The sequence below is a fragment of the Accipiter gentilis genome, chromosome 1 (genome assembly GCF_929443795.1).
Source record: "Accipiter gentilis chromosome 1, bAccGen1.1, whole genome shotgun sequence".
In the NCBI taxonomy this organism is placed as follows: Eukaryota; Metazoa; Chordata; class Aves; order Accipitriformes; family Accipitridae; genus Astur; species Astur gentilis.
In genome coordinates, this window is record NC_064880.1 from 42,170,432 (window position 1) to 42,224,686 (window position 54,255).

The 54,255-nt window shown below is 44.7% G+C and overlaps 1 protein-coding gene across 4 annotated transcripts; it reads left to right on the forward strand.

Moving 5' to 3' along the window:
- The first annotated feature begins 207 nt into the window (after positions 1-207).
- Positions 208-39,387, forward strand: SLC15A2 (solute carrier family 15 member 2). Of its 4 annotated transcripts, none has more exons than XM_049810250.1 (22): positions 208-339; positions 3,676-3,763; positions 4,388-4,529; positions 6,393-6,485; positions 7,588-7,687; positions 12,858-12,948; positions 15,092-15,169; positions 17,784-17,866; positions 19,108-19,194; positions 19,527-19,616; positions 19,969-20,013; positions 22,199-22,231; positions 23,307-23,395; positions 25,407-25,488; positions 27,484-27,609; positions 28,407-28,571; positions 31,243-31,289; positions 32,943-33,053; positions 34,450-34,546; positions 37,017-37,163; positions 38,205-38,309; positions 39,187-39,387. In XM_049810250.1, exons 1-22 carry the CDS (start codon positions 208-210, stop codon positions 39,361-39,363), a joined length of 2,208 nt encoding a protein of 735 aa, XP_049666207.1. In that variant the 3' UTR covers positions 39,364-39,387. The 4 variants fall into 4 exon arrangements, with proteins under 4 accessions (XP_049666207.1, XP_049666216.1, XP_049666226.1 ...); XM_049810269.1 differs by lacking the exon at positions 208-339 and adding an exon at positions 1,379-1,463; XM_049810259.1 differs by lacking the exon at positions 22,199-22,231 and having other exon boundaries at positions 212-339.
- Positions 39,388-54,255: the final 14,868 nt, after the last annotated feature.

Sequence of the window (54,255 nt, forward strand, 5' to 3'; positions counted from 1 at the left end):
TGAAGTGCTGACAGCCCCAACCTGTGAATGATTTAGGCTGCGTTCCCTGACTCTTCTTGAACTCTGGAGTTGTCTTTCCTGGTAGCATCTCCCTCCCCTTTCTGCCCTGGCTGCACAAATGTGCTCAATTAGGGTTAACTCAAACTGAATCAAACTTCATGCCCGAGGTTGGAAATCTTCCCAGTCAACTCACCACAGCCACATAGCATGGTGGGAGACAAAGCAAGAGGGGAGATGAACGCTTTTCAGAGAAACGAATCCAAGGAAACTTTGTTCACTTTTATTTCTGCAGGAGATGATCCCCCCAAAGGAGATTTCGCTGTTCAGAAAAAATCCCCGGTGAGTGTTACAGCTGGTTTCCTTTGCTTTGCTTTCTGCTCAGCTTGCTCTAAACATTGCAAGATCTCTCTGTTCTTTCCTCTGTTGTGCTCTGGCTAGAGACAAACACCCTTTCTTGCAGAGGGTTGAAATAAGCATTAACAACTCAAGGCAAAAATCCCTCCACTAACCAGATTAAGTTAAGACAGTGCCTCTTAAAGGGAAAAAATGAACTGTCTGAATGTTTGGGAAAAAGGGTAAGGGTTTTGATTGCTGCCTTTTTCCTGAACACTACTTTCCTTGTGGGAAAGGACTTCTCAGAAGTGGAGGAGGATGTTATGTGTGGGAGGGAGGGAGGGGCCTGACCTGTGCATTTGCTTAGTTTGGTGAAACCCACCAGGGAAAGGTCCCCAGATGCTGCAAAAGCAGAAGGAAGTACAGGGATTGAGGACAGGCCGCTGATGTGTGTTACACAGCCCAGCTGTAGTGCCAAAGTCTCAGGTTTACATCTCTGGCTCTGATTTAAAACCAGATTCAGGTGAATATTTTGTTGCCTTGCAGCTTTGATGTTTGTGCAGGTTTTCAGGCTAATTCTGGTTAAGTACTTGACCCCTAAAAACTGTACACTGTATTGACTTCAGGGAGAACAGGACTTGCGTTGCACCTGCTTGGACTTGCAGGAAAACATGGTAATACTTGCTCTTAAAGCTCACAGTCATGTCATTAGCAAGCCAACTATTTAATTCCCAATTTTAAGTACTGTGCAGATATTAACTATTGTATATCCAGAGCTCCTGGGAAATACTAATCTTTGTCCCATTTTGCAGCTAGTCAGCAAGGAGAGGTGAAAACAAATGTGTCCTGTAGCTGGCACTTTAAATGACCTTTCTTTTTTTCCAAAGTCACAGACTACCAACTTCCCCAATATCTTTAAGAGCTGCATAATCCCGCAGATCCCAGGTTTACAGTGGTAGTTAAGCACAGCAGACTATCTGTGTGCTCATGAATCCAGGCTTAGCCTCTTTGCTTTTGCTGGGGCTCTTTGCTGAGCAAGGTCCTCCTCCACAAAAGCAAGCAAACTGCATCTGGCTCTCCACATGGATGAAAGCTGCCCGCTTTTGGAAGTCCAGGCAGGCCACAGGCAGGTCAGTGATACGGTGGAGAGAATACATGAGGATTTCTGTGTGTGCTGATGCCATCTTATGATGTACAAGGCAGATGGAAGTACCCCTGCTTGTAAGTTGTTGCTCTGTGTTTGTAAGCACTTACTCAGGGTCCTGGCTCTGGCGCTTGGGGAGGTTTAGCTGGGAAGTCACCGCTTCATGCTCTCCTTTCCCTGCTTGCCCCTGCTTATCTGTAGGTGCCCATCTCAGAGCAAGAGTGGCTGAAATTGGTCACTGCCAGGTTTTCTGTCACTGCAGGTCACAGCGTGGCATGTGATACCTTAAACCACTGCAGCTAAATCCAGCAGGGCTTGCGCATCTGGTGCTGGTTCAGGCAGCAGGGTTCCTGACACCTGGCCATCTGGGTTTGAACAGTCACGCTCTGCATCTCCATCATATGTTATTAAATCTCATGAGTACTGATAGCAAGGTCTATGGAAGAGACGAAGAAAAATATCTGTTATACGATTTTACTTCCAAATTCAGAAAATGTCTCCAAGTACCCACAGGAAACATAATTTGCCTCTTGTAGCTTTTCTTCTTTGTTATGAAAAACTTGCTGGAGAAAGGTATTCTGTGTGTGCATATGTTTGTGTGTTTGTGCCTTTACAGCTTATATATGCCACCGTTTTTAGGCTAGTCTGAAAGCAGGAGGCCCCAGTGTGGTTTCCAAGGGAGCCCACTCTGTCTTACAAGCCATATGCTAAGCTTGATGGTTTCAGAGTAAATAATAAATGAAATGGATAATTACATATTTACTTTAGTAAAGCAAAGAGGCCAAGGGTTTCTTAATAAAAAGGCAGCCCATAAATAGCACGAGAAAAATATATATGAAAAAAAGGACAAAAATATTTGTCTTTAGAGATGCTGGGTTAAGTAATGGAAAGTGTTTTTTGGTTTTGGGGGTTTGGTTTGTGGGTATTTTTTGGACAGCCAGGCCCTTCTCTCTTGTTGCTTTTGTATATTGTTGAGCATGACAGCATCATTAAGCTAGACTCTTCTAAACTTGATGCCATTACTTTGGGAATCCAGATAAGCTCAGGTCTCTTGGTGGTGAAATAAACCTGAATAAACACATCTGTTTTGGTATCTGTATTTGCATTTGGGACTCAGGGAAGAAATACAGGAATTCATTATTTCTGACACGAGGCACAGAAGTGAATGTGAAGAGTTCATCTCACTTCGCTGGCCCATGCCATAGCTGCAGCTGTTAATATCACACTCCTGCCCATCCCTCACGAAGTGCATGGCCAGCCCCTCTTTCCTACTAATTGGCAGAGGCTGGGCAGTGCTGTGAAAACCTGCTTTCCCTGTTGCGAGGCAGTGGAGCTAAGCAGCTGGAAGCTGCTTAACTCGGACTGCAGTGAGGTAGCAAGAGGGACGGAGGCCCACGCAAGGTTGTGCCAAGACTCATCTGTTTAAATGCTTTGTATTTCACTTGGAAACTGCTGATTTTAGCTGGAGTAAAGTCAGATTCAGTGAAAGAGTGGCCATGCTCGGACAGGTTTGACAGTCCCACTGCTGTTTTGTTTAGTTTTGATTAATAAATTGAATTATCCATAGCTATGCCAGCATTCTTGGAATACAAAAGGGATGCCATGCCTGAGGGAGTGCAGGACACAGGGCTGACACTCTGCTTCAGTGAATGTGGTGGCACAGTTCAATGCAAGTGGGGTGCAGAGACTGGGGGCAGTTGTCACACAGGAGGGAGCAGCTTCACACAGAAGCAGACAGTAGCTCCCTGGGGTCTACCAGCTGCGGAGACAAGGTCTGGTACTAGGACAGGGAGCAGTTTTGGGGCAAGGTAGTAGCTTTATGTGAAGTATAGGAGAAAAGGCATCTGAAGGTGGTTTTGCATCTAAGTGGGTTTTTGCATTGCATTGGAGAGGTGGTAGGACCCTTCCACTAGAGTTCCTGGAGCTACGAGCATGGTGGGCTGCTGACAGTCCACGAATTCCCATGGTAGTCCTTACTGGGCCCATGTTAGTCAAGCTGATTCATTGGGGATCCTTAACCAAAGCAAGATAGGTGTGGGGTCCCCCCCCTCCTTTGAGTCCAACCCACAGGCCAGTCAAGCAGCAGTGGGCACCTGGTTTTTGCACTGGACTCCTCTCCACCACCCAGGCATTGTGGGGATATGCTGCTGCAGTGAAGGCTTTCACAGAGTTGATATGTTCTCATTTGTCTCCCGCAGAAACTCTGTGGCTCCAACTACCCCCTAAGCATTGCCTTCATCGTGGTGAACGAGTTCTGCGAGCGTTTCTCCTACTATGGCATGAGAGGTATGTGGCCTGTGTCTGGGAAGTGACTTTCCTGTCCTTGGGTTTCTATGCACACTAGCCTGGTGTTCCAGGGCTGTGCTGTATGTGGTCTCAGCTGTTTTTCAAAGTAAATTGGCATTTTGGGATGCAGGTATGAACAGTGTGCCCTAACATTGATGCTACACCTGCTCTGAGCAGAAGTTGGGACTAGAGAGCTCCAAATGTACCTTCCAGTCTAAATTTTTACGTGATTCCCTATATCAAACCTGGTTTTCCAATGTGTGACATCTTTCATAGTTGTGTGCAATCAGCGTGTTTGGGAATTGAATCATACAGGCACCTAATTTGCAAATAGAAAATGTGCATAAACAGAACTACAGGTTACAGGAAGATAAGCTAGAAAATATATTTTCTAGCTAAACATAAATGTTTATGAGCAAGGAATGCCTGATAGTCATATATCTCATTTTAGCTTTTCTTGTGTTGGGGATTATGAGGAACAGGTCTGAAAGCACAGATCTTTCCACAACAGTGCTCATAGTTGCTAGACAAATCAGTGGTTTCCTTGCCACCATGATGTAGTTTCCTGCTTACCTGCAGAGATACACATTAATTATCTGATGTGACTTGCTTGTTTCCTTTTAGCTGTCCTGACACTGTATTTCTTAAGCTTCTTCCACTGGGATGAGAATCTCTCCACTGCTGTGTACCATGCCTTTTCCGCGCTATGCTATTTCACACCTGTCATCGGAGCCATCATGGCAGACTCATGGCTGGGGAAATACAAGTAAGTGAAGACATCTCTCTAATTCACACAACATACATCTACACCATGCAGCCTGTGCAAGGGCAGTGCCATGTGTGCTCCCGGTTTTGAGCTAGCTCAGAGTGCAGCAAAGACACACTTGCAAAGGTCTGCTCCTCTCTGTTAACAGATGAACAGCTGATCTGCTTGCTCATGCTGTTCTGTGCTCCTCTTTCACCCCAGGGCCAATAGGCAACAAAGTTGGAACAAATTAAATGTCACAAGCACACTTTTCCTCCACTGTCCTTCCCTATCCACCTTGAAGAAGCTGAGGTGTAGGGTGATTAACCCTCAGCTTGCCAAGATCTGCTTCTGAAAAGGATTCAAAGATGGTGAGAAGTGGTGTCATCCTCTAGATCTCACAGTTTCAGACGAAACATCACTAACTATACTATACTTACTTATGCTTTGACAGCATAGGGAATGTTTGAGCACACCCATTTTTATACCAGAGAAACCTAGGTTCACTCAAATTATCTCCCTCAGCACATAACTAGGTAAGCTCTCCCTGAGTAAGTTAGGCAGTCTTCCCTTCCACTGTTAAGTTGTGGGGCTATCATCTGCCCCAGAGTGGTGGTGAGCAGCTGGATATAGGACCTTCTTTGCTTGGCACTGTTTGTTCAATGTCTGAGGAGTCTTGACTGTCAGAGTGATGAAGTGCAGCTGAACCCTTCTCTCTAGGACTAAGCACATATAGCAGAAGAGTCTTAACAGGAAAAAACCAGCTGCCATATGCCTTTCCAGCAAAAAGTTCTTAAGGAGATATCGATGTTCTTTTTTCTGTGTGCTCAATTTTAGTCATTCTCTTGTCCCTTTGAATGAAGAAGATAACAGTGGGGGTTTATTAAGTTCATTATTTAAGGTCACCTAGCAATGTTCATTGGGATTTGAGGGTATCTGTCTTGCAGCATGTTGTTGTGAGAAGGTGAAGCCTTATGCAGACTTTTGTGCACTAGGCGGGAGACTTTCCCTGGACTAATCCCTATGACTTAATGGGAGGTGGCTTTTGCTGTAGTAGCTGGACCGTGGCCAATACCAAGGACAGGATAACAGATTAGAGGGGCTTTTAGGAATGATCTGATGTGGATCTAAATTAGCTCTTGCAACCAGGGTTTGGATGTGTCAAGTACTGCTTCCATACTCAAAGCTCATAGGGTCGTTCTACTGCCTCTGTCCTAACAAGTCCTTTCGTTCCCTCTGTCTGTGTCTAGTCTGCACATAAATACATAGACATCTCTTAATCCTGAAGGTGATGAAGGAATAGAATACACTCATGATCCTCCTAGTCAGGTTTCTTCTTCTCCCTCACCAAGACATGGGAGGCAGATAGATAAGCTCAGTCCTTCAGAGGTACTTGGGATCTAAACCAGACTTGTAATGGGGAAACCACACTCCTAATTCAGATGTGTTAGTCAGGTGGGTTGAATGTAGGCAACAGTCCCTATAGATGCCTTCCAGTCAAGGGATTCGCTTAGGCAAATGCTACAAAATGTCAGTTATTAGTAATCTGGAAACTGAGTTGGACCTAAACAGTACTCTTCTATTTGCAGCCTTCCATGCATCACAAGACAGGAACATTTTTAGTTTATTCTGCTCAGCAACCTCTGCAAAGAAAGCAGGGGCTATCCCTCCTTAACCTGAACCCATTTGCCTATCTCTTTCTTCCAGTGCACTCAGTGTTGACACAAAAGAGTTATAGCTGCCTGCTATACCAATGGTATGAACAAACCAGTTCCTTGTGTGTCTGCCAAGTAAACCTGCCGTATCAGGAAGCACAGGCACACTCTGTTTTTGGATCGTACATCGCCCAGCACCTTCAGTCACTGCTGTTTGCTTTCCTCACAGGACGATCATCTACCTGTCCATTGTGTATGTGGTTGGCCATCTGATAAAGTCAGTCGGTGCAATTCCATCCCTAGGCAACCAGGTGGTTCACGTGTAAGTAGCTGTTGAAGCCGCAGCGCTGTAGTAAGTTGTGATGGTAATTGGTTTACCCAGGATTGTCATTTGTTTCACCTCCATCGGGCCAGCAGTTTGGGGGCTGTGCATGGGTTGCTTTTATCAGGGAAGGGTTTGGGATATCTGGGTAAGAACAGAAGGGTGGATCTAGAGTGAATGCATCAGAAGGAGTTGGAAACCATCACAGAGACTCTAAACCCTTTGAGATAGGGACCTCTGATCACCCCTCTATGTACCATGCTACTAGAATTTGGTCTCTTCCATCCAACTGCCTGCATCAGGCTCATTCCTCCCTTATTTTCTCATCAGTATAGCTGCCCGGCTCAGCAAGGTTCCCCTGTGTGTGTGTGGGAACACAAAACCAAAGATGCATTTTCTGATGTGACAGAGGAAGGGTCTGTCTCCTCCATAGGGTGCAACCCTTCTTGCCCTCTAGATTCTGAACTGATAGGCTTGTCAGAGTAGCTCCCCAGCTGGCATCTCTGAAACCACCAAGCTGTTTTTGCCTAGGTGGTCATAGCTCTAAAAATATACACATGCAGGCAGGAGCACATCTCAGTTACAGAACAGTTTCCTTTTGTCCAAGACCTGGCCAGTCCTGACACTCCTGTTCCCTACAGACGTAATCTGTTGGGCCAACAGTGTTATTTTGAGGAACACTGGGAGGTAGACAGCACCCAAGAATGAGCCTAATTCAAACAGGTTGTCTGTGCTAACGCAGGCTGGAAGGCTGCAGGAAGAGGCTTTTTTTTTTTCCTTTTTTTTCTCCTCTTTTTCTCAATTGATCTCTGCAATCTTTTGTTCTCACATGAGTGAAAAATAATCCCACGGATCTTTGATGTCTAGTATGTCCATTGGGCCTCAGAACAGCAAGAAACTGACAAAAGCAGTTTGGTTAATTGACTGGTATGGAATGCAGAAATGAGGATAGTTAATTTGTTTTTACACTTACCTGGCTCATGAGCACTACCCATGTGCAAAAGACAATGATACCAGAGGAATCATGGTTGGGTGACGCTAAAATGCTCTCATAAGCACTGGAAAGGTTCTGCAATGGTGATATTTTTGTTCTTGCATGAAGGATCCTGTCTATGGTTGGTCTGTTTTTGATCGCCCTTGGAACGGGAGGTATCAAGCCCTGTGTCTCTGCATTTGGTGGGGACCAGTTTGAAGAGGAACATGTAAGATTTCTTTTCTTTCCTAAAATCTGCAGTGTCTGCTTACTTTATGAGGATGTTTATGTGATCAAATCCTGTTGTACTAGAATAAGGGCCAGTTTGCTAGGAAAAGATGTAGTAAGATGTGACGTAGGATGATTTGCATAAAACTTGAGAGAATCTAGATGCTTCAGGAAAGGAAGATGACAGCAGAACAGGACTGATATTGGAAAGGATAGGTCATAACTGCATCAAATCATCTAAATGTTAATTGGACGTCAGAGTAGTTGGAAAATCCCGTATCATGTATCATGGAACTGTAGCTGTTTCTGAACCATCTTAACAGGAGTGATTATAATGCACTGCAATGGAGTACAGCAAATGAAAGAGAAAATTGCATCACCAGCCTATGCTTCCTTGAGAATTTTCCCTCGATTCAGTCATAGTCTGTGTCTTAGGTTTGTTCAGAAAGAACTGTAGGAAATTCCAGTCTTTTGAAAGTAGCGCTGGTACCAAATCTACCCAGACTGTTTTCTAGATATTCCAGAATGGAGAGTTTTGATGAGTTGAGAAAATGTTTCTTTTTAGCTCTGTTTGTGCTCTGCATCCTGTGAATTGTAGTCCAGTTGCTTCGTGTCCTCATTCTCCATCATGAGTGCTTAGCTCCTCACCTGTGCTAATCTCAAACTCCCATCATGCAGCACAGTGGCTCAAACAGGGATAAGGTAGTGCTTAAAGAAGTGAAGCAGGTTAAGGAAGTACTAATCCTCAGGTAAAATGCACAATTTTCAAATTGACCTGAAATTAAACACTTAGAGTTATGTTGACCTAACATACAAATAAAAATTTCAGTTTTCTCAATGGCAGTATTCAGATCAGCAACTTCTGTGCATGGCGTAAGTCCTCAAATATGTAGAAGGCCACTGCTACAAGAAAGTAAGTAAGTATTGGGGTCTGTGATGAGTAGGCTTAAATTCAAGGAGGATTATTTAGGACTGACCATAGGAAAAATATTCCAGAAACAGATCTAGAGAAGTACTGTAAAATATTAGGACCTTTGGGAGATGGAAATTCCCATCAATGGAGGCATTGAAGAGGGACAATAGACTAATGGTCTGTCAGGAAAGGCAGTGGTAGGGTTGGACAAAGGATGACATCTTGGCCTTGGACAGTAGGGCAGTTTGCTGTTTGTCTTTTGCAATGCTCCAGCACGTAGTCAGCATTTAATGAATGAATAAAATAGACTAGAATGTTTATTAAAATTTTGGGAAGACTTGTGCTTTCTGCACATGAACTGTGTGATGCTGAAGTGATGAAACTTATGGTTACTAAGGAGTAACAAAACACAGGATTTTTCATGGTCACTTGTTCAAAGCAAATCCTTCTGCAGGCATGTCCATCCTGTGCTGTTAGTTGTTCCCAGTGCTTTAGAGGATGCTGCAGAAGAGGGAGCAGCAATCATCTGGTGGTGACCAGCCTCCCCAGTTGGCACAACTCTGACCAAAATCAGGCTGGCAGTACAGCGCTCACGCTCTGGGAATACACTCTGCAATACTGCATACTGGCATGTGGGCATCCCAGCTTGCAGTGCCAATAGTTGTCCCAAAAGGATTCTAACAGGTGTTACAGCAGCATTTTCAGAAGTGCTACTTCTATGAATATTAATGATTAATAATGTTTATCCAGTATCTTTCAATTACCACCTAATTACAGTATGATAATATGTACCACTTATCTTCAGAGTGTTTCACAGACTTCAGCTAATGAATCTCAGCACCCCAGTCAGGCACATACACACTATTATTTGAAACTTACAACCACAACTGAGTTACAGAGAAAAACCTGAATTGCCTGTGGTTGTGTGGGCCTGTGCCCATTCTTCAGCATGCAGACTACACCTCTGCAACAAATTTATCAAATACTAAGGCTCAAACATTCACCTGTGTGTTGCCTTCAAGAAAAACTAATTTAGAGAAAGAAAACTGTAAAAAGCCTTCTGATAAGGACAATGTGTTCTGCTCTATTCATTCTTTTCAGAGTAGAAAGTTTTGTATTTTACCATTTTGAAATTACTTGGCCTTTCAGAAGAAAAAAGGTTTGATGTGATGTGATAGGAAATTTAAGTCTTCAAAACTGGAATGAGAATTTTTGATTTTGTAAGGAATGAAAGGTTTGTGGCCAACCAGAATATTTCTCCCCTCTGGAATGGTGTTTGAGAGGACTTACCATGTTTTTCATCTTCCACTCCAGGTAGGATGAAATAAGTTTTGAAAATTCCCAATGAAATGAAGCATTTGTTTCCCTCTCAGTTTTCAGGACACCAATAAACTTCAGCTGAGCCCTTCAGTGCACAAGCTTAGTTGTTCCATCTGGAAACTAGGGATGCCATAGTTCTGTATATAAAATGAATAAATAAGTTGCCCCTGCTATTCCCACATAGAGACAAGTTTATGTTTTGAGGTAAATCCACACCATTGTTCTGGTTTTCTTTTAAGTACTTTATGAGTGTAATCGTCTTGAATCTGCCCCTCTGAGAACAGTACTACTACAAACAGTGATGGAGACTGATTCAGCAGGAGGTCAGATAGGGAAAGTAGATTTATCTGCAGGAGATTTCCAAGCATCTATGTCTATGGGATTAGGAGTCCAAGCTAAAAACATTGAACAAAATTATATTTATGATATGTTATATGAAAGCGAAGGCTGCTGTGCATATTAATTAAGGACCAAAGCTGCTTTCAAACAGTGTGATATGGTGTTAAAGGTACTAAAGAGCTTTCTCTTTGTTTCTTTACTTTCTGGTTGCCAAGGAGATCAGGATTATCGTGTACGGTAGTTTTTCTCAAATTAGCTAATCCAAATCATGTTGCTAATGTATGTCTGATCCGAAGATTAAGAAAATAGGGAGGGAATTCTTTTTTCCAATCAGTGTAATTTGTGAGATGCTAGGTCATTATTTTTGTACTCACTTCTGCTTTTCTCTGACCATTTTTTTTCCATCACTAAAATCTGAAAATGTGTGAAATAAGATGCTCCAAATTCTTTATGCATCACTACTCTCTTCTCTTACCAGCCCATTCCTTTTGGTAATTTTTGCTCTACACTTTATCATGTTGAGAGCTGCATGCTTGAATTTTTCTCAACTCTCAGAAATTCTGGGTTGCTCGGATACAAAGGGTTAGATATATGGCGTGAGAATTTGACTAGAAGAGGGCAGGACTGCGAGGACTCTACTGCACCACCGATGTCAAGCCATGGCAGGGCTACTCTGGGAGTGGGAGAGACTGCTGAGGCTGTTCATTTCTCTAGATTTCCTTATGATGACAAATAACTAGTCGCAAAGGTAGAATGAAGAAGAAAATATACTTTTACTAGCCTAGCAGCAGAAAGTTCCAGGTAATCAAAAACACTGGTAAGGACAGAAATGGAGTATAAGAGATAGTAAGACACAGTGCTGTTTGCTATTAACCATGGGAACATGCTATAGAGATATTATTATAAGGCTATGAACCCTTTCATCCAGGATAAATGATTTACGTGTAATGTATGGATTAGATTGCCTGGGACATGCTAGGAAATAAAATTGTGGAAGAGCCAAAAGCTCAAGTTGATGGGGTCTTCATAACTGTGCTGGAGCAAGGCAAAAAGCCCTTAATCCAGGTGAGGGGACCCCCAGACCTCTTAGTAGGATGCAATGGGGCTCTCACCCTCACCTTACCAGCACCTGCTTCACAAGGGGGCATAAAGAAAATCCCTCCCACCTGCCCACCTTCCCTGCAGTAATCCCCTGTGATAAGAGGCTTCTTGCCATATGAAATAGCAGTATTTCCTGTTGGCTGCACCATCAGTCACGGGAAGTTCTGTTACATTTTTGGATCCCAGGCTTCATTCCTTACGAGCCGTCCTCTTTTAGCTGCCTGCAATTCTTCACATTTTCTCCTGTTTTCTAGCCTTGTGAATATTGTTGTCTCAGGGAGCAGAAGGAAGCAGGACATATTAGAAGGAGAGGGGTAGAACCAAGCCCCTGAGGAGATTCCTCACACTCAGCTAAGTTAAAGCTTCTCATTCAAATGATGCTCAAGTCATAGAGGTGTAGCTCAAGGTGCCCTAAGGAGTAATCTGCCAGGCACTAAGCCATGTCCCAAGCAATTTGCCCACTACCTTTACAGGTTCTGGTGACAGCTGGGAGTAAAGCCTGGATACATATGGAGTAAATTGGCTGCCTGGGCTTGGGCTGTCCTTAAATGCTGGTTTCACTGAATCAGGTGTCCCATAGCTGATGATACAGATGAGTGTGGGCTAGGTCAGGTAGCCTGCTCTTCTTTCTCCACTCTGCTGGCCCACCCAGGCAGAGGGAGGAGGTTTAGCACTGTCTATGTGCATGCGCCTGTGCATGTATGTCTCCCCCACAAGCAAGGAGAGACTGCTCTCAGTTGAATGCTCTCACACATTGCTCCTGCAAAAAGGACCAAACTCTGCATCGAGTTGTTGATGCCTTCCAAATTATGAATTATGCAGGAAGAAAAAAGATCAACAGGAATCCTTTGACTATGTGAACTATGTTACAACATCAGTTAAATTCTGAACTCTTAGAGTTCATCTCTCCATCAGGCTCTTGAATTTGCTCCTTTAGATTTAATTTACCCTATTAGTTTGAGATTGACTGGCCTCAGCTTGGTAATCTCCTGTCTGCTGCATACCTCTCATTTGCTGGCATTTTCTCATCCATGCTGTCATTACCAGCTCCTCAAAATACACAGGTTTCTTTTTCTATTTCTACACAGGAGAGAAGGGGCGGGGGGGGAGGGGAGGGGGGGAAGAGCTCAGACATGGGAAGAAATGATGAGCTTGTCAAACCATGCCAAATTGGATTGAATTAGGTGACAGAGGATCTGAATTATGCTACCTGTTCTGAATAAGTAAATCCTCTCCCCTCCTTCCAATCTCACAACACTCTCAAAGCAGTGGCTTTTCCTCTGAAATGCCGAAAAGCCCCCAAGCACTTCTCAAGTAATGTGAGCTGATTTGTGTGAGCATTTACCATCACCTGAACGCAAGCTTGTTTGCTTAACATTTTATGCACTGTGTGTCAATATTTACCCAGCCTTCCTAACAAGAGAATTGATAGTGTTCAATTTGCAAGCCCAATGCTGTGCATTAGCCGTGACATTGATAATGTCTTCTCTTGTTTTAGACCTCGGAGAGAAGCAAGTTTTTTTCCATCTTCTATTTATCCATTAATGCTGGAAGTTTGATCTCCACGTTTGTAACTCCTGTATTAAGAGGTCAGTGTTGATTTAGAATAAGACAATAAATTAGGTGCCCTCTGACTACTCTGCTGTGCGTAGTTGGGCTCTTACGACAACTGAATGGCAGAAATTACATTTTCTGTGGAGTGGCCAGTGTATTGCATTTACGCCTTGTTAATCCTGCCGTAACAGTGTAATAGATTTATAGTACTAGCAGACAAGTCACAAAAACTATATTCCTGGTTGTATTTCAAAGCCAGCCTGAACTGTAGAATTAAAATATGAAAGGTGGAAGGACCTACATGGTCATCTGATCCTCCCCATTGCCAGTGAAGGATTATTCCCCAGTCTTGCCTGCAGGTAGCCTGTGGATGGGAACTGATCTCTGCTGACCCATGCAGGTGTCAGGGCTGAAAAACTTAGCAGGGCTGGTTTTGAAGTCCTACCTTCTCCCTCCCACAGGGTGCTGCTGACTTCTGGAGGGCTCTGTCCTGGCACCCAGGGGTGTCTGCGTGGGTCTGCTTGCAAGATTGCAGCCCTGAGCTGCTAGCCTTGAAGACAAAGCACAGGCCTGTGCCCCACTTAAGACCTACTTTACATTCTAGGCAGCTTGCACAACCCCTCTTAGTCCCTCAGTCTTGCTGCACTTACTTCATTGTATCACAGTGCCTAGAAGCCAAGGGGATTGGCATGCTCTAAATACAGACACAGAGGCAGAGCGGCAGGCCACAGGAGGTAGGGATGGGGAGAGGGATAAGGTAGCCTTCACACTTAGTAGCAATTCTTTTCATTCCGTCCCGTGGCCTCCAGGAAGTTTTCTTTGTTCAGAGTGGTTATTTTAACAGGCCGTTCATTTCATGTCATATTTACACCATGCGTATGGCCAAAGACAAATGCTGCATCTCTTGTTCTTTCTCTCATTGGTGTCCCCAGGTCAGCATTCTGTTGGGAAGGGGCTTTTGCTCAATGTAGTCAGTGGGCAGATGAAAATCCAGTCCCCTTTGAACACCAAAACTGTGCCAATATAGCCTAGCAATAAACTAGTTGCAACATGGAGATGAGGTGGAGAGGATGGGGAAAGAGTAAAATTTCTGCTAAGTGTGAAAGTTTTTCTTGGAAGAGCAAGAAATGCAGTTCGTAGACATTTGGCAGAAATGTGGAATATATACTTCTAAGTGGAGAAGTCCAACTCATTTTGCATGTCAAAAGTTCAGTGTGCCCATAATGTCTCACTGCCAGCTTTGTTGGATTTCAGCTAAATTGCTGAAAATAAGTAAATAAATGCTATGCACACACACAGCTATGCAGCTGACCGTAACTGCCCAGGGACAACAAACAGGAACAACTGAAGGCTTCATGGGTTGGTTTCCTGTTAACTATGTTGGCTTATTTTAGCCATTTTGTTATTACTCCATGTAAGAATGCAGTAATTTGTAGCCACCGGCATACAAACACAGAGCCCACTGCTGGCTTGCTGTTTGCAACTGGACCTCTAAGTTCACGTGGTGCAAGGATTGACCTGGTCCAAGAGGCGCAGGGTTTCGGTGAACCATAGCTCAGATCAATCAAAGCCACACTGTAACAAACCTGGCTTCCTGATGGGTTATTGCAAGACCTGACATTTGGAGCAGGCTGCCTCTAGTGAGATTGGGAAAGCGGCAAGAAAGGGAACCGGATTTTTAAGACTAATCCTGTGCTTCTACATATATAGTAGGGGTATTGGCTTCCACTTTGTCCACTGTAGGTTGCTGTGAAATCACATCCAGGTTTTCAGCTCAGTAACTCATGTGGCTGGCACAAATAATGTGGAAACACAGTACTGGTTATTTAGATCTAGGCAAATACAGAATGGCTTTAGGTTATTTTAAATGTTGTGTCTTTTTTTCCCAATTACAGTTCCTACTACTTCTTTCTACCTATTTGTCTGCCCCCTCCCTTCTACCATTCTCATCAATATCCCATTATCAGTGGCTTCTGCTGGCAGACACTAACCCTGCTTCCAAATTGTCTTCATCAAGGGAGGACAACTGTTTCAAGGAGATTCAATTCACAGTGTCAAGCACCAGCGAAGAAGATTTAAAGCCAGGGGAAGTGACTGACTTTGGGGAGGCAAATCAAAGACCCCAGTAACATAAGTCTGACTGTAATGAGGTGCTTTTATTTCTGACTTCTTTTTCAGGGGATGTGAAATGTTTTGGAGAGGATTGTTATGCACTGGCTTTTGGTGTCCCAGCAGCTCTGATGGTGTTGGCACTTGGTGAGTGGAAACAATAATGCGTGTAATAGGAGTTACCATTTTTGAGTCCATGGATAGATGAGAAAATGCACAAATTCACTAGCTCTGCATGGACACTGCAATGGGAAACTCAAGCGTTCAAGGTCATCCAACAATTCCACGGTTCAGAACAGCAAGAAAAACCACTAGTTCACTTAGTGGTGGGCAGACCATGGTTTTACTACAATCCTTTATCATGATACTGATGAGAGGGTGGTCTGGTAGATGTTTCACAATACAATTGCCTTACTTTATAAAGCAAAGGGAGGCACCAAAATGATTCTCCTGATGGCTTGCAGCTTTGCCTATGAGCAGGCTTGGCCTTTGAACTGCAATCGAAGCAGTTCTCAGAGTTCCCCAGCTTATAGAAGAGAAGCTTAGCATGCCACTTCTAACCTTTCCACAGGCTCTTTGCAGCTTGGGGCCATCTTTAATGGCTCAGACTTTTGCTTCAGAATCTATGCACCACAGAAATCACAGAAGGACCTGAATGAGATGTTAGTTTATTCTGAGCTGTCTCACTTTGCTTGGGCTGAAGTAATTCCCACAATTACGGTGACAACTTAGTATTATGTTGCAATAAAAAGCCCTTATTGTCCAAGTGTCAGAAGGCAGCTGCAATCACCCTGCTTCCTAAAGCTTGCATCTTAGCCCCATTAATGTACTTGTCAAGATTTCTTCTTCAACCCTTATAAAATACTTGGCGATTTCCACACTCTTACTGTTACTCCTTGGTAGCCAATGCAGAGGACACACCATTAGCTGTAGTTTCACAGTTGCAAGCTGCTGAGGGGAGCGGTCCCCTTCTTACGCTGCATTTGAGAGGTTTTGACACAGCATGGGGTGACTTCTCATTCAGCTTGTTAGCTTAATTGAGAGACCAAGCAATTGTGTGATTTCACCACAGCATCTGTGATTTGAAAAGTTCATCCCCCAGAGATTTTGAATGTTGCTCTCTCCCCTCAAACTTCTATCAGAGAGAAGAATCAGGACACTGGAGAAATGTCACCAGGCCACAGCTAACATTACAGCAATTATTTTCAAAAAAGTGCATGGTCATGGGCTTGAGAAGCTTCTTTTCCCCCCTGTGGCCTGTTCCTATCAGTTTAAGGCAGCACAGGCTCCTCTGTGCACCATTGTGTGATGAATGTTTCTAGCAGAGTGGTAGTTGCCCAGGGGAAAATGGAGTAAATATTGCAGTTTTGGTGAGGGCATCAATCGAAGTGTGTTTTTAGCTAGTATCCTGCTGCCAGATTCCACGGCCTGCCCGGCAAAGCAGCTCTGTGTTCTTTTGTAACATGCTAAAATGCTCTTGGAAGTAATATATTTGACTATGTGAGCAGCATGCAGAACTGGAGAAAATACCCTTTCAGCCCTGACTGGCCCTCTCCCTGTGATGATGGAAAGCAAGAATAGGTATAGAGGCAGAATGGAAATCAGAATGGAGCAAGATTTTCTGGGCTGCTTCAGTTTCTGAAAGATGGGGGAGGTTTGATGCTATTTAATTCCAAATGCCAAACCTAATGCAGGAGCCTCAGTTCCCAAAGGAGGCAATGGCATCGCCAGAACGTATTTCAGCAAACCTAATGAATCTCCTTTTAGAGGCACCAACAGGTCCACAGGGAGATGCTAAAAATCAGGTAGTGCAACTAACCACTCTGGGTGACTTTGGACAAGTGTCTTTCAGTGCTACACACCTAAACTGACTTCAGAGGTCTCTCTGACAGTTCTGCAAGTCAAAACTGGATGCAAAGGGTCTTCACAGTCAGCAAAGAGAAATGGTGAGTTCCCTGCAGTGTCCTGGGCCTCTTGTGTTAGGACAGAGGTGCCTGCTTTTCTCCACTGGCTGTGGACAGACTATATGGATTTCACACTCAGGTTTTATTGTGCTTCTTCCTGCTAATGTCTTCAGAATTGCAATGTGCTCAGAGGCTCTCAAAGAGCAGGGCAAATGATGTGTAATCAGATAGCCCCATCTCTGACAGGATTTTGAAGCCTCAGTCCAATATTCTTTGTGCTTTGAGGGAGAAAACCAAGACAAAACAATATCTTAAATTGTATAACCCTTCATGGAAACCATAAATGGAGGTAATTTCTGTTAACACCAGTGTGTGATGCAGTGACTTGTGTGGCAGTTTCCATTGAAATGTGTGTGAGATGCAAGTACACAGAGCCCACGTTGGACCTGGATTAATCCTCACATGGTTGCAATAAGTCAGGGATGATTTCCAACATCAGGTGCAGCAATTCAATGTGGATTGTATTTTAAGTTTAGCCTACAAAAAGCATAGATGGAGGGAATTTTCAAAGCTTTGATTCCCAGCATGAATTAGATGTGGAGATGCCTGTTGTGCCAGAGCTGATCATGAGAAGATGACAGTGACTTCCCTAGGGATTATACTGCCTCTTGTAGGATCTTGCATTTTGTTCCATTCAAAGGCATTAAAGGAGTCCTGTATATTTATTTTGTTAAAAGTGTAATCCTGTAAGCCCCAAGGGCAGAGGATTTCTGTTGAATACAGGGGTGGGGCATCATTCCCAGAAGGTAATGCAGGATTGAGTCCGAATTCCCATTTGGATTATAATATTTTTTCAGTTGTGTTCATTGCTGGAAGTGGACTGTACAGAAAAACACCACCACAAGGGAACGTCTTACTGGAAGTGTGCAAATGCATTGGCGTAAGTGTGTGCCATTCTCTCTTTTTCAAGCATGACTCTGAGGTTGCAGGTCAGAAAAGAGCAAAGGGAAAGGGGGGGTGACATTTGGGGTTCAGTATGCTGCACCTGGATATCTTGCTGATGAGCTGTAAGGAGTAAGAAACAGATTTAGGTCCTAGTTTATTCTTTCAACATTTCAAATGCTTTTCCTTAGCTTCATGAACTGTTCAGTTGATGTCAGTAGAACCACTAGTGGCAGATGCTGGTGGAGACTGAATTGAAAGGAAAATTCAGAAACTCACAGAGTATCAGATATATGACTCTATTTTTTTCAGCTGAATAATTTTACTGAAGTTTATCAGTTCAGGAGACAGTAATAGTACACATTCATATTATGCACATTCAGCAAGTTCATGTAAATGCAAGAGACACCTGCTGAAGTTGCATTATAGCCTTATCAATTATTTTTCATAGTGTGTGAGCTGAATATAGTATGTGAAAAGATAGTCTCTTATTATTAGGTAGATAATGATGTTTCTTTTTCAGGAAGCTGTTGCTAACAGCAGATGTTTTCTTTTTACCTAGGTCAATCCTGGTGACAGATTTACCTTGGGGAAACAGGCCAGATCTTAAAGATAGGATTTCTAAGTGAGGTCTGCCACTCTTTTTGCCAGGGTGGCTGTGTTCAGTGACTGGAGCACACAGCATAAACAAACAAGTTAAAAATACAGTGTCACTGATTTCTCCTCCAGTGAGAAACCAACTCAAAAGCTGATCTAGGAGTGAATGAGGCATGGGCTGCACCAGGAATATGCAAAGAAAGGTCTACAGAACAAGAAGGAAGTGAGAGTTCTGGTTTTGACATTGCTTTGGGTAATGAGGCATTTCCTCCCTAGCACAGCGGTCAATCCAACAGGTGCTTTTTGGAAGAGAACTGAAGAAATTACGTTTAAAGCTTTATTATGTAGCAGGTTTTAAATCAAACGTGAAACAGTCTTTGGAGGCTAGTGTCAGGTTTGTCTCTGAAAGACAAGCCTATGAGGTAGTTCATTCCCACATCATACCTTCAATTAACCAATGTCATAGAAACTTCCCTGCAGAGAATTGCTCATAAAGCATCCAACCTGAGGTTTGCAAGTGTCCAGCAAAACCCCATCAATTTTCTGGTGCCACTTACATTTGGGGATGGGGAGGGCAGCCTTGAGTTAGGAATGTGGCAAGGGCAGGTAGGCCACAAGGGAGTTACCTGTTTTTCTCCCTAGTTTGCTATTAAAAACCGGCTGAAAAACCGCTCCCGTCAGATTCCAAAGAGAGATCACTGGCTGGACTGGGCGTCAGAAAAATACTCCGTAAGTGACGCTCTAACTGGCAGGTTTGGAGGGGGAAGGGGGAAGGTGGGCAGACAGACAGGGGAGGCAGCAAGACTGGCCTGGCCACACCACTCCTCACATGCACCGGGCTCTCACTTTTCTGGTCCCCTCCCACATCTGTACTCTCCTGACCCTTAATGGACAGTTTAGGTGCTGCACTGAAATGCAGAAATGCAAATATGTCCAGCATCATGAATAGGTGCAATGAATAACTGCCATGGAGAAAGAAATAGGAGCTCTCATGCTTCGTGACTTGAATCACCTGTTGGCTTTTCACCCTCATCTTACCTTTTTGCCTGTTCCCTTTATAGAAACAGCTGATTGGGGAGGTTAAAATGGTGACACGTGTTCTCTTCCTCTTCATACCACTGCCAATGTTCTGGGCCCTGTTTGATCAGCAGGTACAGTACAGTGCATTGCAGGTCTGCCTGCCGACTTGGGTTTGCCCCCTTGTCCTTCCAGGATAACATCAAAGCATCCTGGGGATACAGAGAGCCACGCTCCTACCAGGTGTCCAGGGGCTTACTAAGGCAGTACCCACTATCACTGCTGGCCACCCCTTCGCAGTCCTGCTGGGTGTCTGGCACGGGCGGGTGAGAAAGAAGAATGTGCCCTGTCTACTGGCAGGTGTTACAGGGAAGGGAAGGAAGAGGTGGGAAATAAGACCTCCAGCACTATCATCTTCTCTGTCTTCATGTTTTCTAGTCCCATAGGACATCTTGAAGGCTTCACAGCTCTCTGTTTTCTCCTTAGGGATCCAGGTGGACTTTGCAAGCCACAAAAATGAACGCTGATTTTGTAAGTACTTAATGTCACCAGGGCTGGTAAAACTAGTAGTAACATCACTGCTCTTGCTTTTTAACCAGAGTCTTGCAGTACTAAGAGCATCTGCTTGATGAGTCTGGGTGAGTTAGTTGCACTTTTGGTGCTTAGAAGCGAGAGGCTCTATGCAGCCATGTTCAATTCATCACAGCACATGTTGGCAAGGAGTGAGGGCTGGGGAGCCGTCAGCAGCCTGCAAGGTCAGAAGTGCTGACCTACTGGCAACCAGTTGCTCTGTGACCTTGAGCAGGTAGGATTTCCAACCTGCTACCTCCACTGAAGTCAAAGAAGTCATGGAAAGTTCACACAGCCCTTGGAAGGTGTAACTAGAGCTGTTGTAGCTGGATATTTCTGCTCTGGCTTACTTGGTGATACACTAATGAAGCCTCTCAGAACCAGCAGGAATTCTATGTATAGGGTAAAGATGAGATGAGGATTAATTAGTAGCCATAAAGTTCTTCAAAGATGTGAATGGTAAATGGTACAGGGTGCAGTGCCAGATAAATGTGGATCAGCTATCTACCTAAAGATACCACCATACAGGGCTGGCTTCCAGACATATGTGTTTTAACAGGCCACCTTACCTGTGGATGCTCACATCAGAATTTAGGATTGTAAATGCCCATTTTCCAGTTTAAAATTGACTTAAAGCCCAAAATTTGAGCCCTGCTATGTCACTCCTGTTAAAAATTGGGCTCTCAGCATGTGATACTCATTAGGCTTAATTAATTCAAATGAGGCATGAAAAAGACTACACCTTGGGTAATATTTACCCACCTCAGAAAGACAAAGCAATGAAAGTTCATGCAGTCTTTGTGATGTCTATCTAAAACCTTTGTTTTCTGCTGTTTTGCTCACATGCACTTAGTGATCCATTAGCAAGAAGATATAGCAGAATCACCAGATGTCACTTACTAAACTCTCCCTGGTGGAGAAGGATATATTCAGGGCTTTTTTGTCACACCAACTCAGATAGCTTTTTGGCTTATGTTTCAGTCTCATCTGCTCTCCACTGGTGAGTTGTCCCAACTCATGAAGGTGAGATTTAACTGCAACATCGGGGTGATCCCACTATTAGGCTTGTTGGAGTTCATGTTTGTAATATTCCATGCTTTTCCCTTCTGCAGACAAAGGGCTCAGCTAGGAAGTCCGGAATTAAACAAGGAATGATTTAGTGTGAGATGAAATATTTGCAGGCTTGTTTCCTAATGGCACATTTGTATAGTGTGCACAAAGTAGCAGGAGGGGATATTTGCCTGATATTTTTAATTGTAAGACTCCTTTGCTGTAACCAGCGGTTTCCACTCTCCCAGGAGGCAGCTGCTGGTAGGCAGGAGACAAACCCCCACAGTGCTTTCTTGGAAAGATATTATTTCCTTCTTAATTTTTCCGCCTCTTCTCTTCATCTTAATTTCAAATTAAAAGCATTGTGTGGAGTTCAGACTCCAGCCTCTCCCTGGAGACAGCTCATTGGTCCCTTTTGGGGACTGGGTTCCCTCCTTCCACCCCTGTTGACCTTGCCTGATTGTGGGTGCTGGGTACAGTGATGCAAATGTGAGGCATCTCTTACAGCCTTGAGGACTCCTGGCTCAAACCAAGAAGTCACAGTTGACCAAAGCCCATTAGGTGCCCTCGGCAGGTGGAGGGAGGAAAGAGGTGTTTGTGCAGCCTGCTGACTCAGGGATTGTCTTTAGTTATCCTTTTGGTGTGCTTGGGAGAATTGCCAACGGAGCTCAGAGGGTCCTGAAGCTTGAGAGAACTCACCTGTAGGATTTGGGTTTTTCCTATTACAGAAGCAGGGAAGGAGGAAGCTCTAAGCCCAAATCCCAACTTGGGCACTAACATGCCCATTCCTCCCCAGTCACCTAGTTCATAGCTCAACCAGCCTGAAAGATGGGTCTCAGTACCTGTAACAGGCTGTGTCCCAGCTGCCATATATCAAGGACTGAGTGCTGCTTCCTTCTGCAAAACGATTCTCATAAAACACTGTGTCCTTAGATGACAAGTGTCAAGAGCACAATATCAGCTGCTAAAGCCAACATAAACCATTTGAGGAAACCACGTTTGCTGCTAAGGCCTCTACTGGACTGGATAGTTATTTGCTATATGCACTGTTATATTATGGTGTTTACGAATCACTTGGAATATCTTTTTGTTTCAGGGAATATATGTCCTTCAGCCTGACCAAATGCAGGTAAAAGATACTATAGGGTATCCCTTATAAATGTATTTTCTTTTTCTTTTTCTCTATCATTTTTATTTTTCTCATGGGACCAGTGGCCTTTCTCTGCTCCTTTTGAAGGTAATAGCAGTGCTCCTGCTGACTGCTGTGGTGTGACTCTGTCTTATTGCTCACTAGCTGTTTTGCAGGCTTAGTCTTGGGGTTCAGAAGACCCCAAGGATGTCCTAACACCGAGGTTGAATCCTGCAGAATAATGCAGAGGTGTGGGGAGACATGCCACCATAATAGTTCTTGAACTAGTGCTAGCATGTGGAGGATACAAGCTGCGTCTGCTTTTAACATGCCCCTGCACTGGGTTGAATGTTGTACCTGAAATATGTTTCCTTCCTCCCTTTCTGCAGGGCAGATGAAAATGTGAAGTCTCCAAGACGGTGCTGTGTTGTCACAGTTGATTACAATTCTTACACTGAACAGCTCTGGAGAAATTCAAAGCTGTCCTGTTCCCTGAAATCTTCCTTCGAAACTGAAACAGCATTCCTCTCTGCTTGTTCTCCATCACTCTCAATTTTCTTGCTCTGCCACTGCTGGCTGGCAGACAAGCTCTGGCCCTCCCAGGAGAAATTTAGTTCCTGGGGGATTACCAAGCTGCGTGGAAGTGTGAGAAATTGCCAATCTCACAGAATAGTGCCTGTTTCTCTGGGATTTTGCTGAAATCCCAAGATGTTTCCGTTATTGCTGATTTGTTGTAAGGTCCCACCACAGCACAGAAGGTCATCTGCCTCTATTGTCAGTGGGTTTTGTACTCTTCAAAAACATAATGCTTCAGTTCTCTCTTCAGGGAAACTTGACTAGTGCTGCTTGCTTACCTCTTGGAGGGGAGGATATGAACAAAATGTATTCGTGCCTGTGAAAACTAAATAGCAGAAGCTGTCGAAGTGCAAACTATGATTATATTTTAAAAGGAGGTTTTTAAGTGTTTGTTCATGTCCTTTCTGTAATGGAATTATTTCTGGAGGACAGTGCTTTATGAGTTTAATTACTGCAAGTTGCTTTCTAGTCACTAAACTCCCATTCTTTTGTATTGCAGTTCTTAAATCCACTTCTTATTCTTGTCTTCATCCCAATTTTTGACCTTGGGCTCTACCCCCTGATAAACATGTGCAAATTTAATTTCACGTAAGTACTTGGGGATAATGCAGATGCCTCAGTGCTCTTTCTTTTGCAGCAAGTGTGCAGAATAGCTTTTGAGGAGGAGAAACACGAATTTCCATTCACCCTTCCCAGTACTTGCCTTTAATTCAGCCCGAAGAGGGAACATCACCCTCTTCCATAGCCCCTGGAAACTTCAGAGGGAAAAATTCAGTGATATTGGATTCTGCTCTGTACAGATTTTCCCTGAAAGTGGATATGAACTGTCATTCTTTGAATTTGATCAACATGTTCTTCACCTTATCTCCTGTATCACCCCTAAATAATTTCCACCTTGAAAGGTCCCCATAGGGCTAAATTCACCATCCCATGTGGGCTACCTGTGGTGTTATGAAAGCAGATTCACTAGGATCTGAACCAATGAGTACGTAAGGGAATTTCCATATGGCCCAAGCATTTTATCCCTAGTCTATGTTAGCAAAAAGTGCACTGTAATACGAGGAGACCTCCAGGTTGGCTCTGAGGCGCACTTTATGCATTTTGGGGGATTTTACTTTGGAGTGTCTGTAGTCTGCCTCTGTGGACTGATGCTGTTTAGCAGTGGGAGTATGTTATGTGTGCTCATGGAGTGCCTCTGCCAGTGCAGTTTGAGCGGAAAGGAACCACATTTCCATGCTCCAGCACCACATCTCAACATGAACCACAGTGTGGGAAGGGGCGATGAGTGGGAGATTGGCGTAAAAAGCATGTTCCTAATCCAAACTAAAATGCTGGATAGACAAAAGCACATAAAATGGGGATGGAAGGAGCCTCTGCAGCCTACCCCTCACCCTGCTGATCCTTTCCCATCATGCTGAATTACCTGCACCTAAAGACATGTCAAAGACATTGTCCAGCCCTGCAAAATGGTGCCCTTTGGAGGACACACATGGGAAGCTGTGCTTCCCCATGCTACCTCAGTGTGAGCCCATGCCCTGGACTGAGCCCCGACTTGACAGAAAACCTCCTGCCTGATGACCAGTTGACAGAGTAGTTGACTCAGCAGCACAAACTCATGCACCACTCAGAACTGAATGCCATGCTGTTTCTGTCCCCTGGATGCAGGGTACTAACAGGCTCCTATCCAGTTTAGCTGTAGAAGTGGCTGTGGAACCAGTGTAGCGTGCAGGGTGTTAGCCTATGTGGCTGCAAAAGTTTGTGCTGCAAAATCCCAATGCAGCGTTGAAGATCAAACCCATTTTTTTTATTACAAGATATGCAAGCAGTAAATATTTTCTTGTCCCAGGGCATGTAACTGAGAGACAGAATTTGCGTTCCTGATCTGGATTTCCCACAGCCCAGTCAATCTGGAATGTGAATCCAGACCATTACAAAGAGTGGAGACCACAGAATCTTGAACCAGATTGATTTCAAATCTTAACAACTCAAAGTTTGGACCTGCCATTCTGGACCTATTTTATTCTGCTTTATATCAGATTGTCTCATGTAACTCTGGTAGAGTTGCACTAGTTTTTCTCTGAGTTCAGAAGCAAGCTCTTTATTCTCTAGAAATGTAAATGTATTGGCATGAGAAATAACCCAGAATGATGCCACAGATGGTCAGAAACATTGATGACACAAACTACACATTTTTCTGCTCCTCATTCCTGCTGCTAAATAGCATGCTACTTTTCTTCTGCCTTTCCCAAAAGGGACTTGAAGATATATCATTTCTAGTGCTCCTTCCAACTTCACAGGTTAACATAATGGCATGAGCTATTCCCACTAGAAGAGCTAGGAACAAGATAATATGAAACTTGCAAGCAAAGACCTTTTTTCATGGCATATCAGTTTTAATTGGCCTCAGTGCTGGCCTTATACAGAATAACAGAATAGTTTTAAGTTAAATGATTGGCAATTTAAACAGCATGTCATCCCCAGTGCCACCTGTTGGACGGTTTATTACATGGTTTTGGCACATCTTTGGCTCTGAGGAATGGTATTCTACATTTTAAATGACTTTTTTTTCTTAATGGAACCTCTTTCATTTGCTCCATAGACCTATTAGGAAAATGGCAACAGGTATGATCCTTGCAGGAATGGCATTTGGACTTGCAGCTGTTGTAGAACTCAAAATAAATGTAAGTATAGCATAAGGGATTCCTCAGAAATACTTTCTTTCCCTGGGGTGCTTTTATTGATGCCTTTTAGATAATCCTTTTAACCATTGTGTTCCTTGATCATAACTTTTAATGTGTTCTTTATAATTAAGCATACTGATCCAGTTGCTAATGATAATTCTTACTTTGTCTACTTTTCCCTCTCTTTGTCTCTGTCTCTTTCTAGTCTTTGCAGTTTTGCTGTGCTGGTCATCTGTATTGGTCTATATTATAGATTTCCATCGTCAAAGTGCTTGACAGACATCTAGTTAATGCTAGTGATTAATTCCCAAAAGGTAGTCTGTTCTCTTTCCTATTTCTTGCTGTAGCTTGCCTATATTTTACTGGTTTGTTGAGGTTTTTTTGGTTGATTTTTTTTTTTTTTTTCCTCTGTGTGTGTGTGTGTTGGTTTGGGGTTTTTAATTTAATTACTTTCCTACTTTAGGGTGGAGATGTGGGTTTTTACAAGCCAAATTGTTTCTCCAGTGAGGCAGGTAAATGCAGTCACTTCTGTAGTCAAAGGCATCAGGGACTGCCAGGCATCCCCAGACAGAATGGCAGCAAATCTCTTTTAAATTTGATGTTAGCCCCTGCAGATCTCTGCCATTTGTTTCTGGCCCATGACCAGCCTTGTGCAGACTTTGGCTAACCTTTGTCTCACAAATGTTACTATAGGATTAATTTTTAAAGCTTCCATGTATACTTAAAATGTTCTGTTAGAGTGGCTGGCACACAGCCCTGGATTAACATCTGCTGGTTCCTCAGGTGAATCCACTGACAAGTCCCCCACTGAAATGAGACTTTGTGGGTTCAGGTCTTCTTTCTGGTCTCTTTACATGAGCAAAGAAATGCTCTCATTGCCACCACCAGCAGCTCTGGCCGAGCACTGAAAGTCTGCCGTGGCTGTGGCTGACTTCTCCAGGCAGAGGCAAGGTGAGTTAGAGGTTCCTCCTGCCTGTGCATGGAAATTTTACCCTGAAGGCCACTAAAAGCTCTGGCAAAGAGGGGGATTGGATGGCCCACCTTGGCTTGGCTCTGGGTTGCAAAGGTGAAAAGCCATAGTAATGGAATTTGCTGGATAACATTAACAGGCTTGTTGGTCCAGAGCAGCATATGGGTACAGGGAAATCAGTGTCGCCCTATCACTCTGACAGTATGTCTCCCCCACTGAGTTATGTTCAAATTGCCCTGCCTGCAATACCCAAGTTACAGGATGAGATAGAAAAAAATTAATGTCTCTGAAGCATTGCTGGCAGCTACTTGAAAATAAAGTGAGAAAAAAAAGAGATGTTTTTTACACATACCCACCCCACCCCCACCCCCCTTCTTTTTTAGATCTGCAGGTAGTACAAGGCTGATATAGATTGATGTACTCTTTCTAGGAAATGATTCCTGACAGAAAGAGATACTTCTGTGCTGAAGGCATCATCTTTCCTTTCTCAGAAAACTGGGAATAAGATCTATCCAGTCAGCAGTTAGATAGCATGGTGTCATGTAAGGCAAAAGCACCGATTACAGACATGGAGCTGGACTGGGATTTTCAAAACTGCTTAGCTTCTGGCCTAATTCTTTTCCCAGTCACTGACTGCAGTGGGAAATAATTATTCTGGTCACTGCTTTTGAAAGCTAAGCACAATTTTTTTCCATTTTGATATGGCAGTTGGTTAAATCTGGGCACTAGGGAGCTGTATAATGAAAGCAATGACATTGTTCTACCTACCCAGCAGTTGTGTAGCTTGTACGCTTAGCAGTGTGAAGAGCAGGTTTTGGGAGGAATGATAGGTTGGCTATTGAGCTACTATGAGGAAACCTCCCTAAATAAGATTTATGTTCAGTTTTCTCTCAGTGCAACTTCTGATGAGGAAGGGATGGAAAAGTGTCATTACAGAGAGGAAGAGTATTATGGCTAAAAATGAAGAGATATTAAAGTGCTAATAAAGCATACAGATGGCACTTAAAGCCTTTTACTTTAATTAGGAAACCGATATGCCTCAACTTGTCCCAGAAGAAAGTTTAATTCGGGTCCTGAATTTGGCAAAGAACCCTGTTCAAGTGACAATCCAAGACCGGGACCTATTTCAGCAGCCCGTGGAGGCTTTTCAGGTAAGCATATATGTGGGGCTGGAAGGCCTGACTTGTGTCCCATCGAAGTAATGGTGGGCTTTTTTTCAGGCATTTTCTAATAAAGCCCACAGATGCTAGAGCTTGTTCTCCTCCAGTGCCTTAGAAGTGCATGGGAACAGTTTTAAAAATGGAGCATATTATCTCTGTTGATGAGACAGAAATGGAAAGTTTGGAGACATATTTCCATGGCAAAGGAGGAAATGGCTAAATACATTCACCTGTAATTAGGAATAAAGGATAATTGTCCTGATATGAGCATGTAGGACATTCAGCTCACATCTCTCAGTGCTCAGACCAGGAATTGCTGCTGGGATCTGGATGGCATCTGAACAGTTTTTACCTGCAAAGGAGGAAAGAAATGGGAAGGCAGTTAACTGGGCATGGGGACTGGGTTGTTTCCTATTTCAGCTTCCAGATTACTTTACGGGTCAGGCTGGTTTGGGACTCAGTCCAGTAGTCCACTGGCCACCAGCAGCCTGCCATGTTTTAGGTGTGGTCCCATTGGGGCAGAACTGGGCCAGGAGAAGGGGTAGCTGTGTGAGCAGAAGGTGTTCCCTGACCTTAGGGTTGCATCCAACAAGGGAAGGTACTCCAAGCTCTGGCTTGACTGCCCAAAGCCTATAGGTCAACATAGGTCCTTTGCTGTAGAAGACAGCTCTGACTTTTAACCTCTCTTTACAGGTTCCCTTGAAGAGATGATAGGGTTTCACTTGGTGGGAACAGCCAGGTCCTTTCTCATCTGAAGGAAGTGTAACCAAGTTTGTTTTTTTCCACAGAACCCAGCTGAGTACTCAAAATTAATATTGAATGGAGAGCAACAGAGCCTTCACTTCACCCTGCAACATCAAGGATTGTCTCTTGCTTTTAACTACACTGTGAAGGAAAAATCAGTATACAGCTTAATTGTTTTTGAGGCGGAAGGAGGCCTATCAAGCCGCTTAGTGAGTGTGGGAGTAATGTGTAAATACAGTATTAATTCAATGGCTGTGATGATACAATGGGGTAATAGGCTCATTAATTCATTTGCTCAGTTGCAATGTCTGTCTGATTGCTCTCAGATGCTCTAAACCTGACTTCTTAGCTAGCGGCACTGGATCTGTATGCGTTTCTGCTGGTTGATTAATAGAGGCATTATGGCATCTGAGAGTTTCTGGGCACACTTTAATCCAGTGAATGCTGCAGTGGGAGAGCAAAGTCATGCCTGCTAAGGAGCAGAGCTTGAGAAAGCTGAGGAAACAGAGAGCCAGAGATTTTCCCCCAAAGATGGTTCTATAAAGCAAAGATGTTAAAGAGGCTCTAGGGCTGGGCACGGAATAATAGCATCAGAGGAATGATTCCGGGTTTAGTTATTGCAAGTGTTTAGTGAAAATGCACAGAAGGCCCATTTGTTTTGCTGAACAGAATAAATGATTAAGCTCATTTCAGGCTCTGCAGCAGAGCCGGCTGCATTTGGACTTTTGTGTATTGCTGCAACAATCAGAGAGAGGCATATGGGATGTATAGGGCTGGATTCTGATATCTTTTATGTGTAGCTGTATCCTAAGAAGCTCTCTTGAAATGAATGGTGTTACTGCACATTGTGGCAGGGTTGCAAATGCCATCAGAATCTGTCCTCATGCTAAAATATCAATTCTCTTTGCAGTTCCTCCACCTCCTACCTTGCAGGGTTGCCACAGCAAGCATTCAGTATTGTAAAGTGGAAATCACACAACTGTTTTTAAAAATGAGGAGTTTTAAGAATTATTTTCTCCTAACATTGTGGTTTGTTGCTGCTTTATGGTTTAGAGCCCGGGGCTCATTACCACACAATGTTGTTAAGTTTTCTTGTGACCCTGACGACTGTATGCTCTTACCTTAAGAAATGGATACTCATACAGTGATTTTCATACAGTCCTTAAGAAGTGAAAGCCTGCGACAGGCTGGAGCAAAGCAATCTCTGAGCTTCAGTACATCTGTGTTCTGCCCTAGCTATCTAGGCTGTGCTTAAATTAATGTCCACCCTGGCACGGGCAGGCTCCCGTGCACTGGGGAACAGCCATGCTGTTGGGTGATGCTATTGACCTGTCATTCTCAGCTCTAGATAAGGGAGGTGTGGAAGACAGCGTGGTAAATGATACTCACTTTTCCAGCATTGCAACACAAGGAAGGCAATGCCAGCATCACTGCTGTGTTGCAGGGCTTGCCCTGGGGTAGCCATGGCCCATGCCAGCCTCCCTCACTGCTGGGTTTGGTCCCCTTGCTCAGGTGGGGATGCTTTCCTGGAAGGATCCAATCTGAAATTGGTTTCTTCTCCTTTGTGGGCTGTTGAGTAGGCAGGAAATGAATTTGAGAGCTCTGGGGATCATTGATGAAAGCGAGTAATAATTTGGCTGGCCTGTCTGCAACGAACTAGAGTGTTAATCCCCATGTGTCTCCCACGGAAAAAGTGATGTTGTTGTTTGTTATTTATTGCTCTGACATTTATTTTTCACTGTGGCTATTTATTATCTAGGGCATACATTATTTGTAGGTCAGCATATCACACTGAAGTACAATAGATGTTTTATAGGTATACTGAAATTCTGGCTCCTTGGTCTCAGAAGCTCAGTGTTTAACATCAGGAAGAAAGTGTGGAGAAAGGGCTAGCAAATGTTGAGAGAAAGCCAGTTTCTGAAAGTAGATTCAGTCCATTTTGGCTTGCCTGGGTTCTGTCTGTGGGCAGTGCAAACTGAAAGTGCCCTGCCAGCTTAAATGGACATGGCACAGCTGTGGATTTCTACCAGCCAAGAACCTTGCTCTGTATTCTTTTTGTATGACATACAATCTTCAGGGCAGGGTTGTGCCTTACTGTCTTTTTTCAGCGTTGTACACCAAATAGGCTGTCCTCGAATGAATGTAGATCATGTTAACTATTGAGCTGGTGCTCTAGCTGTGATCTCCAGGAGAGGCACTCTCACTCCTCAGTGTGCTCAACCAGGTGGCCATTTCAGGGATGTGTCTGCAGAGACTGTGAGTGCAAACAAGCTCAGTGCATCTTGGTCTCTCCTGCTCTCTGCCTGCACCACACAACAGTTTAATCTCTTGAATATTGAGGGTCAGGGAAAATATGAGTGATACATGATGATCAGAATCCTAGTGGATCCTCTTGGCTTTAAGCTTCTGTTAAGTCTATGAGTATGCCAAGAATCAAGGTCTGAAGGTTAGGTGGTTGCAGGTTTTGTAGGAGTAAGGCACTCATGTTTAATTGTAACTAATCATTGAAGGAGGCTAATGTGGATCATGCTCTCCTGCTATCTTCAGATCAAGACAAATACTTTTTTGAAGGGTGTTACATGCCTCAGTAGAAGGGTGACTGGCTGAAACTCTGTAGCCTTTGTTACACAGGAGATGAGGAAAAGAAAGGTATGATATCATCTTAAGCCCTTGGTGGAGCTGAAATTTTGCTGTTGGCTTCGTTGTACCAGGATTTCACTTCTGTGGCCTAATGTAAAACTTATGTGAGAGTCCAGCTGATTTCCATGGGCTTTGCGACACGTGTAACTCCACAGACACTAGTATTTTCTGCTACACATTGTTATAAGACAGCATTAATAAATTTGTTCGATTTTTTTTTTTTTTTCCTCCCCTCTTTAGATTACAGACTTGGAAGCAAAGCCAGAAAACGGTTTGGCAGCTGTTAGGTAGGAATAACATTTTTTGAGGATTTGGAGGTGGTGGGGTGAGGGAGACTGTTTTTTGTCTAGTGCAAACTGTATATAACATAACTCAGATGTTCTCAGGTTGGAATCTAGTCCATACTTCTCGTGCAAGACTCAGGTGTCAGCTGTGGAGGCTTGACAGCGTGTCATCTCCCACACTTGCTATGCAGAGCTGAGCGTTATTGCTGCTTACTGCCTAGGATAGTCTGGGCTGAGATGGCAACATAAAAGATCTCCTTTGGAAGAATGGTAAATTCATCTCACTGCATCCCACTTCGTTGGGAAAGAACAGAAAGAAGCAATCTGGAAAGGAGCCATTGCCATTTGTCCTCTGCGAACTGGCCAACCCATGACGTTCATTTATCTCGCCCAAACTCATGCACAAATGCCTGCTAAATTGGTTACAGCAACAATTTTACATCCTTGTAAACAATTTAGCTGGGCATTTGGCTCTGCGTAAGCAGCTAGTCTACTTTCCTAATTTGAGCTAGTCCATGAACAGTCCTGTGCTGGTCTGTGCTGAGATGCCATCTCACTGAGGTCACAGTTACCTCCAGCACCACTTTACCAGACCTATGTGAGGCTGCTGAGATGCAGAAGAAGCAGATTTGCCAAAAAAAATAATAATAAAAAAGAAGATTCTAGCTGGACTTTCTGGAGGATTTGGGCAAGCTGCAATTTTAAAAAAACACAACACAAACCCAACCAAACAAAAAAACCCTCAAAAACTTTAGGTAGTATAAAACAATGTCCAACTCTCTTATCTGAAAACCTGTGTTGACAGTGCAGGACAGCAGTATCTCTTCATAGCCCTGCGCTTGTGAAGGCTTCTACTGACTAAACACCACCTTGAAGGCTTAATTAATACCTGCAGTCAGCAATGTTTTATATTTTCCTGTGAACATTTTTGACAAAATCCCAAAATTTTCCCTTCAACAACTTTTGAAGAGGTTTCACTAGGAAGAAACTATTTTTCCACTAAAAAGTTACTTTTGCTAAGCACCCCCATTTTAAGAACTGAAACACAAAATAATTTAAAACATAGTCAGATCAAATGAAAAGTCTTTGGTTTTGCTAACAATTTTTCAGTTGTCAAAAGGAAGCTGTCTTTTGTATGTGAAAAAGCATTTAAATACTGGGTGGAAAACCCCAAACCTGAACATTCCCATTAAAGTTATGGGTTTTACGAAAATACCTTATTTTTCTAGAAAACTCTTTCCCATGGGTAGAAACTCCTTGGAAAGTATGCCAGCATGGTGCACACATTCATCAAGACACCCAACGTTATAGTTTCCTGGGGTGGGCTGGGGCTCTGTCCTCTCAAACAGCCATGGAAAAATCTTTGAAGGTCTTTGAGAAGAGATTGCCTCGAAGTCCTAACCCACAAAAAGTGAGGGTCACTTTTCACAGGAGAGAGAGTAAGAGGGTAAAATTACACAGCAGGGAAAACTAATCTTATATTGAAAAACTGGGCAACAAATCAGGCGAATATTTTGGTAGCTTTCAGGAGAGGCTGTTGTAACGCTATGGAGTTACAGAATGCTTTGGGAGAGAGAGCACACTTCTTCTAAGGTGCCTGATATTATGCTTCTCCTGCCCTGACTGACAACCCAATGAAATATGCTTTCTTTGCAGATTCATTAATGGTTTGAGCCAAGATGTCAACCTCAGCATTGACAGCAAACGGTTCATTGCTGTTCAGAAAAACTACAGCGCTTCTGAGTACTCACTGCTAGAGAGGGACAAGTAAGTTTCCCTTGCTTTGCTGAAGGTTCTTGCTGAGGTCTTTCCTTGGATACAGTGGGGCTTTTCTTGGGCAAATAGCAAAACCTTCCTTGCTGTTGTCTTGGCATTTGGTTGTGGGGGCAGATGTTTGTAAAAAAGCAGAACTACCGGCTCTGCACAGAGCAGGTGCTCCAGGCCACTCGTGTGTGTAGAAGCGCCACACATTTAGTCTGCAAAGCATCAGCAAATCAGTATCTCTGTGTGTAATATGCAGTTGAATAGATTCAGCCTCCAAACAGTGTCTGGGATAGCTCCCTTCCCATAGCTGTTACTGCTTTGGTAAGATGAAATCAGTAGGGACAAAGCTTGGTAACTTTATTCCCATGACATGAATATAATGAGATCCGATTTAGGCCATAATCCAAGTTTTCTCAGTGTCAGGTCAGGGGAATTTTGGAAACCCAAAAAGCCTTTTGAAGAAGTCCAGATACAGCACTTACTTAACTTTCTCTGAGCTTTTATTCACATTATATGGGGGCCTGAAGGGAAGAGACTGGCCATTCCTGTGCATCTGTCAGCAGACTAAGGTGGGGCACGGTGAAGTCCCCTCTGCCATTTGATGCCTGCTCTATTTTGATATTCTCTTAGGCCCAAGCAATTAGTGTTAGGGTGCTCTCAGGGAAAGGCCAATTCATATTGCACACTACAAAGCATTGGTATGTGGGCTGGTAACATCAAATAACATTAAATGGCTTTGCAGGCTGGGCTTGTTAGACAGGGGCTCCATATGGCCTTGGTTTGGCAGCATTGGAGTTGGCTCTTGTAGGGTATTTCTGGCATTTGCAATGTTTCAAAACTAGCTTCGTGGCTTTTCTCTGCATCAGCTCCATCCAAAATATTTATTGCTGCAATTTAGTAGGATGCAGCAGCCATTGTGGCAATGCTGCTGAGCCTCTGTGCCGTCTCACACATCCAAAATCAGAAGAACAAATATGAAGCCTAATTTGCTCTACTGAAAGGAAACAAAGTGGCTTGTGGGTGCATAATTCTGATTTCCTGAAGGCTGCTTGAGCCTGGCTAACTTGTTTGGCCCACAGTTCCTGAAGGAGTGGAGAAAAGTTTGGAAGGAACATAAATGTGGGGGGTGGGGGTGACGAAATCAGTGCTGGGAAGAAGCAGAAACCATTAAAAAATGTTAGCAATAGCCCAGGTCATTAGGTGAACTCCAGTCAGTGCCTAAGTTTTTCTGGAAGGAAAAGATGACAAGAACTCTAGTGATTGTCTGACATAAACATTACTGCAGCTTTACGTCATACACCCTCCTTACTCTATTGAAGGGGCATGTTTGATAGCTCTGCTCTGTGTTCTTTGTCTGTGGGACTAACTGGGAAATACTGTACTTCATCATTGTATCTAGATATAATAATGGAAAATGCGTAACTGAAATGGGAGAATTCACCCTGGAGCTAGGGCTGCTCGACTTCGGTGCGTCATACACCATTGTGATAACTAACGTAAGTGTCTCTGTGACGGTAACGAGCTCCTTCTCTTCTAGTCTTTGGCAGTGCTTTTGTTCTTATGTTTGTGACTCTCACTTGCTTTCTCCACCTTGCAAGACCTGGGCAGTAGCCGTCTGAAAGCAGTCCATTACAAAAGGGTTAGCAAAAAGTTTTGGTGCCTACATAAGCAAGGTGGGTGGGTACTCATTCCACCTTACACTGTGATCTTGTCAGATCTCTTGGGTTAAACAAGAAGATCTTTTCCTTGATGCAAGTCCTCCATGGAAAATCATGTGATCTGAGGTTCGTGCTGGTCTCATGCCATCCTTGTTCGGTTAACGTTGACCCAGCGCACTGCAAAGAGCTATTACAGTCTGCCAAGAGCTGACTTTGCTTGTGTTCTTTAAAATACTGGACCTGGTGGTACACACACCTGAAAAACTCTGCAGAAACAGTCTGCTGTATCCTCATGTTTAACTTACTGATATAAAGGCTGATCTTCCAAGACCTGTGGATTATGCATGGGGGGGAAGAGGGACAGTGTTGAGGGAGGAGGTTGGTGAGATGATTGTGCATCTGTTTTTCCTCCTCTCACTGTCTGTACAGCTCATTTGGAGCCTAGTGTAAAGTCAAGGCATGGTTCTCTGAACAACCTAGCCCTGATGTGGCATGAGCGCTGCTGAGAGGGTGGATTCCTTTCCCTGCCTGCCAGCCTCTTAGGCACGCTGCTCCAACCCTGGTCCAGCTGGCAGGAGCCACGGAGATGAACGTGATCAGCTTAGTTCCCATTTTAACCTTTCCACTGCACAGGCACACAGACAAACCAGGTCTGACAGGACACACTTCTAAGCTTCCCTCTGAGACTTTGACTACTGTGTTGTGATGAGCAGAGCAAAGTGCTGTCAGCTACTCCCTGGCAGTAACATCTCCCTGTTGGGCAATTAATGGGAGCTGTTCATGTCTGCAGAGTCCAAATGCGTAGGGGGAAAAATATAGCTGCAAAGCACCTGGCTTTTTTTTTTTTTTAACTCTGGTAGCTGGAGTGGGATGCACAGTCCTGGAAGGGAATGGGCAGATGCTGCCATCTGTGAATGCAGAGATTTATGTACATAAAACACATACACACTTGAAGTAATGTTGGCCAGACCCATCCTCCATGGCTGCAAGCCTCTTTCACCAGATGAGAAACCAAATAGAGAAGTTGCATGAAGAATATTACACTAAGAATATTGCCCCAGAGCCTCTGGTAATGCAACTGCATCAGGGCCAGTTGAGATAGATATGTCCCATATCCCTGTGGGCAAGGATTTCAGTTTGTTGTCCCATCTGCAAAAGTCCCTGCTGTAGCCATGGCTGCTTGGGGGTGGCTCTGTGCCTCCGCCCCTCAGCCCTTCTGGACCCTGCGTTAGTCTTTTAATATTTTGACCCTCTGTTTTTCCATCTCTCTCCCTGCGGTTTCCTCCTTCTGTAGAGAGTTAGTTTGCTCCAGGCCAAGATAATTTTTAATTATTGCAGTGATTTGTACTGAGCCCTGCTCCTTTGCCAGGAGTGCTATATAGAAGAACCAAGAATGCCATATATTAGTCTGCTAATGTGGCTGAACTGTGATACTTAAATCATGGGGATGCTGCCTTCTACCCAGCCTTCCTCAGTGTGCAGTTATAGTATGGTGCTTGTGACATTTCTTTATGGGCTAAAGAGCAATGCACAGCTCTCCTCTCACCCTTTTAGCCTGCTAAAATACAGTCTCTTGATTTGCTTCCCTGTATGGTGATTAAGTACATCTCGTAAACATCCCTTGTATTTTCCCAAGTACTCTCCTTAAACACGGGGTTTTCTGCCTGAAGTCATTTCAGCCTAGTGTTTTCCTAGCTACTTAGTCAAATCTCTCTCTGCCTCTGAGCATCTGTGCATCAGAGACAGTATTAATTACACCTGGGAAAGCAAACAAAAAGAATGATGAATACAGCTACCGTAACTATCTGAATACATCTGATATGAGGCAGTCTCTGCCACTCTTGGTGTTCCTGAACTGGATTTATTTGGGTGGCACTGTTATGGTAGGGGATTTGTACAGTGCTGATGAAAAGGGAGCAGTGGCCACATGGCTGCAATGAGCATTTATCCTCTTGTTCTGTTCTGGCCCTGGGAACAGCAGCAGGTCACAGGCCCTGCACAAGTACCACACAGACTTTTCCCAGCCCCACTACAGAAGGCAACTTGTTGGTTTGCAATAACTCATGCGACTCTTGCAGCATATGAATGAGCTGGGATGCTTCCATCCTCTACGCTGTGCAGTAGGAGTCAGCCCGTTCCCAACAGGCTTGGAAGTGGCAGGGGCCAGACCCAGAGTTTTGCTTCCAGGGCAGAGCTTTGCTTCTACCTTTACTTAAAACTTCACTTTGGTAAAGTTGGTATTGGAGTCCAGGCTAAGAAGGATCTGATCTTTGAGCAACTAATCAATGTGCCTTTATTTTCCTGCTAGGTTTCTGGAGGTGATGTTAAGACGTGGAAGTCAGAAGACATCAAAGCCAACAATGTCCATATGGCTTGGCAGTTACCACAATACTTATTAATATCTGCTGGGGAGGTGATGTTCTCCATTACAGGTCTGGCCTTCTCCTATTCTCAGGTACTCCACTTAAAGATTAGACTTTAGATTAGGCTTACAATTAGACTTCAGGATGTATTCCTGCATCTGTCATTGACTTGTAATACGTCCTCTGGCATGATGCTTACTGACAATGTTATCTGTGGTTCAGCTAGAAGTGGGATTATAACACAGATTACTGGGTGCCCTCAAGCTAAATTAATTCATACTCTGAAGATACCTGTGCTCAATTACATTTAGGAAACTCCTTTTCTGGTAAAGCTGAGAACATAGAACAGAACTGGATAGAAGCTTATTTTAATGTGAAAGCTCTGAATACAGTAATACCAGGTTTTTCTCCCAGTGAAATAGTTTGTGGTACGTATTTTCGAGTGATAAAAAGGCAAAGGTACCTCAAGGACTACAGGGTGGCACGGGGGCTTGGAACCTGCTTTAAGCTGAGAGACTGAAGGGGTCTAAGCCTACACGAGTCTGTAACAAGGGAGCAAGAGGTAACGAGTGTGCAAGGGATGATTTGATTTTTGTCTGGGGAGAAGGTTTATGAAGAGAGGGGACTGAGACATTACAAGATCAAAAAGCTGAAGCTACTCAAATTTATCCTTGGAGTAAAGTGCAGATGTTTATTAATATAAACCAGTGGGACAATCTGTCATGAGATCTGGAAAATTTGTCATCAGCAGGAAGTTTAACATCAAGATCCAGTCTCTTTTCCAAAGGTGTACAGCCACATGGCACCAGACTCCAAGCTGCAGGGCTTTTTGTGTGGCTCCCTGAAGTTCCTGATCGTACAATTTCAGACGATGCAGGTTGGGGATGATCAGGATCCAGCTCTGCAACCACAGCATCTCCTCTTTCCTTCATGTGTCCTCCTGGAGGACATGTTTTGAAGACTCCTTGTATGCAGCTGTTGAAATTAACCACAGAGGAGACTGTGCAGAGGAAATTCCACCATCTCCTCCTAGGCTGAGCCTGGTGACACCTACACTGGGCAGGACATCACAGGGTGAACCAGGGCAGAAGGGCGCAGCATGATACCTACTGACCAGGCCCTTCTCTTTTCAGTCTCCAGCCAGCATGAAGTCGGTGCTACAGGCAGGCTGGCTGCTCACAGTGGCTGTTGGGAATACCCTTGTGCTCGTTGTTGCACAGGCTGCACCAATGGCACAGGTATGGTTCGGCTCTTAAAATGGAGGTATTGCTTTAAAACAGGCCTGGATGGTGCTTCTGAATGTCTGTGTCCTGGAGCCACAGCTTCTCTGCACAGCCCCAGGCTCCTGCAGTGGTGTGGTGGCAGCCTGCACCGAGCTGCCTCCCAGCCAGGGCTCTGCTTTGCCCTCTGGAGCGGTGTTGCCCTCTGGAGCAATGGCTCTCCCTAAGCCTCCCAGTGACAATAAATAATAGTGACCTGCACTGCAATAAAGTTGCTGGAGCTCAGCTCTAGCCAAGCAGGCTGTGTTTGGGCCTGGAGCCTCGACACAATGCCAGCCACATGTTGCAGTTGCTTAATGAAAGCAGCTTGCCTTCATCCAGCTAGCCCAGTGGGCAGGTAGCATCCTCAAGCGTCTAGTTTGGGACTCCTTCAGGGCCAGCTGCCTCTGGCACCCCTGAGATGTCAGGCTTGCATGGGGAGGTTGTGATGCAGAGCTTGTTTAATTCAAGGTATCAGACTTCTGGGCTGATGGCATGAAGGTGTGAAATGGGTCTCCTTTCTGGCTAACATGAAACTGCCTCTCCCAAAGGCATCCTGTGGGCAAAAAGCCCAGGCAGGTATGTTCCAGTCAGGACAGATTTGTAAGAAAAGATTTAATGAAACTAGCCCAATCTAAAACTGGTTTGTTTCAAAGTATATCACATATTCACAATTACATAATGTGTACACGAGTTTACCAGAAAACAGGGTGAGAAAGTTTCTATCTTGTGAACAATTTCTGAAGCTAAAAAGTAATTTTCACCCAGCTCTTCAAAAAGCTCTTGGAAGTGCAGAGAAATCCTTTGGACTGAAAGTCTGGGGTCCCCTGACCTGCTGTTCTTTTTTCTTTCCTAGTGGGCTGAATTTGTCTTGTTCACTGTTCTCCTCTTTGCTGTGTGCATTATTTTCTCCGTCATGGGATATTTCTATGTCAGTGTGGATCCAGAGGACCTAGAAGAAAAGGAAGAGAAGAGAGAGACCTCAAGCAGAGGAAACATGATTAGTCTCGTTACTCAGAAAACAAAGCTCTAACACATGGGTTGGGATTTTTTTTTTTTTTTTTTTTTTTTTAAACACAGTAGATGGGAGGGTAAAAGAAGGGTGGAGACAATGTTATTATATTTTATAGCATTGCAGTCTTTATTACTCAAAATGTAGCCACCTTCTAAATGGGACCAAATAGCCCTCTATATAAACAGTGGGGGTCCTGAAATCAGAACAAAACTCCCTGGGAAAGCTCCCCTGGTATTAAAAGCCCTTATAAGTAAATACATTGTAATTTAAAACCTGCCCATCATTTTAAGCATGGAATGCTTTCCTATGATTTTGTTTTAAACATATATTTAGGGCAGCGGGGAGGAAGGGTGGAAGGAATGTTGTATGACAGCAAAATTTGGAGATGTTGGGAGAAAAGAATGAAAACCCAGTATAGGAATTAGGGAAGAATAGATGTTACTGACAGAATTTTTAATGCTATCATCAAGAACTGGAAGTGTTACACAGAATCCCAAAGGATTTCATCATGTAACTCTCCTTATGAGTATTTCACCCTATTATTGCATGTTATGAATGGTCCTGATTTATGACTTTCACCTCCAGGCTCAGAAGTAATAACAGGGAATTAAATTCCGCAGGCTAAAATATTCCCAAAACACTACTGAAGAAGATATGCATGCTACCATCTCTCTGATAGCCATTTTTCCTAGAAGTTTTTAGCAAATGATGGTGTTCTTTGATTAGACATGATTAAAGAATTGGTTTACACTTTCTTATTTCAGAAATCCAGGCAGTTATTTGCCATCTTCCTATATATTAAGCCTTTATTGGGCATTTCCTTTTACAGCACCTGTCACTGCAAGTTAGGATATGGCTGATTTCTTATCTCATGCTTCAATTATTCCCCACTGGGAGACACGTTGCAGCAGTTTCTATAAAATTCCAGGCATCCTGCAGTGAGTTAAACAAGGATGCACTTTATCATTTTTTCAGTCTGCAAGAGGAGACCATGGCATAGGAGATTTCTCTTTTTCCTCCCTGTTTTTGTGTCTCTCTACCAAACTTTGGATGTAGCTATTTTATCGGAATTGTGATATAATTGTCTGATTTTTCCCTGCTTGCGTGAAGCTGTGATTTCATGTTCTGCATAGAAGTAATTCAACCATTGCTGATCTAGTAAAACTCTTGAGAGACTCCCTGCCTTCCTCAGTTGCTCCAAGGCTGCAGTTGTAACAGGTATGGCCTAATTTACCACGAGGTTGTCAATAGGATCTTCAGGTTCACAGAGAACAGATTTTAAATGATGCTTTCCTCTTCCGTCTTGGCATTGGCCATATGTGGTCGCTGATGCTTTGATTCAGGAGATCATGAAATACATGTTTAATTTAATTCCTGTTCAGGACAGTGCTAGGGAATACGCTTAGCTTGACACCTCTGCTACTTTAATGTGCTGCCTTGTGTGTATGTCTTTTTGAGTAAGAGTGAGAAAACCCCACCTTTTGGTTTATAACTGGAAGACTCATAGCCTCAGATTGTTTCCTTTGCTTCCTGTTGTAAATGGTCATGAAATTCCACCGCCAGTTCTGTATAAGCTCCTGCCTGCTGTGAAATAGCTTCTGGGTCTTGTGCCAGAGGAGGACCATGGCCTCACGTAAGTGACAACAGGCTGCGGGTGTGCACACAGAAACACTTAATGTGGTTCAGTCAATGCAGAGCCATTTATTAAGCTGTGGTGGCTGGATCCGGACAGCTGAACCCTGCGACTCAGCAGGGAATGAAGGGCATTGAAAGCCATCTATTAGGTCATCCAACCTGCTCCTCAGACGCCAAGTGAGGATTATTCCCTCTGCTCCTTTCTGGTATTGTTCTCCTGCCGCAATTCTTTGTGTGGGTTTTTTCTCCTCCAGGCATTGTTGTTTTCCTAATCCTGTTTTATGATACACTGTGAATGAGCTCAGAGGCTGCTGAATCATTCTGCTATGATGCTGTTTGACCAGCTTCCAATTTGAAGCGCTAATAGAAAGCATTTCTCCCCCCCCCCCCCCCCCCCCCAACAAAACAAACAAAAATCCCTAAACTGAAGGAATGGACAGGCTCCAGTAGCACTGAACAAACACAATTTAGAATTATTGGAGCATTTAATTTTTTATAAGCCCTGAATTTGGAAGTGTGTTGGGGTTCGAGGGCATATGTGGTGAAGAGACAATTGAAAATTATTGGAGCACTTTCCTTGGGAAGCACTTGGTACATCGCAGCTCAGAGTGGTATAAGGGAAAGCAAGGTGTCCAGAGGACACAATCTTTAAGACTACATATGCTCAAGAACCTTTTGATTTTTGTTTTATTTCCTTACTGGCGGCACTACCAGAAGCTGTCACACACTCTGAGCTTAATTTAAAGGAATCATTCCAAACTCATAAAAGCTACATTTAGGATGTCATCTGTATCTGCTTTTTAGACTCCTGATGCCAAATTGTCCCTTTCCAAACATCTCCGTGTTCCAAACCATCACCATAATGCTGGGGGGAGAAAAATTGCAATTCACAGTTGGGAAGGTTATGAACAGGAAGGCAATGTTATAAATGAAGTGCTAACATGAGGCTGGGGGCTGCTCCTGCAGCCCCTCCAGGGAATTGCTTGCCCGAGGGAGTGTAAGGCTCTGTTCACATTTCTCTTCCAGCTGACACAGTTACTTCTTCCCACTCGCTCGTCATCACCTATTGGAAGTTTTGTCCTCCTCCGATCTGCCTGCTTGGTTGCTGGTATGATCCTTCCCCACCGTTTCAGCTGCAGTTGTAAAGCTTTGCTAATTGGACCCGTTTATTTGAAATGCACCGGCAGTTTGGAGGGATTTCCACTGGGCATGCTGACAACCAGCCAGGAGCAGGCTGGGGGCTGTAATGAAGAGCCGCCCCTGCTGTAGCTGGAGAAGGTGGCAAAATAGCACATTCAGCATAGCACTTCTCCAGTTTTAGAGCCACAACTCCATCCTCAGAGCCCTTTAATCACTTTCAAACGGACTCAAGACTGGATCGAAGATTTAGGACCTGATTCTGTGGAGTATGGAGGTCTCTGGGTTTTCTTCCATACAGTCAGCTCAGAGATGAGGCCATGCACAGCTCTTAACACCCAATTTTAGAACAATATTCCTTATTCCTCCCGATTCTTTAATTTAGGATCAGAGGGAGAAGCCAAAATAGTGATAGTATATGTAAAGTTATGTACACCTCTGCAGAGAAATAGCAGCCTGCTGCCTGTCCAGCTTTGTCACTGAAGGGAGTCTCAGCTGTTGGTGGAGTTTGCCCTGGAGCAGGTTAGGGAAAGCTCACACCAGCAGTTTTGGAGGCTGACCTGCAGAAATTATCATCTCCAGCTAAGGGACGGTAATGAGCTGGTGGGGATCTGTAAGTATGTTGCTGCACAAGCCTTCATGGAGATTGCAGGGGTTTGGCTTCACTGTGGAAGTATGTGTATTTATCTGTTTTTCTGAAGGATGCTTTCTGATAAAGATTTTTTGTGCAGCAAATTTCCCTTCACTTGCACTGGCTGTTACTCAACACATTTTTCCCCTTAGCAGGTTGTAAGCGTGGCGAGTGTTATTTCCAGCTTTGCATGAGATAAGCATAAAAATGAGATTTCAGACTCAGCAAAACAACTTACTGGCTGTGGGTTCCTTAAATTTACCTCTTCTTTCTGAGACAGTTGAACGCCTTTAGGTAGCAAGCTGCTCTTTCTGAGGCAGTTGAATGCCTTTAGGTAGCAAGCTGCTATGTGCAGCTCAAGGGGCTTGCATCTCTCTTTTCTTCCCTCTCCCTTTCCCCACAGCCCCACAATTCCAAGAAGATGAGTTTTGGAGGATTCCAGAAGATAAGCCCTGGGAGGGCTGCATGGGACTGGCTCGGATACAGCTGGTGTGTGCTGTCAGCGCTGGCTGGGAAGCAGGAGCCTGGCCAGGCACAGGAGCTGGTTCCTTTCTAGAGACCTAAATGGGGCTGGACAAGGTAGCCTGGGGCAGGGCTTGCCCTGGTGGAAGACATAGTTTTCCTGAGCAGTGATCTTGGATGCGAGTTTATTGTGAAAGTGAAATGTGAGTGAGTGAAAGGAAAAGTTTTCACTGCCCTTGGCTTTGGCCTGAGAGACTGTGCAAGGAGGCTGGAGACTGACAGGCAAGGAGGAAAGAAAGGGCTATTTGGTCAAGATCTACCCAAGTCCTCAATGAACAGCTGAAATTCCTCACGTTGAGTTAATTGGAGAGAAAATGAGATAGGAGAAGTGGAAATCTCAGATGATTAAATAGTGGATGACTTCAGACCTTTCAGAAAAGCACTCTCCTGACTGGTGGTGAAGGGCCATCAGGGGAGTTAGTCACCCATGGCTTGAAAACTGGTTCGTCATTCCAGAGTACTGCAAAAACCAGCATACAGACCTGCGTGGGGGGGCCTGCAGTGACAGGAGGAGGAGGTGGTGGCTGTGCTCCTGGCGATGCCCTGGCCATCCATGGTAGCCATCACCTTGGCTTCTCCTTGGGACAGAAAAAAAACAGCTGAAGGTGTATTTACAGATGGGATTAACACAGGAGGGAGAGCTACAGTTAGCGGTGGTTAATGGGCAGTTTTAGCCAGGGCCATACACAGAGGAATAATCTCCTCTCTGTGTTGAATTTGTTTGCCTAGCTACAAGAAACACTTTCTAGCACCAACAGCTTAAACCTGGGAGTTCAGCTCCATGGCAAATACCACAGCTGCTGAATTTTGGATGGTACCAGACTCTGCATTTCATTATCGCTCCATTTGTTATTGTGATAAAATTTTAAAACAGCATTTAAGAGATGTTTCTGGTCCCAGATGTTGACAGATCTGGCCAGGGTTTTGCATGTTGATAGCTGGATTTACGCTAGTCTTTCATGTTAACATGTGCGATAAACCTGTCATACAAGTAGATGTTGTGGGGCCTTTGGATTTTCCACAGCAATTTAGAAAAAAGCAAAATTCCCAGTGAAGCTGGCTAAGCATGAACTTTGACGTTGCTTCCTTATTGGAGCTGCCCACGTGCTTTGTAAAGCAGGGACCTTCATTCATCCCTTGCAAAGACAAAAATGGGGGACATTATTATACATTTTGGCTCATGCTGCATTACAGAAATTGCGTGAAGGAAGATAATTACTTTGCTTAAAACCCCTCTTTTCCTCGCCATTTCAGGTGGTGCACAAGGAACGAAACAAATTATTTCTTAGTGAGCTTTGAATCAAGGAGCAGCTGCACCTTCTCAAGGTCTTTCCATGCTGTGTTTTATCAGCAGATCAACATTAACCTGCCTCTAGTACCTGTGGATCAGAAGATTGCCAGGTTGCAGAGCAGCCACACTGCAGGCTCCCACTGTCAGCTGATCAACTCTGATCTCTTCATTTTTAATGCATCATTTCAGCAGTGATCCTGCAGGGCTCAGTCAGAATTGGTCTAAATTTAGGCCAAAACTAAGGACCTGAGAGAACTGTAATCAACAAGATAAATAGCAAAACTCTCAAAAAAACCTGCTAAAACACTGGTTTAGTGCTTAATTAAAATTTTAGTATGCTTACAGAAAGTAAAAACCTAAACCAGAATGTAGCAATTCAGTCAGAGCAATGAGGAGCTGCAGTTGGAATCCAGCAGCGTGGCAACTGGCAGCCAAGCTGAAGACACCAAAATCAAGCAAACATCACTTTTTAGATTATTTTTTGTCATTGCATATGTTGTTCAGTCTGCTTGGCCTGTCCTGTTCAATCTACCCATGTGCGTAAGGAAAAGAAGCTGAACTGACTTGTGGAAGACACGTCCCCTTCCCAAGCTGCAGCTCGGTTTTCGCCTTGTTGCAGACTCCCAAGTTAGCTCCAAATGACTCCCTTTGCTAGCTGTCAGCCCCCTCAGTCCCACATGCTGGTCCTCCCTCCCCAGAAGTCACTCAGACTTCTCCCCTGTGACTTTGCCAGCCCTTAGCACCTTGCTTATTCCTCCTCCCATGCAGCCTCTCTGCTGCCAGCACCAGTGTGTCTTCTTGGGGGTTGTCCTGGGTAATGCTGCCCACTTTCCCGCAGCTAGAAAAGCTTCTCACCCACAGGACTACCATGTCTGGGCAGAAATCACACAGAGCCAAATATCTGGGTGGTAACAGGGCATCTGTTCTGTCTTGCTTTGGCTCTGGCTTCTTGTCATAGCCTTGTGTGGCCCAGTGCATCTTCTGTAAGCAAATCAGCTCAGAAGCACTGGGGTAACCCAGCATCTCCGTGTGTCCCTCTGGGCTATCCTGTGCCCAGTTAGCTGCCCACAGTTAGCCCTTGTGTTATGCCATGTCAAGCTGCAGGGACTTCAGGACCACAACACTACTGTTGCCAGTCATGGAGAGTCCCTTTGTGCCGCCTGTGGCCCCAGCCTGCTTTAGCTGGCCTTTGTTTATGCATTATTTATGGTCAGGCTGCTCCTTCCAGCCTCCCACTTGTGCTGGAGGCTCTGGAGCCCTCCCCCACCAGTCACTCTTCGAGTCTTCCTCTTGTAGAGAAGTAGGAGAAAGCCACTCAGGTTGTGTTCATCACAGCACTAGTGTGTGGTCAGTGGGCTGCATCTGCAACCACAGATCTCCCATCAGTGTGGACATGGCAGCCGGTGAAATGGGGCCAGCTCCTCTGCCAGCAGTGCCAGCACAGGGACTGCTGGTGTCGGTGGCGCTGGATCTGTGGCCTTCCCAGGCTTGACTGGGATATTTTAAAAGCCCGTGTCAATGTTTTGCTGGGAGACCTGTGTTATTACTGTGGTGCTGCCAGGCTTCAGCTTCTGAATCTGCTGGGCAAGGAGCAGAGCTGCTCCTTCTGACCCAGGGACCTGTGCCACTGCTGCTTGCCCATGGCAGGCCGCTTTCTGCTCCTTTTTCATCTACTTGCCCAGCCCCAGTGACCACGTCTTGGGTAACTGGCATCTCCCAGACCTTGCTGTGTTACGTGCCCACCCACAAGGGAAGTTTATTCAAGTGGAAGTGAATTTGGTTGCTTTGAGCTCTGACTCTACCCAAATTTGCTTGGACCTGCTTGGAGCTTTTGTTCGGGCTCTTTCTCTGTTTAACCTGTGCATCAAAATGCTCTCCAAGTAGGCCTTCATGCTGTCCTCACCAAAGACAGAAACCTCTCAGAGGCACTATGCCAATATGGATTTTTTCCTGCCCAAGTTAGAGGTGAAACAGGCCAGCAGGAATTCAGCAGGCACCAGGAGCTGCTGCTGTTCAAAAAGGCGAGCTGCTGTCAATCACAGCGGCTCCCCACATGTGAGGCCATGCAGTCCAGCTCTTGCTGTGCCCTGAGCTCAGCGGAGGCCGGTGGATGCTCAGATGCCTCTCTGGGGGCTGCAGCTCCCAGGTCCCAGCACTGGCCAGCCCACCTGCCTGCCATTCATGGTCTGTCAGCGCCAGCTTTCCTTCCTGACACTATACAGCCCAAAATGTGCAGAGCAAAGAAAGTTCCCTCTTTCTATAGAGTGTATTTAATTTGCTTTTTCTCCTTTCCTTCTCATTCACAGCCAATGTCGTTAGCTGCCTTGTTATTTCAGGGCTGGCCAAGGGGGCTGCGCAGTCCCCCCATCTCATCACTGCCTTGGGGTAAGGGGAAGTCAGGGATTTCTCACCCTGCCCACCCACAAACACCTTCCTGGAAGCTCTCCTCAAAATCAGGTCCCCGACTCCTCCAAAGAGCACATCGCTCATGAGACCAAGGGTCTGACGTTTTTGACCAGCCAGTCCCTTTGTGGGGATTAGCCATCTTGGGTAATGTTTGCATTTCACCCTTTGCTGTCTGCTGGCTGTGGCTTTCTGGAGCTAATGGCACAGTTTTTCTTTCCCTTTTCCGCCCAAAGGTTGTCCTCAGCACCTGCACTCTCTGTATAAAATAAATAAATGGCCTTGCCTGTTTGCAGGCAGATGGTCCATCCATCTTCTACCGAAACTTTGATAGTGCCATGAAGAATCCCTCTGCACTAATGGTGCCAGTATAGTCCTTTACATCCCTACTGGAGGACTTCTTAGGCCCTTCTTTGTGCCATCCTTTTGTACATGCAGGTTAAAACCAAAGGGCTTGTGCTTCGTTTCTCACAGCCTGCAGCACTCCTCAAGCTTCTGTAATGCAGGCTCTGAGTTCCCTCTTCTGTATGACCTGAAAACTATTAAAAGCCATTCAGTTCTTCAGAACCAGCTGGTTTTTGTTTAGTAAAGTTCTTTTTTTGCATTTTTTTACTGTGTTCACATTCATCAATTACAGCTGTAGAGTGAAACACTGCTCCAGTCTTCTCCTCTCAAGCCTCACTTTTCTGGAGAAGGTTGGGCTTTTAGCTTTTCCGTAAAAACCTTATCCTGGGTGCCTTTAGTCCTAATGCTGTTCATTGTTCAGCATCCCTTGAAGCCAGGGATTTGGGCTCCTTCCTTTGGGTTTTCACTTCCATCCACTCAGTATTTCTTAGCTGATATCCCTGTATTACACCTCCTGGGGCCCACTGACCTACTGGGCTGAAAAGGAGCAGAGGAGTCATTCCAGTGGTTTTAGAAGATGCACATAGACTGCATCTGCTCAACTCTGAAAGTTTTGAGCCCTTTTTCAGCTTGTTAGAGGAAGAACAGGCACTTTTCCACATAAAGGTGTGCTCTTATGCCTCCTGCATCCTGTTCTGGCTGGAAGGGGACACTGCCGGGTCAGAACAGCTCTGCCATCCCCAGCATTTTGCCCCTGCTTTCCTCTGGCTCTGCATTTCCTGGCTTGGATTCATCTGCTCTGGTCTTCTCCTTGGTGGGTCTCTTGCAGTAGCGATACTCACTCCAAAGGAGCCATTGCCTCCAAAAATTTATTTGACCAGTCTCATGCTGTTACTTGTGGTGACACCCATCATGGGGTTTATTTTGCCTTTTCAGTCTCCACTGTTGTGCCACGTTTCTGCTGTGGTTTCTCTTGATTCAGACTGTCACGCTCTTGCCAATTTTTTCTTCCTCGTCATGGCTCCCCATTATCAGTGCTGTGCTTGGAGTCTAAGTGCCCTTCACGCTACAGATCTGCAAGCTAAGTAAACTTAGCAAATCATTAGGGCAGACTTTGACCGCTCCTGTCTCCATCAAAAACTGGGATTAAATTAGGTCCCTTTGATAAACTGAGCTGATGGGCCAATTTGGATTGCACATGTGGTATTATGAGCCTCGCGGGTCATATGATTAAAAGACATAAGAAAATGCAATTATTTAGAGAGCTACCAGGAGATTGCTGTAACTCAGTCGTCACTTCTTTATCAGAACAAAAGAAGAACCCAATTCTGCAGGGCGGCAGGCAGCTCCTGGGAAGTGTCTGCGAGCCTCTAATTGCTGGGAAGGCGAGAGTCATGCTTATCTCCTGCAGGTTTTGATGTGTGTGATAACACTGAGGGGGGTGGAACGTCACTCCGACCATTTCTGTCCCCAAGGCACTTGCTGCAGGAGTGAAACCTTTCACACTGGTGGCTTCTTTATCTCTTTTTACAGTTGCTTGGGTTTTTTTCCCCCATAAACTACAGTTGTCTTTGCAGCAAGATAGAGCTCAGCTGGGTTTCTTTGCTGGACTCTAATCAAATCCCGACCTGCACAGGGAGCTCAGTGCAATCTAGGCCGACTCCCTGCATCAAATCCTCAAGCCTGGGGCTGGATCCTGACCCAGTAGGAAAAGCTCGGTTAGCTTAGGCTCTGCATCAAGCCCTGAAGATGAGAAATTTCTGACTGGACACAAATACAATTTTGCCTGGTTTTTTCTCTCAGGTTACTGAGTCAGCGCTGGATGGGGTATGTAATTGTAGTAGGGCTATTCTTCTCTTTTCTTTTTTTTTTTTTTTGAGTAACATTCATGCTGCATTTTAATTACAACATTTAGAATACGTCCAAATAGTTTGAGCTCAAATTGATCTTGTTTTTCAGCCAGGAAGCTTGTTTTTCATCTATTATAATAATAAATGTGCTATTGATAATAGTTTAGGTGCAATACAGCAAAGCTTTGTGTTATGCATCAGCTCTGGAGGGCCAAAATTTTCTTATTATCCATTATTGATATGACAGTTTGCAAATATTTAACAAACAAATTACCAGGTTTTCCTTGTTCCCCTCTTAGTTTGCAATCTCAGTCTTTTTGACAGCTGAATTCAGGATTAATGATGATCTTGTTTAAGACAATTGTTTGCTAGCAGCTTTATTCTCTAAACCTACAAGTGCAGTAGGAGAACTAGCACTGGCACTTTGAATTAAATCTCATCCTTGAAGCAAATTTTTTAGCTTTAGTCCCTCCAATTCTCCCAAGTAGAAATTGGATTTGCCTGGTAAAGTGCTTAGGCTTGTTATTAATTTCTTAGTTTCTGTAGTCATTTTAAATATAAAAGCTTAACATGAAGGGCTGGCAAAAGGAGCTGGTTTTCTCTCCCAACCCTGAGCTTGCTGGGTCTGTTCAGATTGTACGTGCTTTAAGAAACAGGTCCTCTCTGAGCACAAGCATGGGAGCAAGGAGACCACCTTGAGCCTCCATGGAAAAGTGATCCAGAAGGACATGCTGGATTTGGTCCCCGGTGAAGCACTGGAGGCAACACTGGGAAACATTCAGTCCAGGCTTGAGCACAGGGTGAAGGGTCCAGAAAGGGCTGAAGCACCAACGCCTGGGGAGGTTGTTTCTGGTGTAGATGGCTGCAGGTGAACAAGGAGGGTGCTGCACCCCATGGGAAAGCCTGCTGTGTCCCTCAGGGGGATCAGGGGCATCTTCTGGGGGAACACACAGCACCAGAATAGACACTCAAAGGAAGTGTGAAGCACCCCCTTTGGAGCACATGCTGGGCACTGGGCCATTTCTGTCCTGCGGTTTCTGACCGTGGGCTTTGCGTACACAATACAGGAATTCACTAGTGTGCGAGCCAGGCTTTGGAGATGAGAAGTGAATTTGTTCTCAACTAAAATCACCTTTTGTTAGCAGAAAATCTGTGAGTTGGGTTCCCTAAGGGAATAGTGTTTGAAAATCACAGATGATTAAAAGATAACACATTTGAGGTGTTTGGGTTTTTTTTTGAGGGGGTGGGTTGGTTGTTTTTTATGGAGTTTTTTTTGTTTGTTTGCCTTTTGGGCTTGGGAAGCTGGATGCCTCATGTAAGTTTCTCCACAACTGTCCTGGCCACAGATTTTTTGTTTTAACACAAGAAAATCTGAGACTCTCCTTAAAAGAGGAGCCCCCAGGAGTTCTGAAATACCAAATGTTACACCAGCAAAAATGACTAAAGTTGGCAACTCTGAGTGTAGCGTATCACATTGGTCTTAAGCAAAAATAAGCCAAATCAAACAAGACTCAGTGGAACAGAATAAAAGCAGGAAGAACCACAGAATGGCTTGAAATAATGTGTTAATAGAGAATGTTTCTTCATTACTCTTTATTTGATAAGCAGTAAAACCACAGACGCACGCTGAATACAGTTTGTATGTGCTCTCTGCTAATTGCCCATCCCTGTTTGCAATGTAAGCACTCGTTACTCACTTCCCTTGGAACTAGCGGTGGCCAGCAAGGAACAGCAGGGAGAGGGGCACAGCTGTGTATTTCAGCATGTCTGCACATAGAATCACAGAATAACAGAATGCTTTGGGTTGGAAGGGACCTTAGAGATCACCTAGGTCCAACCCCCCTGCCATGGGCAGGGACACGTTCCATTAGACCAGGTTGCTCAAAGCCCCATCCTACCTGGCCTGGAACACTGCCAGGAATGGGGCATCCACAACTTCTCTGGGCAACCTCTTCCAGTGCCTCACCACCCTCACAGTAAATAATTTCTTCCTAATCTAAATCTACCCTCTTTCAGTTTAAAGCCATTAATCCTTGCCCTATCACTACATGCCCTTGTAAAAAGTCCCTCTCCAGCTTTCCTGTAGGTCCCCTTTAGGTACTGGAAGGCTGCTATAAGGTCTCCCCAGAGCCTTCTCTTCTCCAGGCTGAACAACCCCAACTCTCCCAGCCTGTCTTCATAGGAGAGGTGCTCCAGCCCCCCGATCATCTTCACAGCCCTCCTCTGGACTCGCTTGAGCCGGGTCCCTGTCCTTCTTATGTTTGGGGCCTCAGAGCTGAAAGCAGTACTCCAGGTGGGGTCTCACAAGAGCGGAGTAGAGGGGGAGAATCGCCTCCCTCAACCTGCTGGCCACGATTCTTTTGATGCAGCCCAGGATTCGGTTGGCTTTCTGGGGTGCAAGCACACATTGCCGGGTTGTGTTTTGTGTTTTCAATGCTGAAATAATCCTCATTATATGGACATCTTAGCCTGGTATTTAAGCCTTTATCTCACTTCTTTTTAAGGCTTGCTTAACACTTTTCCAGGTGATTGATGCAGCATCAATCACAGTAATATGACAGCTGTGATGTTCCTGTTAGTAACTACAGAGGAGCTGCGTGGCTCAGAGCCCTGAGCTGAGCATGGGCATTTTCTCTGCGAATGCCAGGGGGGATTTGCTGAGCACAGCAACTTGCAGATGTGTGGGGCAGCAGCAAGAAACTGCCCATCATTCTGTCCCCAAGCATCTCCCAGCTGGGGAATATGGCTATTGATGCGGTTACATTTTCAGCCCTCTTCTGCTGTTGGGGGTTACGGCTTTGAGAAAAAAACATCCTTACACGCAAGTTCGTGAAGTGCAGCTACCAGCTGGACACACCAAGGGTAAACTGGCTCCAATTACCTGCTTTGCTTACACCAACTGCCATGTATTACAAATCAAACCAGCCACAAGGAACCAAACTATTAAGCTGCTTTCTCATAATCATTAATTATGAAGATACCATCACTCATGTTTGCAATCTATGAACTGTCCCCTGATAACTGATTTATATTTTTTAGTTCAATGAATCGTGATGGTGAGGCTGCAAAGAGTGTTGGCAAGCAATTCCCGCAGGGACCCACTCCTGCAGGTCTGAGTTGGTGAAACCCCCTTTTTGTGACACAAAGCCAGCACAGTGACCTCGCAGGTACAGATTTACGTTCCCCCCATCCTCCCGGCCACCCTGCCCAGTCTCTGGGAAAAACCCAACCCAACTCTGTCCTGCTTAGTTGGTCCGACAGGAGAAGATTAGGCAAATATTTGATGCCCTGACAGTCAATTTAAGGAGAAGCTTTCAGGCCAAAACATGTCACCCCAAAGACTTTCTCTGGCATGCTGGACACCCCAAAAACTTTGCTGGGATCCATCAGTCTGGGTGCTAATTTCCCCTCTCCTGCTTTGCCATCTTTAATGTGTTTATTCTCAGTGTGGCAGCGCACCAAGAGGGGCTTTTATCCCCCTCCCAGGGCAAAGGCAGCACGTATGAGGCAAACCCCATACTTCTTCAGGCCTCCCTCAATTCATCCTACTGGCATTTGGCCCTCCTTACACATCTCTGCCCGCTCCTGTTGTTGGGAAGGGCAGCAAATGGGTCAGAAGAGGAAAAGCCCTCCAAAGTTGCTTATCCCACCAGGGTCACTTGCTGCCCAGGTTGGCCACGGTCTGGAGAATGAATTACCAACAAGACTTGCTAGCAGAGCATCTGGGACAGTCTTGCACTAATTTCTCTCATAACTGCTTTCCGGACAGATGTCTCCCAGCTGGTCGGTCTCCTCAGATGTGCACGAGACCATGCGTGTGATTGGATCACTGATAGATGCTCCGCAGCCATCTGGATGTAGGGAAGAAATGACAAATCTCCCTCCTGCCAACCACACCTTCCACGAGATATTGATGAATGAGATCTTTATTGGCTGCTGGGCTAATTAAATAGAAGTTGCATCAGCTTCTAGATGACAGGCTCTAATTGCTCCTGAGCAGATTTTGAGAGGACCAGATGAATAGGAAAATAAAAGGAAAGACTGTGGATTGGATCCAAGGACGTATCTGACTGCGTCACGCTTCAGACGAGCTGGAAGTTGGTCCCACCTTTCTCTGGGCAACAGGGACAGGGCAGGGGGCTCCTGTGCTGCGAGAGCACACAGGGAGGTGCTGTCAGAAAAGCCAGAATTAACACAGGTAACAAAAAGGAGAAAGTAGTATCCTGGTTTTAGATAAGAGTTTCTGAACTCTTATCTTTGCCCCAGTCTCTAGCTTAGGCCTTGAGCAACCGGTACCCATTGCTCTGTGCTCCTGTTTCCCGTCTGTCACACAGGACTAACAATGCCTGCTGCTGAGGGCTGAACTGTCTTGGATGCTCTGGCACCACACGAATCCCTGAGCCTGGGGCTCTTTTTCTTTCTGTTGCCTCAAAGTCCAAAGACTGCAAAAGGGGTGTCGGGTGCCCAGCAGCCCCTGCAGCCGAGCCCAGCGCTGTGCAGCCCTGCTGAGGGCTTAGGAGAAGGATGCTCCCCTCCAGCAGCAAGGATGTTGGGACTTGGAGCCTGGCCCTTCCTGGTGCACGGTCCTTTGAAGACACGAGGTGCTGCGTGTGTGCGACACTGTGTTCTAGCTGCCAGCAAGGGGTGCAAAGCCCTCTCGGCCTCGTGCTGCCATTCCCCCAGGCAGGAGCGGGGCCGGGGTCTGATTTGCTTCTCTCCTCCAGGCTCCTGCCTAAAACTCCAAGTGGGGAGAGTGGATGGTTCCACAGGAGAGTCACTAACAGAGGAGGTTGCTGGGTACCCAAGTTTCAGGTTGGTCCAGGACAGAGCTGGACCTGGTACACAGTAGATCCTGGCATTGAAAAAATTTACTGAAATTAACGGCCAAGCCCTCAGTGACTTCAGTGGTGTCATGTTTTCCCCAGTGGACTTTGTGGGCTATATCTGGGCACATCCAGCCTAAGAGGCTTGTCCCATCTTTAATTTATGGGGTGATGAATGAGTTCTTAGCATACAATGCATTTAATTCCATTTTGGCCTGATTTATGATGTGATGTGAACTGCATGTGAAGTTTTAATTCAGTAGGTGGTGACTC

Coding starts and splice junctions, on each gene's coding strand:
- SLC15A2 (XM_049810250.1), top strand. CDS start 208: ATGGTGGGAGACAAAGCAAGAGGGGAGATGAACGCTTTTCAGAGAAAC. Junction 17,867..19,107: donor AAGTGTGCAAATGCATTGGC/GTAAGTGTGTGC, acceptor TTTTCTCCCTAG/TTTGCTATTAAAAACCGGCT. Junction 27,610..28,406: donor AGCCCGTGGAGGCTTTTCAG/GTAAGCATATAT, acceptor TTTTTTCCACAG/AACCCAGCTGAGTACTCAAA.